This window comes from Lepus europaeus, chromosome 6 (assembly GCF_033115175.1).
Source record: "Lepus europaeus isolate LE1 chromosome 6, mLepTim1.pri, whole genome shotgun sequence".
In the NCBI taxonomy this organism is placed as follows: Eukaryota; Metazoa; Chordata; class Mammalia; order Lagomorpha; family Leporidae; genus Lepus; species Lepus europaeus.
Genome location: NC_084832.1, coordinates 131,390,407 through 131,459,672, shown reverse-complemented (window position 1 = coordinate 131,459,672; position 69,266 = coordinate 131,390,407). Strand labels below are relative to the sequence as shown.

The window sequence follows — 69,266 nt, the reverse complement described above, 5'->3', positions numbered from 1 at the left end:
TGCGGCCTCCCAGGGTGCGCACGAGCAGGAAGCCCTCCAGTATGGAATGGTGGCGTTCCGCGTGGCAGCTGACCCCGCAAGCCCCTTCCCTGGCCTTTCTGGGAGGCCACCATACTTAAGTGCATCGCCCACCCTGCCTGGAGCCACAGCTGCAGGCTGCAGGGCAGCCAGTGCTGGAGAGCAAGTCCCTTCCCCCACCACTGCTTCCTCTCTCTGCCTTCATGGCCAACCTCCCTTTTCTCTTAGTAGGAAAGCATGTCTTTGTTTTCTCTTATTTTTTTAAAGATGTTTTTATTAAAGGCAGAGTTACAGATAGAGGGAGAAGCAGAGATCTTCCATCTGCTAGTTCACTCGCGGTATGGCCACAACGGCCAGGGCTGGCTCAGGCCAAAGCAGGAGTCTGAAACTGCATCCAAGTCTCCCACATAAGTGGCAGGGCCCAAGCACCTGGGCCACCCTTCACCGCTTCCCCAGGGACATTGTCAGGGACCTGGGTTGGAAGGGGCGCAGCCAGGACTCGAACCAACCCCACACTGGCGGCCGGCATCCTAGGTGGTGGCTTTAATGGGCTACACCACAGTGCCCAGCCCTGGGAAGGGCGTCTACTCAGCGTCGCTCCACAGTGGACGCCAGGGAGAGATGAGGCCTGACTTCTCCGCTGCCCTTCACGCTCCCCCAGCGCAGCAGTGCAGCAACCAAAGCAACCGTGGAGACCAGCACTGCTCCCTGCTCGGCAGAAACTGTGGCTTTAGCTGGGACTCAGAGCCCTGCAAGGAAAACACACACTGCTTGTTGCTTTTCATTGTTAACAGTATGAGAATCTTCTGATTGTGAAATGAATACAAGCATAGAAAAAAATGCAAATGAGTTTAAAGAACCTAAGATCACACGAAGTCCCTTTCACCAGAAATAGTCTCTAGTAAAGCATTTTAAATGCTTGCCTTTTGAAAACATCAGAGGGCGAGCATGGTGAACAGCAGGTTAACACCCCTGGGAGTACCAGCATCCCACATCAGAATGCCTGTTCAGGTCTCACCGCTTCTTCAGATCCAGTTTCCTGCTAATGAGTCTGAGAAGGCAGCGGGGGAGGGCTGGATGCAGTTCCGGCTGCTGGGCTTGGCCTGGTGCGGCCATGGCTGTGCAGATGTTTGGAGAGTGAATCAGTGGAAGAAAGAGACAGAGAAAGCTCTCATCTGCCGGTTCATCCCCAAACAGCATAGTCCAACAGCACAGACTGGCCCGGACCAACCCAGGTCCCCCACGTAGCAGGAAGAGGCGCAACTTCAGCCTGGACCAGACCAACCCAGGTCCCCCACGTAGCAGGAAGAGGCCATCATCTGCGGCCTCCCAGGGTTTGCATTAGCAGGAAGTTGGAACCGAGGGGTGAGCAGAGCTGCACCACAAACTCAGTCACTCAATATCAGTGTGGCTGTTCCAGTAGGCATCTTACATGTCTTCTAAAAAGATTCATTTTATTTAACTGAAAGGCAGAGTGATGAGAGAGACAAAGAGAGATCTTTAATCCACCAATTCTGTCCCCCACTGGCCACAATAGCCATGGCTGAGCTAGGCCAAAGCCAGGAGCCAGGAACTCCATCCGGGTCTCCCACACGGAGGCAGGGGCCCAAAGCATCCTCCGCCGCTTTCCCAGGCCACAGCAGTGGAGCTGGATGAGAACCGATGCTCTGTTGCAGGATCAGGTGCTGCAAGTGGTGGCTGAACCACTGTGCCACAATGCCAGCCCCTCCATGCCCTCTTCAGTTCTGCCGTTCGCGAGTCACTGTGCACATACTGGTTCCCTACTTTATTTTTGGTTAACATCGCTGTGTCTTCCCATTTTATTAGCCACACCGTAAGAATGCACGTGTGATGTCTCTGGCAGAGCCTCTGCCTTGGGAGCTGTCGCCGGCTGTTTCACTGTAAGGTGAACACCACCTACCTCTGCTCCCCGCGTCGCCGGTCTCCACCAATCCTCGCTGGCCTTTGACACTCCGTGGCGCAGGGAGAGGGAAGGCGTGAAAGAGGCACCTGCGCACGCAGCTAGCCACCATGCACACACAGCACGCGTTTGGGCCACTGAGCTCAGGCAACAGACACAATCCTGCCTTTATATGAGTTTTGCCTCATCCCCAACTGACCTGCAGGGTTGTAAGCAAACGTTTCCTGGATGTGAAGCCAGACGCAGCTCCTCCAGGCTCGATGCCCATGGGCGTGGATCCACCGGCCCACACGCTGCCATCCACACGGAGGCGTTTGCCCCTCTGCTTTCTGTCCCCATCCCCGTCAGTCACGCATCCCCTCGCTCCCCTGGTTCAGTGGCAGCGGGGTGCCAAGTCTGCTGAGCAAGTGAGTTCTCTCTGTGGCCACTTAGACAAGGAACCCTGTCCCTCTGCCCCTCAGTCCCTGTCTGGTGGTGGGATGACAGTCATGGCCCCACAGGGCTGTGCTCCTGCCTGTCGAGCACTGTTGGGGTCGTGCGCAGCACACGGAGACAGGAGCGTGCCACCGTGCTGTTGTCGTCATTGGCCCTGGAGAGGCGTCCGAGAGTTTTTCTGTGTCCAGTCCCTGAGCCCCCCAGAGCCATTCCAGGTCCTCGGCTCCCCACGCACCAGCCCTGCACTATGCTCTGGCTCGTGCTGTTTTTGTTCCTTACGACACTCTGCACATGGCGTCTGCCCCCCGCTTCACAGAAGGGGACGCCAAGGCCTAGGAAAAGGGATTGGGGAAGGAAGGGTTCTGGGGACTGGGAGAGCGGCACGGACCCTTTCCTCCTTTCAAATAGAAAGATGCTTTTATAGCTGAAGTTAGCAGTGCATGCCTTAATGAGGGCTCCTGGCTCAGCAAACACTCGTGGACGAGGGAGAGGCCCAGGGGTGCGTGGAGTTTGAGGGGGATGCAGGCAGAAGGTGTGGGTGAGGGGTGGAGCAGGTGCAGCCGTGTGTTCTTCCTCTAAGCTCACCCCGGATTCAGTTACAGAAGCAGCCCCTCGGCCGCCTGGGTGGAGAGGACTCTCCGGGGACGGGACCCCACACTCACACCGCTCACGTGTGTCTCAGGCTTGCGTGCTCGGCAGCTCCGGCCAGCCCGGAGGCGCCATGTCCTGACAGCCCTGGCCGTGCGGTGACCAGGATGGCGAGTTGCACTCACAGGCCTCTCCCCAGGGAGTGCTCCTCATGCCCTGTTTGCAGTGGCCAGTGGCTGAGGAGCACCAAGCGCCGCCTCAGGGATGACACAGGTGCACCAACGCACGTCCCTCATCACACAGAAGGCACGCTTAGGCCCGTTTTACAAGTGAAACTCGGGATCATGGAGATTCTGGGACACGCAGGAGACCAGCCCTTGCCATGGTTGTAGCCCAGGCCGTGCAGGTAACCAGTGCCCACACCCGTGGCAGAACACATGGCATGTGACTTCTGTGTTGGCGGCAGCCAGCTAGGCAGAGAGCCCCTCCCATCTGGAGTTCCCTGAGATGCTGGTCTCCTGACACTGCTGTTGCCTCCAAAATCCACTACCCCACGCACCCCACGCCTAGAACGCCTTCCCAAAGCAGCACACCGATGACTCAGGCAGACTGCCAAGGGCAGTAATTGGACAGCGATGCCATTGGAATGGCAAAGCCAACACCCCAATGATTAATGGCACTGGTACACCCAGTGGATCCTCGGGAGTGAAACTGAATTCACGACTCTTGTTAATCCCACAAAGCAGGAAGGTGCCTGAAAGCTTTCCTTGAACGTCCCTTGAGCCGGTGAGCAGCCAGCCTTAGCTCCTCCAGGAGGCAGGGCGACTCCGAGTGCCACAGCCCTGTTCTGGACCCAGGCTCGCAGGGCGGAGTGAGCACTGAGCTGGGCAGAGGAGCCCCCTGCAAGCTGGGGGAGTGGACCCTGTGTCCCTGGGGAAGTCAGTAACTCACACTGCTCCCCCGCCTCCTCCCTGCCATGCCCCTCCCCCCGCAGGCCTGCTTCAGAACCCTGAGAAAGCTGGAGGGGGCGTGGTGCTGCCTCACCAAGGAAGGCACCAGGCTGCCAGGAGATGAGCGTCCCGGCTTTCAGTCCTGGAGTCACACAAGCCAGAAGCAGAGTGCGTGGAGCCCCGTGGGCTGCACATACCTGTTGAGTACACACCAAGGACATGGAGATGAGAGAGGTGTGGTGTCCCCTGCAGGCCTGCCCCTGCCTGCCTGGAGAAGCCCAGCGTGATGACTCGGCGACCCAGCCCTTGGCCCTAACCAGGCCCAGTGTGAGCCACCACAGCAGGCAGCTCACCGTGGGGTGGCGGACCCCAGCTTCTCCCCCAGGCTCGCCCTGTTTCCCTCCCTTCCTCACCCAGATCCCAGCGTCGTCTTCCTGCCCGGAGCCCCCAGGAGCTGACAGCCTCCCTCGTTCCCGTTCCCTGCACTTGTCCCTGTAGAAGAGGATGAGCAGGAATGCACTGCAGATGGTTAAGGAGCGAGCACACGGAGTTCCTGTTTGTGCTGCCTAGCTCGGGAATGGTATCTACTGGCAAATGGCTGGCGTAGCCCGGTGTGGTTAGCACACTTCATTTTTTCTTGGTCTCAGGGTTTTATGTGCAAAGCTACTTTTTCATCATTAATCTAGCAAAAGTCAATATCCTCGGGCTATTCAGGAGGGTGGTGTATTTGTCTTCTTCCTTCGCTTTTTATTTATTTGAAAGGCAGAGTTACAGAGAGAGAGAAAGAGTTACACCATAATGCCGCCCACTTAAGAAAGCTTTAACGACTGACAAAGGGAAGAGGAGACTCCTACCAGCGGGCACTGGGGCAGTTGGTTAGCAGCGTGCAGTGTGTCGGTCCAGGCTCTGGTCACTCCAGCATGGGAGACAATCAAATCACAAGAACTCAAGATGGACACGGGGGATATGGTCTGTGTATGAGAAACTGGTTTGTAGGTCTGAGAAAAAACCCAACTGCTCATTGACATTAAAAATGTCAAACTTCTGAGCATAATAAAATAGAAGGTAAACTCACAGGCAGTGACATACCAATATGATCTGATGCAAAAAAAGCTTACACAAATGGATTTGAAAAACATTAAAATATTAGAAGAAAAATGAGCAAGGCACATGAATGTATAATCAGTATAAAAGAAATGAAAGATGAAATAAGCACGTTTTAAAAATATTTATTTGCGACCGAAAGACAGAGACAGAAAGAGCGCCCATCTGCTGGTTTACTCTCGCAAATGCCTGAGCTGGGGCTGAGCTGGGGCTGAGCTGCCAGCCATGAGCTCAGTCTGGTCTCCCTCAGGGCTGGCAGGGACTCAACTGTTGGAGCCCCCCAGGGCCTGCCTCAGGGAAGAGACAGACTCAGGAGCCCCAAGTAGGAAGAACCAAGGTGTTCCCAGTGTGGAATGTGGGCGTTTCAACCCGCTGGGCTGAACCTCTGCCCCAGCAGCTTCAAAGTTCAATGAAACTTCTAACAGAGAAATGCAAATTAAACCTCAGAAGTCCTTTTTCACTTACTAGGTTCGTAAAAACAGTGAGCAACACACTCAGAGTAAAGGAATCCCACCAGCGCCTCCATGCACCTCACCAGTGCGAGGGTTTTCATGGTGCTCTTTCACAAAGTAATCTTTAAGCTGGCATCAAATTCTTCTAAATGTTAGCACATTTTAACGCTGGAATTCTAACATTTCCAACCCACAGATTTGTCTTTTAGAAACAGTAGGGGACAACATTATGGCGGGGTGGGTAAAGCCACTCCTGGCGATGCCTGCATCCCATCTGGGTGCTGGCTTGTGTCTGTGCTGCTCCACCTCTGATCCAGCTCCCTGCTAATGGCCTGGAAAAAGCAACAGAGGATGGTCCAAGTACTTGGGCGCCTGCACCCACATGGGAGACCTGGATAAAGCTCCCGGCTCCTGGCTTCACCCTGGCCCAGCCCTGGCTGTTGTGGCCATCTGGGGAGTGAACCAGCGGATGGAAGACCTCTCTCTCTCTCTGTCTCTCCCTTTCTCTGTAACTCTTTCAAATAAATAAATAAATCTGAAAGAGAAAATAGTAATGGGGACAAACTATTTTACACATATAAAAAGTGGAAATCGGAAATCAAGAATTGTAAAAGCACGTGGTAGAATGTTTGTAGTTATTAAAAGCTATGTTTTGTGAGGACTTTTAAGGACACAGTACAGTGATCATGATCTGCTGGCACCTGCAAATCAAACCTGGACGTGACCTCGAATGCAAAGCAGGAGAGCAGCCGGGAACTCCCAGGCAATGACGGCCACCTGTGCATGAGGAGAGCCTGTGAGCTTGGGTGGTCCGTTTTCTCTTCTACGTTTCATTGTTCTTCCAGATTTCTACAGTCGGTGAATTTGTTTTTTGCAGGAATCAGTGTGTGTGTGTTTAAAAAGTGAGAGGCAGATAGCAACAGACGTGACCAGCCGTCCTTTGGTGAACAGCAAAGGAGATGTCCGCCCTCTGCTTCCCGCTCTGCCGCTCTCCCTTCGGGTCCTCCTGCTTTCACTTTGTTAATGATGGCAGAGGTTTGAAGACTTTACAACCCACAGAGATGAGAGTGAAAACACAGAAGATGAAACAATTTAAATAAAAACACAGGAGCAAGTACCCCAAGGAGATATACAATGTGCAAAAAGGCTGAACCCGGGTGAGTGAGGGCGAATGCCTGCCCGCAGCGGGACGCTGTCCTGTCATTTTGTTCCTTTCCAACGCAGAAAACAGAAGGATCAGTGTATTTCCTTTTTGATCAAAGTAGCTGCCCCGAGCAGCGGGAAGGACCTGTTGAGCTGGCTGCTGAGTGCACATGGCCAAGTGGCCCACATGTGAGCCGCAGGGAGAGCGGGCAGCAGCAGAGCAAGTTAGCTGGTCAGTCTTCTTTTAAAGCACAGAATTCCGTTAGTTTCCATTGACAAACGTTCTGAGAACGTGACTTGAGAGTGCCGGCTCCTGTCTGCCTCCTGGAGGCAAAGCCAGCCCGCTGAGGAAGGTGAGCCGTGCCGGCTCCTGTCCGCCTCCTGGAGGCAAAGCCAGCCCGCTGAGGAAGGTGAGCCGTGACTTCCGGATGATGTGCATGAGCCAATGACTGTTGAGCTAAATGCACTGCTTTGTTTTTTCTTTGAAAAGTGGCATTCAGTAAACACTTATTCTTGATTTTTTCAAAAAGGATTTATTTATAAATTTGAAAAGCACAGTTACAGAGAGGCAGAGAGAGGGAGAGACAGAGACAAAGCTCTTCCATCCACTGGTTCATTCCCAAGGTGGCCGCAACAGCCTGAGCTGCCTCAATCCGAAGCCAGGAACTTCTTCCGGGTCTCCCACATGGGTGCAGGGGCCCAAGCACTTGGGCCACCTCCTACTGCTTTCCCAGGCCACAGCAGAGAGCTGGATCGGAAGTAGAGCAGCTGGGACTTGAACTGGTACCCATATGGGATGCCAGCACTGCAGACAGCAGCTTTACCTGCTACACCACAGCACTAGCCCACTCTTGATGTTTTAAAATTGTAATTTCTCCACACAAGATTTCCAAAAATAGTTATAGTTCCAGAAATAGCTATTCATTTGATTTGTGTATATAGGCTATGAACTTTAAGAACTTAGCTAAATGTAAATTTGGTATTTTTTATTTGTTATTGGAGTGTTTCTCCTTTTAAGAACCTGAAATTTAAATTAAATCTGAAAGCATTCACGCTACTTAATTGTGAAAATATTCTGTGTAGCTATTCATTTGCTTGTCCCTGTTGTAAACATTAACTGAGCCTCTGTTGGGTGCTGGAACGTGGCATCTGCACTCAGGGATCTCGCAGACGTGGGAAAGGCGGAACAAACACTTTCAGCGCAGAACGTATGAGCTCGTGTGGGACTCGGACACAGCCTGTGGAGCTGGGGGTTCCTAAGCCTCTGTGGCGGGGTGGGGACTGCAGGCATCCAGGGGGAGGCTGCAGTGCAGATGCCTGGGCTCCAGGCAGGCTACAGGGAGAGTGTGGGCAGGAGCTGCCGCACGGCCCTGTGCCGTGCAGCACCAAGTCTCCTGACAAAGGTGCCCTCGCAAGTCTGTCGCTGGGAGTTTACTGATCCTCTGTTTGATCTGCCAGATTTGCCCTCCCAAACACACCAGAGTGCTTGAAGGAGTCCTCTAGACAACTAAAGATGGAAAAATCAGTCGTGATGTAAGCAAACAAGCGGGCAACAGCGGAGCTGGCGTTCTGCTCCTGGTACGAGCTCCCTGGTGGGCTGTGTTGTGAGGGAAAGCAGTGCCTCTCACCATTACAAAGTGGGGCTTGTAGGTTCACATCCACAACCCTCACTGATGACCCTTCTATAAGTGTACGTGCACACTAACCAAGGAACAGAGATCTCTGAAAAGTCTGCGTGCACAGGACAGAAAAATGCACGACCCGGGGGCAGCCGTGGGCAGAGTACTGCCCGTGTGTGAGGCCCCTGTTCAGCTCTGCGCATGCTGAATCCACAAATCAGAGCAAGCCGTCTTGAACTGCTGGCTAACAGTGGGGTAAGCAGAGGCTTTTAAAACTACACAGTCAAGGCCGGCACTGTGGCACAGTGAGCAAAGCCGCTGCCTGCAGCGCCGGCATCCCATTCGGGTGCTGCATCAAGTCCCAGCTGCTCCTCTTCCAGTCCAGCTCTCTGCTATGGCCTGGGAGGGCAGTAGAAGATGATCCAAGTGCCTGGGCTCATCCACCCTCATGGGAGACCCAGAAAAAGCTCCTGGCTCCTGGCTCCGGATTGTCCCAGCTCCTGTCATTATGGCCATCTGGGGAATGAGACAGCAGATGGAGGGCCTCTCTCTCTCTGTGTCTCTCCCTCTCTCTTTCTGTAACTCTACTTGTCAAATAAATAAATACACTTTCAAAAAATAAAACTACACAGTCACGGAAATCAGGTTACTCCCACCAAAATCTAATGTCCTAATGGTGACTAGGACTATGTTTTTATTGACAGAATAAAACATTATTAGCCAGATCTGAAGTGTAAAACCCTACCTTCTAATTCTTAATTTGTGGTGAATGTGTTCAAAGCACGCAGGAAGTAGGATGGAGAAGGTGCTGGCTACTGCGAAGCCCGGATGTCGTCCATCAGAAGGGGTGGCCGAGGCCTTTGGGGAGACCCAGGAGTAAGGCGCTAGCGAGGAAGGGGCACAGACGTCAGAAACCTCATGGCGGTGGCGTGGCAGGGCTGGTGAGATCCCTGTGAAGATGCGGGTTGGGTCGTGTCCACCCCTGTTCTTTAAAATCTTTGTCATGGAGAGGCTGGGGGCCAAGCAGGGTTCACATCTGGAAGAGCCCTCCCACGACCAGCTCAGCCCATGGCACTCTGAGAGCAGGCTTCCGGCTGCAGCTCGGCCAGCCCCTGGCGAGGTGCTCGGAGACACCTCAGCCTTGCACTGTCACTCCAGGCCCCAGGGGAGACGAAGGACCACGGAGCACGTGGCACCTGTGGGTTGAGAGGGAACCTGCAGCCGTGAGACGTGAAGATGAGCTTGGCAACCGGGGCCCTGGGGTGCTGGCTCCCAGGCGGGGAGTAGGGGATGGGTTGTGGACCCCACAGTGGGCCCAGTTTTGAACATGTTGTGCTTATTTATTTGTTATTTTGTCTGAGAGGCAGAGATCTCTCATTTGCTAGCTCAATCTCTGTCCACCTCAGTTAACAGATAAGGTGGGAGCCAGGAGCCAAGACCTCTGTCAGGGTCTCCCATGTGGGTGGTAGGGGTGCAGGTACTTGAGCCGTCACTGCGGCCTCCCAGGGTCTGCATTAGCAGGAAGCTGGAGTCAGGAGCAGAGCCGGGACTTGAACCCAGGCACTGGGATGTGGGATGCAGGTGTCCCTACCTGGAGACATGCTACATTTAACACAAATATTATGCACATTTTACTTTAGAAGCACATGTGTGTGTGGACAACTAACTGAAACATAAATCAACATGCAATGATCATTTTTAAGTCTCTTGTTAAAATTACCATCTTTGTGATTATGAAATAACTTTGTATGCTAATCTATAAGCAAACAGCCCTTCACAATTAGCCATGCTGAGAATTAGCTTGTGTTTTTTAAAAAGATTTATTGATTTGAAAGAGTTACAGAAAGAGAGGGTGAGACAGAGAGATCTTCCATCTGCTGGTTCACTCTCCAGATGGCTGCAACAGCCAGGGCTGAACCAGGCAGAAGCCAGGAGCCAGGACTTTCATCTGGGTCTCCCACATGGGTGGCAGGAGCCCAAACTCTTGGGCCATCTTCTGCTGTTTTCCCAGGCCATTAGAAGAGAGCTGGATCAGAAGAGGAGCAGCTGGGACATACCCAGTGCCCATATGGGATGGCTGCGCCACGGGTGGAGGCTTTACCTACTACACCAGGACCCTGGCCCCTCTGGTATTTCTTGGGCTAAGAACACTCACTCTCATTGAGAACAGAAGTTTTTTTTTAGTAGCACATGTTACTCCACTCAAGTTATCAATGCACTCTTGCCCTGAAGTTCTGCCAGCGGGAAATTTGAAAAAGAACAAGATAAAAAGCAAGTCTTTCCCCGAAATGCTACCTTTTCTGGAGAGCAGACAGAAAGCACACCTCTGTCCAGCTGTATTTTAGCATCCAACAGATTCCTCTCCCGTCCTGACGCCCACGCTGAGAGTGGGGCGCTGTGCATTGTGGCTCCTGACTCCGTAGCTCGTTTTCCCCTCTTGGCCACCTTGTGACTTTCTTGGACGCCTCCCGCCGCTTCCCTCCCATCACTTCTGCTTCCCTGCATGTTGGGTGAAGGGCTCTTCTCCAGCTATGACCATGGATGCCCTGTCCACAGATCAGACGTAAGGAGCCCTCGGCCTTGCTCCTCCACGTGTCTCAAGGTGAGCCGCTGGGGATATAATTGGCACGTCACTGGTGCACCTGCCACCTGGTTCCCAGCATGCTCCTCACCTGTGCTTGCCGCACTGTGGCTTAGTTTCACCATTATTCGCGGGAGCAGGCTCCCAGAAGTGACACAAACACCGTCAAGTGGCTCCCAGTTCTTGCCAAGCTGCTTGCCAGTAATAATGATGATCACCTGTTGATATTTAATATAAGCTGTGAACCATATTTAATGCCTTCCATGAGTTAATACGCACACTCGCTACCTTTGTGAGGGAGGTTGTATCATTTCCACTTGACTTAGGAGGAAATCAAGGCACAGAGAAGTTAAAACTTGCCCAAGATCTCAGAGCTGATCTTGGTATCGGAGCCCAGCCGGTGCCCACATCGTGCAGCCTCACAAAGTCCTGTGGCAGTTTGCACCGCACCTCAGCTTGTGCAGGTGCAGTGGCTGGCACTGGGACTCTTCCACGTTTTCATTAGCACATCCTTGCAGATCCAAAACTCACCTTTCTCACCTTCCAGCTGAGCTTTGCAGTTGAGGTGGGGGCTTGACTGTGCTCTGACAGTGGAGGCCTGGGACTAGGGCGTGGGCCGGGCCAACAGAACAGAACACTTGGTGCTTCTAAACTCGGCTTTGCAGATGCATTGCACCTGCTTATTTCTGCAAACTGCACCAAAGAGTAACAGGTGGCCCTTATGAAGCCCGTGTGGTGTCCTTGGCACTGGGCTTAACCGTGTGCGGACGCTGAGTCATGCGGCCATCAGGCGGGCCTCCTCAGCCCATGGAGCGCAAGGCCAGGCCCCTCAGTCACCGTCCAGGACTGACGGCCTGGTCCTGGTTCTCTAGGGAACTGATGGGCACGGCCCAGTTGCCATCCATTATAGTCCCTAATGAACTCCACCCCCAGCTCACAGACAGATAAGAAGTAAACAAGCTGGCCGGCGCCGTGGCTTAACAGGCTAATCCTCCGCCTTGTGGCACCGGCACACCAGGTTCTAGTCCCGGTTGGGGCGCTGGATTCTATCCCGGTTGCCCCTCTTCCAGGCCAGCTCTCTGCTGTGGCCCGGGAAGGCAGTGGAGGATGGCCCAAGTCCTTGGGCCCTGCACCCGCATGGGAGACCAGGAGAAGTACCTGGCTTCTGATCAGCGTGGTGCGCTGGCCGCAGCGCGCCGGCCATGGCAGCCATTGGAGGGTGAATCAACGGCAAAGGAAGACCTTTCTCTCTGTCTCTCTCTCTCACTGTCCACTCTGCCTGTCAAAAAAAAAAAAAAAGTAAACAAGCAACTCTCCATAGTGGACCCAAGCCGAGGTCAGAGGTCACAGAAAGGTGTTAAGAGAGTCAGTGAGGGCTGCTGGCTTCCTGCGAGAACCAGTGAGAAATCTGGTAAGGAAAGCGGTCCGCCCAGCTAGGGACTGCAGCCCTGTCCAGCGTCCAGCGTCCTGTCGGTAGGGGGATGGCCAAGACACCTGGGGCTCATGCACCTGCAAAGCTGCTTCACTGACTGCCGGAGTCAGAATGCTGCCATCCCGGTGAGCGCCAAAGAACACCACAGCTGGTAGAGGGCTAAATTCTGCAGGCAAGAAAAACCAACACTTGTAAAAATCATCTGTTGTTCCAGGGGACGCGAGCGAGCAAGCAGGAGAGAACCCATCCTCTGGTTCACTCCCCAAATGCCTGCAATGGCCAGGGCTGGGCTGGGGGAAGCTGGAAGCCAGGAGCCCAATAACTTGAGCCATTGACTGCTGCCTCCTAGGGTCTGCACTGGCAGGAAGCTGGAGTCACAAACCAGAGCCAGGGTGTCACCCAGGTACTGTCACGTGGAATGAGGGCATGTTAGCTGCGAGGCCAAATGCCCTCTCTCAAACAGCTTCTTTCTAACGAGGCAGGATTTGCTCACTTGATTATGGCCGCACTGCTTCCTATTACAGGTAGGGGCTGTACAGGGTGCTTATTCTGAAACAATCTCAAGGTGACTATCCTATTTTTTTTTTTTAAATCATTGTGAAAATTCAGATTGTCCTGATAGTGCTTTATTGATGGAAAAGAAAAGCTATATTCAGAAAAGTTAGGATCCTACCACTGAGAATTCGTTACCCATCTGCTAGGATACAACCAGATGTGTTGGGGAAGCTCTGGCCGTCCGTGGCAGGAAGCACGTGGTGCCGGCAGGTGCTCAGCTGGTGGCATCCCCTTCTGCAGCTGTGCCGTGGGGAGGGGCCCGGCCTGGCTGAGTGCTGGGAAGAGAGCAGATGTGGCTTCAGTTCGGGATCCTCTCTTGGTTCTGACTGATCTTTCTTACAGAGCTTCCGTCCCTCCTGCGGCCACACTGAAGGGCCTCTGGGGACACGAGGAGACGCCCCGTGACCTGGAGTCTGCCAACTCTGTGACAGTGTGACTGCTTCCATGGCTTCAGCCTCAGAGCAGACGGAAGGGTTATTTTTCAGTTCTGTGAGAAAGCCTGCAGTGACGCCGGCTACGTCCTGACCACCTGGCCCCGGCTGGGGAAAGGCCTGAGCACCATGTTCCCTGTGACAGAGTGCCCTCTCGTGCACCCTCCAACAGGGCAGCAGCCCCCATCTAGAGCAGAGTGACCAGTTCCTGGTCCTTCAGAGAGGCTCTTCCAGGGTCAGGGAACAAGTGGGAGCCAGCCGTGGGGACCTGGCTTTGAAGGCGAGTGCAGCCATGTGGATTTGGGGTGAATTCCTTGACCCTGGATGCTGTGGGAGTGCTGTGAGGCCATTTGTAAAGTGACCTGCTGCCCGTCTTCCAGGAACCACGCGGCGGCCAGGGAGGCTTCAGCCTGACACCCCTTGCCCCCGTTTAAGACCACAGCAAGCCGGCGCCGTGGCTCAATAGGCTAATCCTCCACCTTGCAGCGCCGGCACACCGGGCTCTAGTCCCGGTCGGGGCACCGGATTCTGTTCCAGTTGCCCCTTTTCCAGGCCAGCTCTCTGCTGTGGCCAGGGAGTGCAGTGGAGGATGGCCCAAGTCCTTGGGCCCTGCACCCCATGGGAGACCAGGAGAAGCACCTGGCTCCTGCCATCAGATCAGCACGGTGCGCCGGTTGCAGCGTGCCGGCCACGGCAGCCATTGGAGGGTGAACCAACGGCAAAAGGAAGACCTTTCTCTCTGTCTCTCTCTCTCACTGTCCACTCTGCCTGTCAACAACAACAACAAAAAGACCACAGCAAGTGGGGTGGGGCATGAGTAGGGGCAAGGACCCCAAGAGAGCCTGCACCCATACTGGAGAAGGACTCGCCTGGCGACCAGGCCCCCCAGTTGACCTGTGAGGCCTGTGTGTTGGCGTCTACTCTGCTGCAGGTGGTTAGCAAAGCTACAGGGAGGCCTGGGAGGGTGTGAGTGGAGCCCACACACGCCCCCAAGAGTGTGCAACTGAGCCTAGCCTGAAGCCTGCCTGAACACAGGCCTAGTGCCACCCATTCCTGCACTCGACCCATTGGCTCCTGTAAGCATGGCCACGTTCCCCTCTTAGAACCTACTTTTGGGGCGACTCTGTGGCTTAGCAGATAAAACCACCTGCTGTGCCGGCACCCTATATGGGCGCGGGTTCAAGTCCCGGCTGCTCCACTTCCGATCCAGCTCTCTGCTGTGGCCTGGGAAAGCAGAAGATGGCCCAAGCGCTTGGGCCCCTGCACCCGCATGAGAGACCCGGAAGAAGCTCCTGGTTCCCGGTTTCAGATCAGCACAGCTCTGGCCGTTGCAGCCATTTAGGGAGTGAGCCAGAGGATGGAAGACCTTTCCTTTTCTCTCTCCCTCTGTAACTCCACCTTTCAAATAAATAACTTAAAAATAAACCTGTCTCCACACAGGATGATGCCTAATTGAGGGTTTTAAAGGTGCAAACAGAATAACACTGACAGCACTGTCTCTGGCACAGTCCCTTAGGAACCCCAGCCACAAAAGTCTGGGTTATGGCAGCCGTCTGGGTGCGCAGAACCCAGCAAATAAGTGAGAACTAAAAACCAAAAGATTCGTTTGGGATTTGATTCTCTGCAGGCACCACGCTGATGAGCGCACCTGCCCGCACCAGGCGGACTGTTCAACAAGGCTGAGCCCGCCCCTTCACCTGGGCCTGGGAAGGTGCGCACCCCTGCAAATCCGCAGTTCCCACTCAGCCAACGCTGCGAAGGCAGGGAGGAGGCGCCCACGCCCGCGGCCCGCGGCGCTTCGCCACGATGTATGTGTGCGCCTGGTCACAAGTCAGGGGTTCGCGGCCAGGGCAAGAGGTTAAGCCGCCGAGGGAGAAACCCCAGACGGTCCGACCGGGGCGGGGCGCGTGTCCGTCCCGCCGGCCTCCAGACCTCCCGCCGCTCCCCTGGCGGCCTCTGGAGGGGAGCGGCAGCGGCGGCCCCCGCGCGACAGCCGCGTGAGCAGCGCCCCGAGTCCCCTTCCCGCGGCGGGTTCGAAGGCGACCGGGCGCCGCAGCCTCCGCAGCCAGCCCGCCGCCCCGCACTGCAGCGACTGCGCCCGGCGGACGCGCAGGTGCGGCTGCTTCCAGTCTCCACTAAGAGGAGACGGCTCGGGGTCTGCAGGCCGGGCCCGGAACAAAGGGTGCGCGGGAGGACGCGAGCGGCCCGCAGCGCGCCTAGCCAGGTGCGCGCCCCGGACTCCGCGTGACTCTGGGTCCCTCCCGACCCGCAAGATCTCCAGATCCGAGCTCTGACTGTCGATCTAGGGCGGGCGCCGAGCCTGCGGGGGCCGCATCCTGCAGAGGGGCGGCGCCTCAGCTGAGGACTAGAACAAAGGGATCCAGAGGTACTCGCTCGCCGCGCTCCCTCGGCCGGCGCGCTCGGCCGTGTGCGGGGTCCGCGGGGCGCGTGCGTGGCCGTGCCCTGCCGCAGCGAACCTCCCGGTGCCCCCAGATGCAGCCCCCGGGCGCACGGCCCTCCTTCCCTGCGCCTGCCCAGGTCCCCCCGGCTCCCGCGGCGCCTCCGCCTGCGTCCTCCTGGCCACCCCGCCCCCCGTCCGCCCCGCGCCCCCTCCTAGCCGCGCAGACGGGCCGCGGTCGCAGCCCCGGCGGGAGGCGCGGCCGCCGGCGGGAACACCCCGTGACCCGCTCAGCTCCGTGACTCGCAGCTGTGGTTCCAGAGCCGGCGCGCGGCCGAGGAGGAATGGCCCGGCTCTCCCGCTAGAGCCGCGCGAGCCATGGAGGCCCAAGGGTAGGCGCGCGACGGTGGCGGGACCCTAAGCTCCCGAGGCCGCGGCCGGGGGCGGGGGGCGGGGTGGCTGTGATGCAATCCGCCCGCGGAAAGGAGGAGCAGGGCCGGGCGGCCACGCCGCGCGCCTGAAGGTCGCCGGAGCCTGCGTCCCTCGCCTTCCCGGGAGAGCGCGCCCCGGACCCGCTTCGGCCGCTGCCCCTGCCGGCCACGCTCGTGTGGGCCTGCTTCGCGAAGAGCTGGGCGGTAAGCGGAGCGGCCGCGCCGCCGCGTCCCTGCCGCGGGCGGGCCTGTTTCTCTCAGGAAAGGAGAAAGCCAGGTCCGCGGCACCGCGTGGCGCCTGCTCGCGTGCTATCTCCTCAGGGTCACGGGACCCGGGGCTCCAGCGCAGCGGGCGGCAGGAGCGCGAGGGTCCCCGGCCCGGGCACGCGGCGTCGGGCCCGCAGCCGTCCCCGGGGCGCGGGGCACCCGGAGCGCCTGCCTACTGGCCCCCGGGATGAGACGAGGCGGCTGCGGGGCGCGGCTAACGGGTGCTGGCGGCGACTCGGGTCCCGCCTCACCCCGGAGGCTCTTTCCGAACCGAAGAGGCGTGCGGGGCGGGGGTACTTTTCCATGGCCAGGACCGGTGTGAGTCGCGCACAGAGGTCCTGGCCGGGTTCCCCATCCTGAGGCCCGCGGGCAGCCACAAAGGCCGCTCCGCCCGCCAGGTCCGCGCCTCGGGGATGCGCGCGCTCGCTCCGTGCGCGCCCCTGGGCCGGGGAGGCGGTGAGAGGGGGAGTCGCTGGCACCGGTGCCGAGGGGGGATCGTGACCCCTAATCCCGCTACGCGGTCTTTTGTGTTGTGCTCGTGCCTCTCCATGTCCCCCTGGGCGGTCCGGCGCCTTTGCCACCGGCTGAGAACGCGAGGCCCTGGCGGCCACACTTTGTCACCTGGGCCGCTGATGTCAGAGGACAGGGAGGGAGGCAGAGCCTCGGCCCGTCCCCAGGAAATCCGTGCAGTCCCCTCCACCGCCGCTCGGGAGCCCGCGTGTTCGCTGCTCTGTGTCCTCCGTGCCCGGGCCGTCCCCGGCCTGCTCGCCGTCCGGGTCCGGCGCGGTGCTCGCTCTTGGCCAGGGCGCGTGGATCGCGGCTCCTGATGGCCGCCGGCGCGGCCCCGCTCCCTGGGAATCAGCCGTGAGCACAGGTGAAGGCCTGGCGTTCCTGACGCCGTGTGCGGGGTGACGTTTGTGCTGAGGCTGCGGTGAGAAGGGGTTCGCGCGTGGGTAGTCCGGGTAGTCGACCCCGCTGTAACCCAGCTCGGGAGGGGCGGAATTCGGAAGGGCCGCGGATGCCTGGGCGCGGCCTGACTTACGTTCGAACGCGTGGTGGAAGGCGCTGTCTGGGGGCGCTCCTCCTGCTCGCCCTCGTGGGCGGATGCAGACCCCCTCCTGCCTGTTGAGCGCCCCTGCCCTGCGCGGCGGGAGGCTCCAGTCACGGCGCGCGCCTTAGATACAGCAGTTCAGGTGCCGGGTGTTGGGTTCCGGGATCCAGGACAGGGGAGGTCGGTGAGGCCACCGCCAGTTCCCCTGAGATTCATCTATGTTTTAACCACCAGGCAGCATTTCTCTTAAACTTTACTAGCTTATAAAATTTTTATTATTTGAAAGGCAGAGACGCACAGAGCCAGCTCCTGCATCCGCTGGTTCACTCCAGCGGCAGGCACCCCAGGCAGCGAGGCAACCCCTGTGCTGAAGGCCAGCCCCCAGGTGCACGTTTCTGAACCTCAGCTCCTTTTGAAGGACGTGGCGTCCGATGCCTCCAGCGGGCCCCGTTGCCTGCGAGGCCACTGAGGACCCTTCATGGCTGGCTCCTGGCCCCCTCCCGTCTCTGCCTGAGCCCCTTCCTCCCACATGTGACCCCAGGGTGGAATGTCTGTTGACAACCTGTGCTTTCTCCCCTGGAAGTGTGTGTGCCCTGACCACCTTGCCGGCGTTGCTGGAAGATTCTCTGTCCCTCGCACACGGTACACTGTGGTCCCTCGTGGTGGGACACACTGTGGGCACCTCTGAGGGTGATGATGGTGGAGGTGGCCGTGCCTTCCTGAGTTACCTTGAAGACCTAATGAAGACAGTGATGAGAAGTGTCTGTGCTCCGTAGTTAGGGAACTGGAAAGGACTTCGGGATTCGCAGGTCTCAGGACGGTTGCCCTGCCTTGGAGACTCTGCTCAGTCTTACAGAAGCGTGTTTCTGAGAACAGTGTCCTGTCGGCCTCCAGCAGAATACACAGGCCGCGAGGGCGGTGGGGGCGTTGGCATGAGCATGTGTCTGCTAGTGGCCGCATCGGGTCCACCGGCAAAGAAATCCGGTGCCCGGAAGGCCGGGTGTGGTCTGGGAAACAGGCGCTGGGCTGGGGGTCAGCCCTGTGCTCCAGGTTCCGGCTCCTTGCCCATCTCCTCACCTGTGCTGTGCCCCAGGTTCCGGCTCCTTGCCCATCTCCTCACCTGTGCTGTGTGCCCCAGGGTTCCGGCTCCTTGCCTGTCTCCTCACCTGTCCTGTGCTCCAGGTTCCGGCTCCTTGCCCGTCTCCTCACCTGTCCTGTGCCCCCCCAGGGTTCCGGCTCCTTGCCCATCTCCTCACCTGTGCTGTGTGCCCCAGGGTTCCGGCTCCTTGCCTGTCTCCTCACCTGTCCTGTGCCCCAGGGTTCCGGCTCCTTGCCCGTCTCCTCACCTGTGCTGTGCCCCCCCCAGGGTTCCGGCTCCTTGCCCGTCTCCTCACCTGTGCTGTGCCCCCCCCGGGTTCCGGCTCCTTGCCCGTCTCCTCACCTGTCCTGTGCCCTAGGTTCCGGCTCCTTGCCCATCTCCTCACCTGTGCTGTGTGCCCCAGGGTTCCAGCTCCTTCCTGTCTCCTCACCTGTGCTGTGCCCCCCCAGGGTTCCGGCTCCTTGCCCGTCTCCTCACCTGTGCTGTGCCCCCCCAGGGTTCCGGCTCCTTGCCCGTCTCCTCACCTGTGCTGTGCCCCCCCAGGGTTCCGGCTCCTTGCCCGTCTCCTCACCTGTGCTGTGCCCCAGGGTTCCGGCTCCTTGCCCGTCTCCTCACCTGTCCTGTGCCCCAGGTTCCGGCTCCTTGCCCGTCTCCTCACCTGTGCTGTGCCCCCCCAGGGTTCCGGCTCCTTGCCCGTCTCCTCACCTGTGCTGTGCCCCCCCAGGGTTCCGGCTCCTTGCCCGTCTCCTCACCTGTCCTGTGCCTCCCCAGGGTTCCGGCTCCTTGCCCGTCTCCTCACCTGTCCTGTGCCTCCCCAGGGTTCCGGCTCCTTGCCCGTCTCCTTACCTGTCCTGTGCTCCAGGGTTCCGGCTCCTTGCCCGTCTCCTCACCTGTGCTGTGCCCCAGGGTTCCGGCTCCTTGCCCGTCTCCTCACCTGTGCTGTGCCCCCCCAGGGTTCCGGCTCCTTGCCCGTCTCCTCACCTGTGCTGTGCCCCCCCAGGGTTCCGGCTCCTTGCCCGTCTCCTTACCTGTCCTGTGCTCCAGGGTTCCGGCTCCTTGCCCGTCTCCTCACCTGTGCTGTGCCCCAGGGTTCCGGCTCCTTGCCCGTCTCCTTACCTGTCCTGTGCTGCACCTCGTGCAGTCGCAGAGATGTGGTGGGGACAGAGCTGAGAAAGTCCTTGAACAAACCAAAGGAACTGCCCAAGTGCCCACGGGGACCTCCTGCCATGGGGGAGGAGGGCCCTTCAGCAGCTGCCTGCTGGGATCTCCAGGGACTCAGGTAGAGTGGACCTGGGACCAGGCCCACATGCAGGAATCACAGACAAAACACCAGGAGCTTACTTAACACAGAGACAATCCCACGTGCTGAAGCCACAGTGCCTGGGTGCAGGAGGTCCAGTTATCTCACGGAGCATGGCCTCGAGTTACAGCCGGTGGAACGGTTCCCCACACAGAGCCTGCCCAGGGACACAGCCGGCCACATGCACATTTAATGTGTGGCTCTCAGTTTCCATCTCTCTGGAGGGACATAGCAACTGGAACAGAAGGAGACCATGGAACGAGAAGGGGGAGGGCTGAGCCATGGCCAGGTGTGCGGCTGGGGCAGGCAGGGTTTGCTGTGTGACGTCCAGGTGTGCGGCCTGGCTAGGTGGGGTTTCCTGTGTGATGGTCAGTTGTGTGGCTGAAGCATGTGGGGTTTGCTATGTGATGTCCAGGTGTGCAGCTGGGCCAGGTGGGGTTTGCTGTGTGACGTCCAGGTGTGCGGCCTGGCTAGGCGGGGTTTCCTGTGTGATGGTCAGTTGTGTGGCTGAAGCATGTGGGGTTTGCTATGTGATGTCCAGGTGTGCAGCTGGGCCAGGTGGGGTTTGCTGTGTGACGTCCAGGTGTGCGGCCTGGCTAGGCGGGGTTTCCTGTGTGATGGTCAGTTGTGTGGCTGAAGCATGTGGGGTTTGCTATGTGATGTCCAGGTGTGCAGCTGGGCCAGGTGGGGTTTGCTGTGTGATGTCCAGGTGTGTGGCCGGGGCAGGCAGGGTTTGCTGTGTGACGTCCAGGTGTGTGGCCAGGGTAGGTGGGGTTTGCTGTGTGGCCAATAGGGGCTACAAGGTCCCCTTCAGCCTAACCTACACTTTATTTTGAAAAGTGCTTAGAGTTAGTTGCTGGTTTCCTGGCATTTCTTGGGGAAGAGGAGGTCATGCAGTCCGACTCATTTCACTGCTGGTTGGTGGGGAAGAGTGGGCTTCCCCAGCCTCCCTGGCTACTGTCTGCGCTAGTCTAAGTCTACAGGTTCTCACCCTGGCTGCACGTTAGGATCCCATGCTCAGAGGGCACCTAAAGCACCCACATTGGAGCCCATGGTTGACTGGGTTTTCATCTTTTTAAATATCTGTTTATTTGAAAGGTGGAGTGACAGAGTAAGAGGCAGAGAGAGAGATTTCCCGTCTGCTGACTGACTCCAAGATGCCCGCAATAGCCAGGGCTGGGTCAGACGGACACCAGGAGCCAGGACCCTCATCTGGGTCTCCCCTGTGAATGGCAGGGGCCCAAATGCTTTGGGCCTTCATCTGCTGCTTCCCAGGCACATTAGCTAGAAGTTCATTTGGAGAAGAGCCGTAGGGACACAAAGCAGCACTCCGACATGGGACGCAGGCGTTGCAGACGGCGGCTTGCCCTGCTGCACCGCAGCTCTGGCCACAGCGACCATGCAGCTGCCTGGAGGATGGAGGACTGCTGGTCTCCCAGGCCCCCAGATCCCCCAGATCTCTGTCCTGAGACCTGGAAGTGGCCGCTGAGCTGCCGTGCGAGGCATCGTTAGTTCAGGCAGAGACCCCGGGCGTGGGGGGCGGGGGGAGAACGGAGCTGTGTGAGGCCTGTGGAGTCTCACTTGCTGCTTTGCTCTCCGCTCAGAGGATGGCGTACTTTAAATAGGGTGTTTTGGTGCAGGACGCTCTTCACCTGCACCACTCCATGTTCCTCTAAAATCCCCACTGTTTCTGTTTTGTTAGGAGTTAGTGGTCACAGCCCAGCTAGGGCTTAAAACAAACAACTGAAGTCCCTATCAATTGTTTTTAGTTTAATTCCAATCTGTGACCAGGAAAACTCACATTGGAACAAAATCTTACCCAGGCAAAGAGAAGGAATTTTCTGAACGGCTGAAATGTTCCAGGCTGTTTGCAGCTCTGTGAGTTTTTAATAACTACACAAACCCATTTTGAGTTGATGAGAAAGACATCCTGTTGGGCTTCACATTGCTCAAATACAACAGTCTTCAAAATGTTCCTGGGAAATACACATTATGAAAAAACTGCATGGACTTCAGTTTCAAAGCTCAGCCTTTAACCCCATTTTCCAGGAACTTAATTGTTCTAATTTAATTAAATGTCAGATATGTGTGGGTTTTTTTTTTTTTTTTGTAATAGAAGGGGAGATATTTTCTGAACCTGATTCTTCATTTTTTTTTTAAAAAGATTTATTTATTTGAAAGTCAGAGTTACGCAGAGAGAGAAGGAGAGGCAGAGAGAGAGAGAAAGAGAGAGAGAGGTCTTCCATCCTCTGGTTCACCCCCACAATTGTCTGCAACAACCGGAGCTGCACCGATCTGAAGCCAGGAGCCTCTTCCAGGTCTCCCACATGGGTGCAGGGCTCAAGGACTTGGCCATCCTCTACTGCTTTCCCTGGCCATCACTGAGAGCAGGATCGTAAGTGGAACCGCTGGGACTTGAACCAGCGTCCATATGGGATGCTGGCATCACAGGTGGCGGCTTTACCCAGTACACCACAGCACCAGCCCCAAATGTGTGTTGTTTTTAAATGTAATAGGCAGTCTTCCTATAGCCAGTTAGCAGTTGACGTAATTAACTTCTGGAGTTGATTAGCATTTTCTGTCTTTAAGACATGAGAGTGGTTTTAAGTGGATAAGTTAATCCCGGACGTCACAGCCTGGGCATGTTGATCAGGCATTCAAAAGCTGGGACGGGAAGCTGACCTCAAGGCTGCTGATGCAGTGGGAGCAGGAGTCGGATGCTGTGAATGACCTGCCACACGGTGGCTCCCACAGGTCCCTTGGGAGCTGACCCAGAGCCTCTGCCTCAGCACCACTCTCCAGGCTGCCCTGGCCTCTGCTAGGCGCCTGCAGCACCCACCACCCTCCGCAGTGTGTGACAGCTGTAAGTGCCCGGGCCTTGCCGAATGCCTCGTGGGGCTGTGGGGTGGCTACGCCTACAGGCGTGGCCGCTTTGAGCCACTTCTTCCCCTGGACCTGGAGAGTCACGCCCAGATTGCTCAGCCTCCCAGGCAGAGCGGCCGGCTGTGAGTAAGTACTTTCCATGGTCTAGGACTTTACAGCTTGAAGGGTGTTCCACAGAAACCCCACACGCCCAGACCAAACGTAAAAGAAAGTACGGTGAAGACCTGAGGTGGAGCTGCGTTGCGTCCCTGTGTGACGTGCGCATTTCCCTAAGAAGCGCGTGTGCGGCCGTTAACGCACGTCTGGTCCACAGACGGACCGTCATGGCCTCTCTCAGGATTCAGTAGCCGTCCTTGCTAACACACGTTTACCATCACCGCATGAAGTCTGCGGTCCCCAGCATCAAAGTGACACCGTAGAATTAGCAGAATGGAGGGAGGGGGCCAGCACGCACCTGATCCAGCGGCTGAGTCACTGCTTGGGATGCCACATCCTGTCCTGGAGTCCTGGGTCCCAGTCCTGGCTCCGCCTCCAGCCCAGCTCCCGTGGGAAGCAGCAGGTAAGGGTGAGTGCTTGGATCCCCACCCCCCACGTGGGAGACACAGATTTGGTTGCAAGTTCCTGGCTTTGGCTTGGAACAGTCGTGGCTGTTAAGGGCATTTAGGGAGTGAACCAGCAGATAGAAGATTCTCATTCTGTGTGTGTGTGTGTGGCTCAGTGGGTTAAGCTGCCATCTGTGACACTGGCATAACATATTGGAGCGCCAGTTCAAGTCTTGGCTGATCCACCCCCTGCTAAGTGCTAGGGAAGGCAGCAGAGGATGGCTCGAGTGCCTGGGCTCCTGTCGCTCATGTGGGAGACCCAGATGGAATTCCTGGCTCCTAGCTTTGGCCTGACCCGGTCCTGGCGATTGTAGCCATTTAGGGAGAGAACCAGTGGGTGGAAGACCTCATATATCCCCCCTGCCTTGCTCTACCTTTTAAATAAATAATAAATCTTTAAAAAGTGACTAATTTCCCATTTCATGACTTAAAACAGTACCTGAGGGCTGGCGCCGTGGCTCAACAGGCTAATCCTCCACCATGCAGCGCTGGCACACCGGGTTCTAGTCCCGGTTGGGGCGCTGGATTCTGTCCCGGTTGCCCCTCTTCCAGGCCAGCTCTCTGCTGTGGCCCGGAAGTGCAGTGGAGGATGGCCCAAGTGCTTGGGCTCTGCACCCCATGAGAGACCAGGATAAGCACCTGGCTCCTGGCTTCGGATCAGCGCAGTGCGCCGGCCGCGGTGGCCATTGGAGGGTGAACCAATGGCAAAGGAAGACCCTTCTCTCTGTCTCTCTCTCTCACTGTCCACTCTGCCTGTCAAAACAAAACAAAACAAAACAAAAACAGTACCTGTAATTCCGAGGACCAGCCTTCTGGTTGCCGCAGCCGTCCCAGGGCCTGGTGGGTAGACCGGCGTTGCTGGTGGCAGGACAGGTTTGTCAGGAAGGCGTGGCCAAGTGTAGCTCGGGCTGAGCACAGCCTCGGGCTTTGGATGTTACCTGTGTCGGGGATGGTTCGATAGACACGTATGCCTACAGTGAACGGTTGCTGCAGGCAAGTGGGTTCCCATCCCTCGGCTCCCACAGCGCCCCTTTGTCTTGTGGCCAGGGTGTCCATGTGGAACACGCCCACCCGGTATGATGACCTGCAAGTGCACGCTGTGGGTGCCGTCTCCAGGCTCGCTCAGCCTGCGCGCCTCGGACCCACGCGTCCTCAGCCCTCCGCCCGGAGCCCTGTTTTCTTCTCTGTGGCCGTGTGTTCTGCCTCTTTTGTGTTCCACCTCGAAGTGAGAGCATGCAGTTTGTCTCACTCAGTTTATCTTCCCGGTTCATCCAGAATGTTGGAAAAGACGAGATCTCCTTTGTTTCTGGGGCTGAAAGGCACGCCAACATTATAGTACTGTATATATCTCTCTCTATAGCAATGCATACCGTATATACATGGCTGTGTATATAGTACTACATACTGTATATATGTGTGTGTGTATATAGCACTATGTACTGTATGCATATGTACGTGTATATATGGTACTACATGCTGTGTGTGTATATATGTATGACATTGTATATATGTATATATGGTATGACATACTACAACTATGTATGTATGGTACAACATAGTGTGTATGTATGTGTAGGTATATATGGTACAATATATTGTGTATGTATTTGTAAATGACATGCTATATATGTATAGATGGTACTGCATACTGTATATGTGTATCTGTATATACAGCACTATATTCTGTATATATGTATCCTCTTACACACACGTGTTCTAACGCTTGTGTTCCTTATCTATACAAGCACACATTCTAACGTGTATATTCCTCATATGTACACACATGTTCTACTGAAGTGTGTATTCGTATACATGCACCCGTTACGTTTTTTAAAGATTTATTTATTTCTTTGAAAGGCATAGTTACAGAGAAGAGAGACAAAGAGAGATCTTCCATCCAATGGTTCATTCCCCAGATGACCGTGACGACCAGGGCTGGGCCAGGCTGAAGCTAGGAGCAAGGAGATTCTTCTGGGTCTCCCACGTGGGTGCAAGGGCCTAAATTCTTGGGCCATGCTCTGTTAGTTTCCCAGGCCATTCTCAGAGCTGGTTTGGAAGAGGAGCAGCCAGGACTTGAACCAGCACCCATATGGGATGCCAGCATTGCAGGCCACCTAACCTGCTGCGCTGCTGTGCCACAGCATAGCCCCCCCCCCCCGACATTCTGATGTGTGTGCTCCTCACGTATACAGGCACGTTCTACTAGAGTGTGTATTCCTCGTGCACACACACGTTCTTCGCTGTCCACAGTCTCTTGATCCATTCGCCTCTCGGTGGGCGCTTTGGTGGTTCCGTCCCCGGCTGCTGCAACGAGGCTGCACCGCACACGGCTGCCGTGTCTTCGCGAGTGGTGATGTCATTTCCTTGGGCTCACCGGGAAGAGGGATTGCTGGGCCACGTGGTCATTCTGTGTTTAGTCTCTTTGGAAGTGTCCATGCCATTCTGCACGATGGCTGGGCCAGTCCAGCCGTCCACCACCAGTGTACAGGACCCCTTTTCTCCTCACTATCACCTCCACTGGTTCTCTTCTGATGTCCTGGTGGCAGCCGCCCAACAGGGGTGAGCTGACAGGTCACTGTGGCTTTTCCTGGTACCTACCCGATAAGTGGTCCTGCCACGCACCTGTTCATATTGCCAGTGGCTGCTTTCGTGTTGTCTTTGTCCAAACCACTGACCTAGGATCATAATGGATTCTCAGGAGTTGAGCTAGCAGAGGGGTGATCATCTTAGTTCTTCTTAATAAAAAGATAGTAATGGTGTAGAACCCGTTTTGAAGTTACGTGTGTGAGGCTGGATATGAGGGATGTTAATATTAAGGAGCGGTTTTATTTTTGAAGGTACGTTTACCGATGGTGTGATTTCCAGGGTTTGCTACAGCGTAGTCCTGGGGTTGCTGACGGGGGAATGCCACGAGGCTGGCCTGGGCCGTAGCCGTTCGAGGTGCTGCAGGGGAGTTCATTACTGTTCTGCTTGTAGAATATTAATGTTTAAAATTTCCCAGAATGAAAAACACTTTAAAGGGTTGAATACATAGAACTGAGCCTGTCAGGGCTTCATTGCGTTTGATGGAGATCTTTCTGTGTTAAGCAGGAGGGACCGAATGCAGGGAGTTAAGTTCCCGTGGCTTTGCAGACATTGCCGGCAGAGCAGGCCACACACTGGACCTCTGGGGGCCATTACCGTGGCGCCACATTCAAGTGGCCTGGAAAGGTTGAGTGCTGCCTGTGCCTCCGTCAGGAAGCTGAGCAGGCAGCTGCCGTCTTGACTGCCTGCTCCGGGAACTGTCGCTGGGCCCGGTCGATGGCCGGTGATCAGAGCCAGGGCTGCTGGCGGCAGTGCTGCCCGCTGCACAAACTGGCTTCACCCCCGTCACCACCACCACGACGGATGGGATCCGGAGCCCAGCCGCTAGGGGTGTGGGAATGTGGTGTCCACGTCTGTCCTTTGCAGAACTGGGCCAGAAACAGGTGGGAATAAGGAGCAAGTAGGCCAGTCCACGCGAACAGGTTGCCGTCAGGATTTGAGGGGAGGTCGGAATGACGAGGCAGGCTTGTGTTGGTGCAAGAGCTTCTGCGGTCCATGCATCTGCAGTGTCTTCAGGCAGCCACAGGAACTGGATCATATGAAGAACCACGGGTGGACTGCAATGTTTCTCTGACCGTTGGAAGTCCCCTCGTGTTAGAACTGTTCCAAAGACCTGGGGGACGCTCCAGCCGCTGCGGCCAACTGGGGAGTGAACCAGCAGATGGAAGACCTCTCTCTCTCTCTGCCTCTCCTTCTCTCTCTCTGTAATTCTGACTTTCAAATAAATAAATCTTTTAAAAAAATTTCCTGGTGCAAGCAAGGCCCTTGCTTTCCGTATTTCTAAATTCACTTATTTTTAAACACAGCTCAAATCTTCTCTCTTCATAAAACTGTACCTGGTTTCTCCAGGCCTCATTTATTTCTCCTCTCTGCATGTATGCGTGTGTGCATGTGTGCACTGTACTGTGTATGTGTGTATTGCCTCATGTGCATGGTATGCATGTATGCAGTGTGCATTGTGCATGTATCATGTATGTGTACACATGTATGCATTGTATATACATGGAGTATGTATATATGTCCTGTGTATGTGTGTATTATACATGTGTTCTGTGTACATAGTATGTGTATATGCGTGTGTGTGTGCCGCACACATATGTGTTGTGTATGGACGTGTGTACCTGAGATCTTTCTGGACTGTGGTCTTATGTGTATATGCGTGTGTGTGCCTCACACGTATATGTTGTGTATGGACGTGTGTCCCTGAGATCTTTCTGGACTGTGGTCTTATGTGTATGTGCGTGTGTGTGCCGCACACGTATGCGTTGTGTATGGACGTGCGTCCCTGACATCTTTCTGGACGTGGTCTCTGTCATGCACACCTTTTCCCCTGTGCCGTCAGCGTACGTGATGTCCTGCTGAAGTGGGCGGTTCCTTTGCCCGTCCTCTTAGTGTAGTTCACATCGGCCCTTCTGGCCACCAAGGCCGTGGTGCATGGCTCAGGACCTTCTGAGATTGTGGTGAGGATCGGAGAGGCTGTGTGTGGAGTGAGCAATGATCAGAGCCTGCTGTAAAGGTTGAGAAGGTACTTGTGAGTGGCTTGATGTGGAGGTCGGCTCTGTGTCACACAGTCTGATGGTGGTGTCCACCGCGATCCCTGTTTCTTGACTGGGCTGGCCTGGCCCTCTGGCCTCCATGCCGTTGGCCACGTCTCCTTGCAGGGAGGAGGCCAAGCACAGCCCCACCCCCACCCGGCCCTCTGATGCCCCGTGCAGCCGCTGGACGGCAGTCTCCAGCATCGGCAGCCGGACCTCACTCGGAAGGACGTGACTTTCTGTTCAGTGGAAAGAGCTTGTTCTGGAGGTTCGGTGTTGAGGATGGCTTCTGTCCCTGGAAGTGTCTGTTTCTTACTTGTGCTTTCATTCTGCAGACACTCACCGAGCCCCCTGCGTACCAGGCGCGGTGTCTGTGAGCACGGGACAACCCCAGAGAGCCACAGGACAGTTCACGCACGGTGACGGAGCCTGCTTGCTGAGGTAACAAACAGGTGACTTCCTTCCGCTTCCTTGTCTCTAGTTCCAAAACTGTTTTCTACCAGAGCCTGTGTTACTCATTAATAGGGCCCTTATGTGTTTTTGTTAAAAAAAAAAATCCTGTTCTTCAAGATGCTTACGATATATCACTTTCTGAAAAACATAGGTTGAAAACAGCCTAAAATTAAACCAAAAAAGAGGCAGGCAGAGAGGGCTCTGGAGATGAGAGAGCAGAGTGAGGGCAGGAAGGAGGAGGCAGGACAGCAAGGCAGTGTGGAAGGCCCGGGTGGCCGCGGGCAGCGTGGGGTCCGTCCCTGTTAGTCAGGCTCGCCGCTCGCGGTCGGCCCCTCAGCCTGCTGAGCCCCTTCCTTGCTTCGCCCTGTACACACGGATGAAGAGTTGGACGGGCACTGTTTTCCCGGCATAGCCGCGGCCTTGGGGACGGTGTCACTGACGTTGCTGGTTTTCCCGTTTTCATTTCCAAGCACAAGTTCGGCAGGGGAGGTAAATGCTAGTGAAGTTCATTCTGTGCGGTTATCCTGCCCTGGCCTACGACCTGAGCCCGAGCCTGCCTGTGCCTGTGCCTGTTGGTTTAAGTGACCTGCTCCACGTGTGGTGTTTTTGTTTTTAAGATCATGTTCATGAATTTGAACGGCAGAGTTGCAGAGACGGGGGCTCAGATCTCCCATTACCTGGTTGGCCTGCAGCACGCACGCTCATGGAAGTGCCATAGGGAGCGTCACACCCAGGTGGCAGACTTCAAGTCCAGCGCTGGTCACCCCTGCTCTCAGAAACGCCGGGCCTGGTGCCCTGTTTCCTTCCTGTCTGTCGGGGAGAAGACTCCTCGGCCTGGACTGAGAACACACCTGCTGAGCGAGGGTCCCCTCAGGCCATTCTCGCCACCGCAGCCTTGAGGCGGTCACACAGGGGGTTCACACGGCAACTCCCGGAAATTCCTGTCTTTCCCATCTGCACAGCTTTCATCAAAGCGGGCAGGGAGAGGAGAGCAGGGTCTCGCCTTTTTGAGGTCAGCTTTTGCAAAGTAGGCAGCGTTGGCACCAGAGGCAGGTCAAGCCAGCCAGTCCTGCCCTGCTGCCTGCCAGGCCTGGGCCGGGGCAATGGGCTGGGCTCCCCCACTCCAGGCTGCCCTGGCCTGCTGCAGGGCTGCGGTCCCTGAAGTTAGGTGCAGGAATGTGTTAAGGGATCCTGACCCCAGGAGCTGAGGGAGCACCACGCTGGCTGCTGGCTGTGGATCCTGGCCGTGCAGTCGCTTACTAAGACGCTCCTGACTCTGGGGAGTGCAGGGTCACAAACACTGTCCACAGGGCTTTGCCTCTGGAAGCAGAATGTGCATCCTGGTGACATCCCGCTCCATCCCATAGTCCCATCACCACATCCCCCTTGGCTTCGTAGTGTCTGCCTCTCTGGCACCTGTGTGTGCCCCCCACGCAGGGTACCACTGGTGACCCCTCGGAAGTTCAGCCGCGGCATCCACGTGGGATCACACGTGAACTCTGAAGTGTTTCGTTTCTGAGGGGGAAATGTGGCAGCAGGTGGATTACCCCAAATCCCTGTCACGGAGTGATTCATTGAGAGCTCGGTTTAATCTGCAGTTGGTGGATTTCAGTACACAGCCTTGTCCTCTGTGGGTCGACCACCAGCTTGAGGAGCTGCTGCCTGGCCATGCCATCCATCGAGGATTTGGGTTTCATTAAGCTGCGTTGCTGAAGCACAGGTGCTTGTGCACCCCGGCCATCTGCCCAGCTGCGTGTGTGCCCTGTTACAAAACGAGATGGCTCTCATCTTAAGCGTACTTGGATAAAAGCATGTCTGTGTGGCCTGCAGCTGACGTGGTATTCCTACAGATGTGAGCGTCAGAATTATAAACATGACTCACTTTGTATTTGAAGACGGAGGGAATTAATCAAAGGCGTAACATTTCGGGATTTGGCCTCTATAGCTTGATGTACAAAGATTGCTTCAGTGCATCTGGTAGCAAAATGTTGCATTATCGATCAATTAGTTGCTTACTTGTGGTAGCTTGTTTTCAGTCAGTGCTGGCTTTCACATGGATAATTAGTTTCCGCTTTGCTGTTTTGTAGGAGTATGGAGTGTACATTTTTGCTGCTGTCTGCTTCTAAATAAATACACGCAGAGCGGGAGAAATTCCGTCTGGTTTTCTTTGACGACAGCTACCTTTTAATCATGATGCATTTCAAAAGTGGACTCGAATTAACTGAGTTGCAAAACATGACAGTGCCGGAGGATGAGAACATTAGCAACGACTCCAATGATTTCACCGAAGTGGAAAATGGCCAGATAAATAGGTGAGTGTTTTTCCACTAAGATTTTCTGTCCAATGAAAGAAATGGCTCTAAAAATTATTCAGGTTTTCATTTATTCTCTTGAATTATGCATTACTAAAGTCACGCTGCACCTGAAGATGCAATTTGAATTTCTTATATGACATCTGTTGGGCACAGCCTACAGTCGCAGATGAAGCAAATAGGAAAGTAATTTATTCATCTTTTTTACAAATTTCATTTGCATCTGATAAAAATGTACAAATACATTAGACCCCAGCAGCCTGAACTTTTCAGAAGCTCTGTGCTTATGGAATTTCACTGGATCCATGCGAGGATGTGTACTACAGTCATCTGTGCATATTTAATCCAGAAATGGTCAAAATGTGGGTAGGCCTTTGGCACAAACAGTGAGACTTTGCCGGGGGCTCCTTGAACCCTGTACTGCAGTGCCTGTTTGAGTCCTGCCTGCACTTCCTGGCCAGCTTCCTGCTAACGCACACCCTGGCAGGCGGCAGGGGATGGCCCAAGTGGTTGGGTCCTTGCCATCCCCGGGAGAGACCTGGAATGAGTTCCTGACTCCTGGCTTTGGCCCGGCCAGTCCCAGCTGTTGCAGGCATTTTGCGCAGTAAAATAGCTGATGGAAGCGCGCGCTCTCTCTCTCTCTCTCTGTGTGTCTCTCACTCACTCTCTCACTCTTTGTCTCTGTAACTTTCAAATCAACCAAATAATGATTTTTTTAAAAAGGTTTATTTATTTATTTGAAAGGCAGAGTTACAGAGAGGCAGACAGAGAGAGAGAGAGCTTCCATCCTCTGGTTCACTCCCCAAATGGCGCAACGGCTGGAGCTGAGCTGATCTGAAGCCAGCAGCAGGAGCTTCATCTTGGGTCTCCCATGTGGGTGCAGGGGCCCAAGGACCTGGGCCATCTTCCTGCTTTCCCAGGCTATAGCAGGGAGCTGGATTGGAAGTGGAGCAGCTGGGACTCAACCAGCACCCATGTGGGATGCCAGCACTGCAGGCAGCGACTTTACCTGCTAAGCCACAGTGCCGGCCCCAAATAATGATCTAAAAAATTATTTAATTATTTGGAAGACATTGTTAGAGAGAGAGGAAGAGACAGAGAAATCTTTAGTCTGCTAGTTCACTCCCCAAATGGCTACAGTGCCTGGAGCTGGGCAGATCTGATGCCAGGAGTTTCTTCTGGGTCTCTCACATGGTGGAGGAGTCCAAGTACTTGAGCCTCCTTCTGCTGCTTTCCCGGGCACACTAGCAGGAAGCTGGATCAGAAGTGGAAAGGCCAGATCTAGAACATGGGATGCCGGTGCTCAGACTGCAGCTTACCCTGCTAACCACAGTGCTGGCCCCTGAACTATTGCTTTCAAATATTGATCATGAATTGGAACATGTTTGGAAATCAGCATAGCAAAACGTATCAAGCAGCATAAAAATGCTCCAGATACAGTAATTCCATTAAATCCCTTTACCCAGTGTGCCACAGTGCCAGCCTCAATATATATATATATATATATAATATATATATATATATACATACATATATATATATATATGTTTTAAAATTGTGGTTGCCAGTGACGCTGTGTAGGGTGGGATGCATCTCCTTCCTTTAATTTCCTGCCCTCACTGATACAGTCTGTGAGTCCTGCTTCATTTCTGGCTCTAGGAGAATTAAATTAGAAACAGCAACAGCCAACGTGCAGGTAATAGTGGTCAGCAGAACTCAGAAAGGGCCTGTGCCGTCTCCTTTGCGCCGCGTTGGGAGGCCTGGCCTCTAGAAGAGCTGAGCTGTCATAACTCGTGTCTGCGAGGGCTGCCCCGAAATGCCCCTGGTGTCTGGGGGAGGAAGGCAGGGCTGACGTCACGCCTTCGTCTCCCCAGCCCTGGAGCTCCAGGGGACGGTGGCTCTCTGCAGAGCACTCAAGACAAGCGTTAGTCTCAGACATGCAGTAGCAGTAAGTTTTCAGGGGTGGGAGATTGGCCTCATGCCTAAGAGCCCAGCCAGGATGTCTGCACTGCGTGGCACGTGGGAGTGGCTGGGTCTGACTCCTGGCTCCGGCTCCCGACCCTGAGAGGCAGCAGTGGGTCCCTGGCACCCACGTGGGAGACCTGGTTGTGTTCACAGCTACCAGCTTTGGTCCTGCCTGGCCCCAGTGTTGCAGGCATTTGGGAAGTGAACCAGTAGATGGGAGCTCTCTGTCTTGTTTGTCTCTAATTAGGTAAAAAATAAACTTATGGAAAAGCCCATGGTTTTTAGGTTGAGCTGGGAGCAGAGCAGAGGCTCCGGGCCCTCGGGCAGCAGCCGTGACTCCCCGCACTGTTTGGTTTCCTGTTCTACCTGGATGGTGGCACCTTCAGCAGGTGCTGTGAAGCCCTGGGAAAGCTTGCAGGGCCTGGCAGGTGGGTGTGGGGCCCAGCAGCCCCCCAGGTGGTGCCCCCCTGCCACTCCGCACACTGAGTCACTCTGGGAGCCCTGGACCTGTCACAGCGCACTTTCCCAAGTGTCGGCCGAGTGAGACAGAGAGAGATAGATGGGAGACAGAGAGACAAAGAGATGGGTAGAGGTGAGAGGGAGAGACAGAGACAGACAGAGGCAGATGAGTGGGGAGGAGAGGGAGAGACAGGGAGAGAAGTACAAGGCTTTGGGTTTAGAACTTGTACCTCTAAAAGTTCATGGAAAATGGAATTAAAGGTAATGTTTACTTCGGTGCCAAAGAAGTGAGACCCGTGTGTACTTTTCCCATCGTGTGCACCTGCTAGGAACCGTGTGAGATCCCCGGGTGCTGATCCCTGGCTCTGCCTGGCTCCTGTGTGGTCTTGAGCTCTGGGCCCCGCACCTGTCCCTGTACGGATCATGCCTTGCACACGGGATTGCTGGGAACAGAGACCTAAAGCCTGCGCAGGAAGCCTGCGCAGGCTCGCGTCTGACACCTGGTGCAGTCGCCGGGAGGGCATTCTTGAGCAAGTGCGTTTCCCTGAAGCAGGGAGGGGAAAGTCTGCGATGGACAGGCGCGGCCACGCGAGGAGGCCACGTCGTTCTTTGCCTCACCAGGGAGCGGTGACATTGTCCAGATGCCCCTGCTTGGCATCCCCTGTGTCCCCTCCCTGTGAGCGGTCAGTGCTGCCAGACCCAGCAACTGCAAGGCCAAACTTCGGGGTGGCTCTTGTTGCTCCACCCAGGTTAGCCCCCTTTCTGCCTTCACACGTTTCTGGAGTGCTGTACTCCATTTTTGTTACTGGAGAGGACCCGTGAGCAGTTAGCCTGGTCTCTAGCTCCTGTGAGGACAGAGGCTTCGTCCCTGGCTGGGAGGGGCTCGGTGGCAGTGAGTACCCCCTTCCTCTGTTTGGTGCTCGAGTCCACGGATCCTCCGGCTGCCATCGCCGTCTCCTCGGCCTGCTTTCAGGCTCCTGGAGTCGCTCAGTGTCTGCCGCCCGCTCTTTTCTTGCTTGTGTTTCCCGATCCCTTTGTCACTTGCTTGTTTCCTGATTTTCTCCAGTGTAGAATGCTGGCATTTCAGGGACAGGTACAACCTGCCCTTCCTGCTGCTGCTGATGTGTTGTTATTGCTTAAGATTATTTACTTATTTGAAAGGAAGAGTTCCAGAGAGTGAAAGAGACACACAGAGTGAGAGACGAGAGTCTTCCATCCACTGATTCGCTCCTCAAATGGCCGCAATGGCCGGGGCTGGGCCAGGCTAATGCCAGGAGCTCCGTCTGGGTCTCCCCATGTGTGTCAGGGTCCCTAACTGTCTTCCGCTGGTTTTCTAGGCACATTATCAGGGAGCTGGATCAGAAGTGGAGCAGCGGGAGTGGGGGGGCACGGGGGACCCGGTGTTGTGGCACAGTAGGTAAAACCACCGCCTGTGATGCCAGCTTCCCACGTGAACTGGACTCTAACCTGTGTGCATATGGGAACCCTGTGTTGTAGGCGGCTGCTTAACCCACTGCCCCACGCTGCCCCGGCTTTGGTTTTAAGCAACAGCTGTAGGTTGCTTTGTCTCCTTCCACTGTCCCTCAGTGTAATTTCTGCATACTTTTTCAGGTTTTCAGTTTGGGTCAGCAAGTCATGCATTGTAGGGTTGGGTTGGGTTGGATCTGGTTTGGTTTGGTTTGGTTTGGTTTGTTTCCAGAGCGTTTGGCCAGTGGATGTTGATCGAGTTCTGCTTTATGGGTACAGGCTGACCTGTGAAAACTCCTAATACTTTTATCATCCTGAGACCTTTTCCCATAGCAGCACATTTTAAGTCAATAAAGAGAAATTTTCACATTAATTTCATTGCCAATGGGCAGTACTTTTAATAAGCAATTGCATTTTTGAATAGTAGGATAACAGAAACCTGTGCTAAACGGCTTGACCTAGTTATTTTGAACAGAATTTTCCATTACAAAAAGGTTGATTTTATCTGTGGGTTTTTTTTTTTTTATATAAGTTTACAGAAATACAAAGCAAAGATGAAAAGATTAGAGAGAAGAAAAGGTTAAGCCAGCGAAGGGTTTAAAGATTTGCCTTATTCCTAAATGGAAGAGGCTGCTTAGGAGGCTCTGGGGGGCCCTGTGGGTGTGGGGAGGCCTCACTGCCACACCCCATGCAGATGCGAGGGAGAAGCAGTGCAGAGCCCAGGGTCAGGGCTTGGACTTGGGAGGAGGGGAAGGGGCGGCCTCAGTCCCTGCCCTCAGCGCCCTGGCTTGGCTCTGCCCCCTCTGCACTGAGCAGATCATCTAGAGGGGCAGGGGGCACCAAGATCCCAACACCAAGGCATAGTCCTCAATCCCTGGACCTGCAGGGGGAGGGATTTGTGCTTGGAGCTTACCTGGAGGCGGGGGAGCTGGCAGAGGGGGTAGGCTCAAGGACACAGAAATGGGGGGCGCATGGTCAGCCCCAGGAGTCCCTCCTTGTCGTCCTTCCCAGGACTCCATCCCGCCGGAGATCCTCATGTCCCGCGGGGATCTCGGATGCCTGGGAGTGTGGTCCGGCCTGGAGCTCTTAGAGGAGATGGGTGGAACAGAGGTTCTTGTCTTGGCACAGGAAGGAATTCGGATGTGAGACAGAGAGGAGTGGTCTGGAAGGTAGCAAGGTTCCACCGGGTAGAACATCAGAAACGGATTTGGGAGAGATGGTTTTGCGACCACCTGTAAAGTGACTGGGGTGTGGGCGGGACTTTGCAGGGTGAAATGTGGGGCTGCTTCCAGGGTGTGTTTCCCAGGCTGTCACACTGCCTTCCTCACAAGCTGTCCTCTGAGGTCTCTCTCACACACAGGCTGGTTTCTAGCCTCCCACCTAACAGGACGTGGCTGTGCCCTAACAGGCAGGCGATTGGTGTTCGGATTGTTTGACTGTTGTTCAGGCTGTTCCCCTAATTTCAAAATAATAGAAATCCTGCATGTGGTTGGCATCAGTACATTAATACGAGCTGTTAACAGCAGGAGCCGTGGAGTGAGGGCGTATGGGAGCTCTGTGCTATGACCTCGCTGTTACTGTTTTGTTAAGTTTAAAATTATTCTGAAAGAAAACATTGACAAATTTTAAAATAAAAACGATGGAAATTCTCCTTGGAAAACAAGTCCATCCACAGGCAAGAGATGGGGGCCCTGCTGGGTGAGGGTCTGGGGTCCTGAGGTGCCTGGTAAAGCTAGCCTGGCTGGCCACAGGTGCTGTGAGTTGGTCTCCACTGGGAACGCCCAGTGCCTGTCCCTTTGTGGGCAAGGACAAGGGACACTGCTCTCCCCAGCCATGCTCAGCTAAGCTGCACGGCTCACTTCCGAGAGGACAGGGGCAGCGCGGAGGGCGGAAGCAGAGCCAGACCAGGCGGCGGCAGCGGCGGTGCTGCAGACCTGAGCCCGGGTCCACGCGGTCTCTCACCTGCCCAGCCCAGGCTTGTCCTCTGGCTCCCTTCCTGCGACTTAGCTTTGCTCAGCTTGTGACCGCTGGACAAGGGCTTCTTCCCTCCCCCTGGTCCCTGGCATCACCAGGCAGGTGCCAGGTGCAGGCACGGTTCGGAGCGTCGTTTGCCCAGCACATAAGGCTCAGGGTTGGGTCTGCAGGACGCATGCTTCCTGCCTTTAGTTTTTCCTGGAGAGGTAATGCCAGGGAGAACCAGCCCCCTGGGTTAAATACGCAGAGGCAGAAAACCCCGCCATGAGTGCGCGGACCCGTGGTGCTGTGGAGAGTGCACAGCATCGTTCCCAAAGTGCTTGAGGCCGCGGTGCACAGCTGAGCGCTGCGGCCCCTTCCTGGGAGCGTGGGCCAGTGGCCAGTGAGCAGCTGCTGGCCGTCAGTTCTCACCTTGGCCGGCCGGGTCATTGCTCACCAGGCCTGGAGATCCAGGGCTGCCCTCCTGTGTCCAGAACACGACGACAGTGGCTTGGGTGTGGACTTTGCTCTGACACAAGCATTTGCTTTTTAAAAATGAGAAGTTTGGCCGGCACCGCAGCTCACTAGGCTAATCCTCCGCCTGCGGCGCTGGCACCCCGGGTTCTAGTCCCAGTTGGAGCACTGGTTCTATCTCAGTTGCTCCTCTTCTAGTCCAGCTCTCTGCTGTAGCCCAGGAGCGCAGTGGAGGATGGCCCAAGTGCTTGGGCCCCCGCACCCATGTGGGAGACCAGAAGGAAGCACCTGGCTCCTGGCTTCGGAATGGCGCAGTGCGCCGGCCGCAGCGACCAGTTTGGGGGTGAACCAACAGAAGGAAGACCTTTCTCTTTGCCTCTCTCTCTCTCTCTCTCTCTCTCTCTCACTGTCTGGCTCTGCCTGTCAAAAAAATAAATAAATAAAAATGAGAAATTCAGGCCATAAAGTCCTGTAACCCTGTGTGTTTGGTGGTTCTGGGAGCACCCTGAAGTCTGTTCTCTGTGTGTGTGCACAGCCTGCTCCCCACCTCTGTCTCTTGCACTCCGTGCCCAGGAAGGACAGCGGCTCTATCTCAGGTGCCCAGCCAGGCTGCTGGTTTACTCCTGCACGAGGTGCTGTGAGATCCCGTTTCACAGCCTATGCCCGGGCCCGCAGACCTGCTGAGGATCTGAGCCCAATCTCAAGACCTGAGTGCTTCCTTTTTTCTTTTTAAAAAATATTTATTTGTTGCCGGCACCATGGCTTAACAGGCTAATCCTCCGCCTTGCGGTGCCGGCACACCGGGTTCTAGTCCCAGTTGGGGCGCCGGATTCTATCCCGGTTGCCCCTCTTCCAGGCCAGCTCTCTGCTATGGCCCTGCACCCGCATGGGAGACCAGAAGAAGTGCCTGGCTCCTGGCTTCGGATCGACGTGATGCGCCGGCCGCAGCAGCCATTGGAGGGTGAACCAACGGCAAAGGAAGACCTTTCTCTCTGTCTCTCTCTCTCACTATCCACTCTGCCTGTCAAAAAAAAAAATTATTTGTTTGCTTATTTATTTGAAAGGCTGAGTTAGAGAGAGAGGGTGGAACAGAGAGAGAGAGTGATCTTCCATCCACTGGTTTACTTCCCAAATGACTGCAGTCAGAGCTTCTTCCTGGTCTCCTACATAGGTGCTTGCCCAGCAGAGTTATCTGGGAGCTGGATTGGAAGTGGTGCAGCTGGGACTTGAACTGGCACCCATATGGGACGCTGGCACTGCAAGGCGGCTTAACCTGCTGCATCACAGCTCTAGGCCCGACTCTGACTACCTGTGGACCAGTGCCCGCCTTCTGTTCTGTGATTCCTTGGCCTGCCCTCCGGCAGCCCAACCCAGACTCCCAGGCAGTTGCTGGAGAAGTGTGTGACGGGGAGACCATTGTCCCTGTTGCATGAAGGTGGGAATCCCCATTCGGTAACGTTGTGCTCTGAGCAACTGAGCTGAGAAAGAACCCTGCCTCCAGTGTGCCGCTGACTGCCAGGTCAGACGTCTGCCCTCCCAGCGGTCTCTTAAATACCAGGTCGATAGCAGTCTTGACGTGAGCTAAGTGGGAAAAAAAATCCACGTGTATGTCACCTTACATCGTGTACTTGTTTTAATTGATCATTAAAACCGTTCGACAGCCGTTGGTCTTCTGACTCAGGCTGTGTCATTTCCTCTCAAGACGAGCACCTTGTTGTCACTGGTTTGCAGTGTATTTGGTAAGACAAGGATGGAGACAGTGCACACCGGCCCTGAAAGGGGAGGGGGATCTGGGTTGGGACAGCACCTCCTGGGAAAGCGAGACGCGTCGGGGACGGTGACACTGTCGTCGGCTGTTGAGCTCCCAGTGGTCCTGAGGCCACGTGCTTATGCTTGTCTCCCCAGCAAGTTCATTTCTGACCGCGAGAGCAGGAGGAGCCTCACGAACAGCCACCTGGAGAAGAAGAAGTGCGACGAGTATGTAAGTGTCCCGGGGCGAGGGCGGGTTAACCGCGAAAGCCAGGGAAGCCGCCTGCGATGGGTGGGGGGGGAGTGGAGTGGGCTCTGCAGCCACTGATGACACACCTTTCAGTTTTCTTTCCCCGGGGTTCCCGGCTCGCTGAGCCGCCTCAGGCTGCTCTGCTGGGCGTGATGTTGGCCTCTTTGTCCAGATTCCAGGCACGACCTCCTTGGGCATGTCTGTGTTCAACCTGAGCAACGCCATCATGGGCAGCGGGATCCTGGGCCTCGCCTTCGCCCTGGCCAACACGGGGATCCTGCTGTTTCTGTGAGTATGCACGCGGCCGCGCTGTCCTTCTGCCTCCGTGACCGCACGCGAGACACTGTGAGAGGTGCACGTGCTCTTTACTTCTCCTTACGAACTTGGCCGAGTCGCTGGGACGTCTGTCACGCTGAGCGGGAGTGTTCAGTCCAGAGACGTGGACCTTTCTGACTGGCGTTCCCGTGCCTGGCACGTGGCAGTGGCGTCTTAATGCGGTGCCATTAAGTTCTTGGATGCTGACGGTGACGACTGCTGTAGCTCTGCCGGGGAGGTCCCTGTAGCTCCGTGAGGCACCCACCCACAGATGAGGAAACTGAGGCACAGAGGGTGGTGTGTATTGGGGCCTCTCCCTCTGTCCCCAGGCTGAAGGATCCCTGTTCCTGGGCTACCCCCAGCTGTGATTGCTGAGCAAAGATGAACAGATGTCAAGACCCGTTCTGTCCGTGCTCTGTTCTCGCTCCACAGTCACCTCCCTTCAGCCTTCTGGGCTCTGAGCCCCACGTGCCTCTGATTCCTGGTGTGTTAGGCCAAGCCAGGCCTCGGTACCCTGGACACTGTGGGGTCTGCTCGTTCCTGGCATTCTGCAGCCCCGTGATGCTATGCCCTTGTTTCCTTCACTGGGGTTGGCACTGGTGCTGTTTCCCTTTGGAGTCCGTGGCCTTGGGTCAGGGACCCCTCACCGTGAGGGTCAGCTCCTTCCTGCTGTTTCTCTCCTGGAACCGCTGCTTGCCGTCTGCATTGTTGTGGACCACTCTTCTCAGCGGTAGCCTGGACTTGAGTTCCTGTAGCGTTTCACTGTGCTACTGGGGCTACATCCCCCCTCCTTTATTAAGCGTTTTATTTCCGTTACCATTTTTTACTTATTGGAGATTTTTTTTTAGCGTTCTCTGAATGCTCATGTCGCCGTATCATTGTGGTGTCTCCCCTGAGGTTGTGTGAGGGTTCTCTGCTCTATGGAAAACCTCAGCTGTAGACAGGAGTGGTCCGGGAGGTCTACTTGTTCACTTGACACCGCCAGGCCGCGTATCCTTCCACTCCGAGTGTTTCAGAAGGCCTCTTTCCAGACACGACCCGTGTCACCCACAGCCTCTTTCTAGCCACGTCCCATGTCACCCACAGCAGCCCCATAACGGCCTCTGGCAGTTGCCGTGTGCTGCTATTCTCACACCCACGTGGCACAGCAGGCTCGTGTGTGTTCCGGGCTGTGCTGTCTGGGTGGGCTCCCTGTGGCTCCCCGGTTAGTTTGTGTGTGGAAGCAGCAGGGCCTACAGCCCCGACTGGCTGCGTGTGGGCAGCGGGTGGCACGCTCCTTCCTGTTGGCTCGTGTCAGTCTCTGAATGTCACGGCGGACGCTTTGGTCAGCTGTCAGGTGGCTCCTCTTCGGTTGCCGTGTCAGCAGAGAGGAGCACGGGGCTCCTGTGTGGAGGCAGGGCTCACAGGCCACGGCGCCACTCAAGGAGCTGCACTGTGGGCTCCCAGGGACTCTCCTCTTGGGCCGTCCCAGCCACCCAGAATAAAACCTCCTGGCTCCCTGCCGCAGAGGCTGGGCCTGGCTGCCCTCTCTCTGGGGGCCAGGTGGAGGAAAGCACCCCGGCGTCCATGTGTCCACTCGGGCCCCACGTCTCATCATGGTTCCCCCACACTGTGCTCATCCCTGCCCCAGAACCTGTGGTTGGAGCTTCCCAGCATCTTCAGGGCAAGGCCCGGCTGGGAGGCTGCCGTGTGCCTGGAGAGACGGCCCAGGCCCCAGGCTCATCCCCCTCACGGTTCCCACTTCCAGCAGTGCCACCAGTGCTTTGCAGCGGTGGGGGGTGGGGGTGGGGGTTCTGGTGTCCATTGGGCCGGGCGTGGCTCTTCCCACTGGCAGTTCACGCTGCCTTCTGTGTCCTGCCTGTGTCTGCTCTCCCCATCCCAGCAGCTTTCCCGGGGGATAGGGAGGGGCAAGAGTAGTCCTGTGTCCAGTCCATTTCTAACCTTGTGTGCTCAGGAATCACTGATCTCCTACCTCGGGACTCTCCTTAGTTTTTTCTTTTTTTAAGATGTATTTTATTTGAAAGAGTTATAGAGGGAGAGACAGAAAGGGAGAAAGAGAGAGAGGTCTTCCATCCAGTGGTTCATTTTCCAGTGGCCACAATAACTGGGGATGGACCAGGCCAAATCCAGGATCCAGGAACTTCTTCCAGGTCTGCAACATGGGTGCAGCGCCCGAGTACCTGGGCCATCCTCTGTTGCCTTCCCAGGCACGTCAGAAGTGGAGCAGCTGGGACTCAAACCAGCGCCCACATGGGATGCGGGCAGCACAGGTAGCAGCTACACCATGACGCTGGCCCCGACTCCTTAGGTTTTGGCCGAAGTAAAGAATTGGATAGAGCTGACTTTCAGAGCAGAAAGATGTCCCTGGAAGAACCTACTGTAGCTGTTTAGTTGTCCACAGAGGCATAGACAGCAACACTGCACAGGCCGTCTGCAGGCAGTCGTTAGAGACAAGCTTCTCGGGGACCCGTGGCTCGCTTGTCCAGAAGAGGCCTGGCTTTGTGGCCGCCCCTGCGGCTGCTCCGGGCCAGGAGGCTGCTGGCAAGAGCCTCGTGGCCTTTCATTTGGCCTTGGGCACTGCTCCAGACTCACAGTGGCCGGGGGGACGGAGCCGCTTTAGAAAGGCCTCCAGGCGGGCCCCCCGTGATTCCGGGTGTCACAGGGCCCCTGGAAACGTGCTGGTGTGACCGCTTTGTCTTAGGGAAGTGTGGGCCAGCGTTTCAGCTTGATTGTGATGGCTGTCCCCATTCAGCAGTCAGGGAGTTCTACCTGAGATCTAGTGAGATCCAGGATTTTACTGAGCTGGGGGCCTTGTGACCGCACCCAGGGCACAGGAAGTGCGCAGCGCGGTGACAGCCGGTGTTCGTTCTGAGGGAGCAGGAGGCAGTGCTGAGGGCACTCCCGGGCCGTTCCTGGGAGCAGGGCTCCTGAGGAAAGGCAAGGGGTGTGCGAGGCCTCCGCCCCACACCCCGGGACTTCCCTTCACCTCGGTCACCTCTGGCTTCTGTGTGCAGCTTCCCCAGAGCTGCTGCATGGCAGGAGGGACTCAGAACCAGCACTGATCGCAGAGGGTGGTGGCCTTTCTTGTCACGCCTTACAGACAGCCTCTTTAGCCGTGTCGTCCTCTCAGGGGGCTGGGTTCCTGGGTGTTTAATGGAGCAGTAAGTGCCTCACGGACACGCACACTTCTTAGCGTGCGCGGCTACTTGTCTCAGCCACGTAGCCCTGCTGTTGAAAACAATGAGCCCAGCAAAGGGCGGCACGTGACGCTGCCGAGACAGCAGGCCGAGCTTGTAAGTGGCCTCTTTGAGTGCTCGTCGTGGCACACATGGCCGTCTGTACCGAGCAGTCACCGGGCTTATTTCTTCTGGGGTGGTGCCGTGAGTCTTCGATCCCGTTTGCACGGTGGCTTTGGGAATGGAGATCACGCATCTGCACACACGCTGTGGAAGTGATTGCCACCCAGGAGTGTGCGTTAGGACTGGCCCCGGGGGGTTGCTCCGGAAGTGAGCAGGTGCCGTGCATGTGGTGATGGAGGGAGGCCCTCGGCTGTGCCTGGCAGAGGCCGGGCTAACATCTGTTGGATGGAAACTGCACACACCACACAGTCTTATCCAACCCTCGCCCACAGCTCTGCGAGGTGGGCACCAGCCCCAGGTACAGCTGAGCTAACAGAGGTGTCCCAACGCACCTGTGATCCTGAGCTGGATGGAGGGGCCAGGGCAGCCTCTGGGGCTGCCAGAACTGGCCTGCTCTACACACCACTGCCTCATGCTGACGCCTGGCCCAGAAATCCAACCTGCCCATGAGCCTGGGCACAAGAGAAGTCCCATCTTGGCGGTGGATACTGGCAAGTTTACTTCCTTTTCACTTCCCAATGTAATTGTAAGGGCAGTCAGGATTCCCAAGTCCCTACTCGTGACCACCAAACACCTTCGTCTTGACAATGATGCACGCAGCTCTGCACGGCCAAGTGTACCAGATGGGCACCACGCAGTCCTCAGGAGTAGAGAGCGACAGCTGCCTCGTGGGTGCTGCACCCCTCGGACCCTCGGCTTCCTGCTTGCCACAGGCAGTGTGTTGCTTCCCTCACACATGGTTCAGGACTTACATGGCCGCCGGGAGCCCCCGCACCAACGTCTTTCAGAGAGGTCCCTGAGCATCCTGCTGATAGGGCCAGCGCTCGGGATTCCGTGCATTCCTCGTGGCCGTCTGTGACACGCGGCAGCAGAATCCTGCTTGGGAAGGTAAAATGGACGGAGCAGACGGGGAACTCTGGCTTTTCCCTCACGCCTGTGACAATCACAGGGTCAGCTAGGGACCTGGCTTGTTATGAACTCCCCGAGGAGTGCCTCGCTCATGTGAAAATTTGAAATAGTTCAGAGGCTGTTAACAATACGCAGGAGGTTGGCGTATACGGGGACACTTGTTGTCCAGTTGCTAGGGTGGAGAGCACGGTAACTGCTGTGGTACAGTCACCGTCACTTCATGGGGGGCTGTTTGCTTTAGTTACAGTGAGTTCTGCCTCTCTCGTCTCTACTATTTGTCTTTCTGGATTGTTTGTCATCGCCCGCCACCAGGAAGATGCAGCACCTTCTTGTCTACACTTAGTGTTTAGAAAAGAACGAGTGCCCCCATGCCAGTCAGAACACATCTTCCACACCAGGTCTGAGAGCAGTGAAGACACTGGCGGCCCCTCTGCCTTTATCGCAGCTCTCCGCGGTACAGCCTGCACACGGGGCGGGCCGAGGCCAGGGACAGAGCCACAGACTCTGTGCTAATTTAATTGCTAGTGTCCCCTCCCAGGAACAGATTTCTAGTTAACCAGGTTTATTTTTTGGAGCAGCCTCCCTGGCATAGATCTCTGATGTCTCTAAATGTTTTCAGCCAGTCCTACGGCATTGGAGTGGGACTGCAGTATGCCTGTCAAGTGCTCTGCCTGTTTTTTGGTTTTTTTCTCAAATATTTATTTGAAAGGCAGAGTGGCAGAGCAGGAGACAGAGCGGGGTGGGGGTGGGTAGAGATCTTCATCCAAAGAGTGTCCCCTAAATGGCTGCAAGGGCTGGGGCTGGACCAGGCTGAAGCCAGGAGACCGGAGAATCCATCCAGGTCTCCCACATGGGTGTCAGGGACCCAGGCACTTGGGCCGTCTTTCACTGCTTTCCCAGGAGCATTAGCAAGGAGCTGGATCGGAAGTGGTGCAGCCAGGAATCAACCCAGCGCTCCTCTGGGATGCCCATGTGGTAGACCATGGCTTGACCTGCCACACAATGCAGGTCCTTCCTCTGCACCCCGGCTGTGCTCTGTCACTCTGCATTTGTTCCGGAATGGTCAGCTGACCCCTGCCAAGATGACCGTTCTGCCCTTGGTGGTAGCCATGACGGCCTGTGTGCTGGAAGCTCTCGCGCTGTCCTCACCAGGGCTGCAGCAGCCTGGAGCGCTCTCAGGAAAACCCCGGCGGGGATGTGGCTGGGGTGTCCTGGGGCATAAAGCAGGGGCCTCATCTTCCGGACGACCCTGGGAGGTCCCCAGTGTGGCCCGGTCGTCTCCGCCTGCCGCTGGTACTTGTTTTTAAAATTCCTGGAGTTGGGGTCGGGGCGCCTTAGAGATGGTCTGAAGAGGACAGCATTTCCTTGTCCTGGCAGCCGGAGCCACGGCCTCGGACGCCCTGTTTGGGAAGAATTGTGTTGGGGGAATCACGTGTCCCGGCCAGCCCGGGAAACACACGCAGCAAGGAGGCCTCTGTGAAAGTCTGGCTGTAGCAGCTTTCAGCAGCAGGGCAGCGGCCGGAGGCCAGGGCGGTGCCGACACCGGGCCCTGTGTGCAGTCGGAGTGTGGCCTGCAGGCTGAGCACCACCGCTGTGCTGGGAGTGGCCCTGTCTCTGATGATTCACTTCTCCTGGCCCCAGACGGGAAGGACTGTGTACACATGCACACGGTCATGTGAGAACACGTGTGTGCATACGCCGGGTTCACGCAGGCCTGTGTATGCTGAGCTGCATCAGGGCCCCGTCCAAGGATGGTGGGTGACCTGTGCTCTTCCCCGCCTACAGGAGACGGCTGTGGTCCCACAGCACCATGCACATGCACCAGGCATAGAGCACCTGTCGTTCCAGTAGTCTGCTTGTCACAGGCCCGATGCATAGCGCAATGGGGCAGGTGCAAGGTGGGCCTGGGCTTGGTTGCACACGGTGGCAGCTGGTTCGGTGCCTTGGAAAGCTGCTCCCATGTGGGCACTCAGTTCTCGCTTCCCGGTGGCGGACGTTGCCTTGTGCCTGGCACGCGGCGTCAGTTGGGGTCAGCAGCCTTCCTGTGAGGCTGCCGGCTGAGCGCGGTGCTGGCTTTTATGAAAAAGAAGACAGTTGTGAAGTGCACGTGGCTTCCTCGACTTACCAGTCCATCGTACAGATCAAGAAGCCCAGATCCACAGAGGCCGAGGAACTTGCTAGAAGGACACATCCAGTGGGTGCCCCTTTCACTGTGCGCGTTACCATGGCAATGGTGCGGGCACTGTGGGTGAAGCCCACATCCACCATTCCACTGCCCAGGATGTCCACAGCAGCCTCGGGGACTGCACAGTCCTGTCCAAGCACAGGCCACCCGTGGTCCTTGGACAGGGCCCTCAGCGGTTATGTCCCGTTGCTCTGTCACTCAGGAGGCTCAACGTCAGCGAGTGACAGGGCTCAGAATCCAGGCTGCAGGAGAGGAGAAACCAGCTCTTGAGGAGCAGCCAGGAGGAGTGAGAAGTTGGCAGCTGGGAGTGCAGCACCCACAGAACCCACGGCCCTCCCAGTGAGGTACAAACAGGAGGCAGAGGCTGCACTGGGTCCCACCCTGGCCCACTTCCTCGTCTGGGCTCTGACTCGGGCACACCGTCCTCTTCTGGGCTGCAATGTCTCCCAAATTTTTTTTAAACTTTTTTTTTAAAATATTTATTTTTCTATTTGAAAAACAGAGTTACAGGGAGACAGAAGTGGAGAGAGAGAGAGGTACTTTCCATCCACTGGTAACTTCCCAAATGGCTGCCATGGCTGGAGCTGGGCCCATCTGAAGCCAGGAGCCAGGAGCTTTTTCTGGGTCTCCCATACAGGTGCAGGAGCCCAAGGACTTGGGCCATCCTCTACTGCTTTCCCAGGCCACAGCAGAGAGCTGGATCGGAAGTGGAGCAGCCGGGACTAGAACTGGTGCCCATATGGGATGCCGGCACTGCAGGCTGCAGCCCTGCCTCCCAGTATTTTTAACTTCACAAAGCAGCAGCTGAACTGATGGGATGTGTTTGTCCGCAGACCCTGTTCTTCTGAGGTTTATATCAGATGTTTATATCAGATGTATTGTGGATGTACATTTATCTTTCTAGGCAAAGCAAAACCTGACGCAATAGGGGGACTGGTTTAACACAAAGTTTCTGCAAAGAATTCAGATGTAGCTGCAAGGAGAGATGAAGGTATTGTCAGTGAGCCCAGCGTGCTCCCCACCTTGCCTTTTAGCCCTCTTCCATTCCCCCGTCGACCTGGTGGACACCGGGGAGCCGGCCTCTCACCCTCGGAATTCTGAGATGGAACCTTGATGCAATGACTGTCTCCCCCGACCCGGGACTGAGCAGTTACATGTCTGCCCCCTCCTGTGTCTTGCGAACAACAGGGACTCGAGGAAGCGCCACCGTGCCCCCAGAAAAGGGACTGAAATCAGGCTCTCGGTACTTTTTAATGAACAGCTTGACAGTGCGTGAGATAGCTGTTGGAGACCACGTTAGAAACGCATAACATCAAGTGTGAAGAAACTCTCCAAGCCTCCCGGCTCGAACACCAGCCCTGTTAACATTTCCATGCCTCTCCTTCTGGCTAGATCTTGCTTTGTTCACCGTTGTTCCTCTCTGGACGCTGCCTGTGACGGGTGACGTCACGTGTGCAGTGGCTCTGCCGGGGCGCGAGTGCCGTGACACTGGTGGTGTAGCCTGCCTCCCTGGGAGCAGAGGTGGAACTCGCGCAGGTGCAGTGAGCACCCTCGCGTTCGCTATCAGTAGAGGTTTTGCTGGTCTGGTTCGGTCCCTGCTGAAGTAAATCATAGCTCTAAGAGCTCATTTCTGTGTGGAAGTGCATCCATTCCTGAGGCCAGGTGGCGTGTCCTGGATTTCTGGTTGTGAGCTGGGCTTGTGACAGTTGTCCTCACTGTCTCAGGACCAGGAGTCTGGGCTTGGTTGGTTTGTTGCTGTAGATTTGCTTTGTAGACACACAGGTCTCAGTTGGAAGGATATGACTGGATAAGTTCACCCAAATGCAGTTATGAAGGCACCCCAGTCGTACCTCAAATGCTTGGCCTAGCTGTTGGCACATTTCGCTGGCATGTAGTTCTTTAAAAAAGAGAAACTCCTTAAGACTGTTTATAGTCTTTGGGTAAGTTATAGAAGACCAAAGAATTACTGTCCTATCAATACGACTCAAACACAATGGCAAATAAAAGTTAAAAATAGGCATGTAGAAATGGTTAGGAAATGCGCTGAAATTGTCTTGCAACAATAGAGCAAACTTATCTGAGATCACCGTCAGGAATATTTTTAAAATCATGGAGAGCAGGTGTCTCTGAGAATTGCGTTTGGTGAATTTCACGCCAGCTCCGGGGTGGGGCAGGAAGCAGATTCCAGGCAGTGTTGTGGAGCGAGGCCGAGGGCTCCTTGACGCACGGCGCTCGGCCACATTCACTGCCTCCAGTGTCGCTCTGTGGGAGCCTGCCGAGGTTTCAAAGCAGGGGCCAAACTGAAGCTGAGGTGGGGCTGGGCCTGGAGGTCACTGGACCCTCAGGGTAGACTCTGCCTTGATTAGAGTCGGACACCTGGCACATGAGATTTTATTTATTTATTTGAGAGGTAGAGTTACAGACACAGAGAGAGAGACAGGAAAGTCTTCCATCCGCTGGTTCACTCCCCAGTTGGCTGCAACGGCTGGAGCTGCGCCGATCCGAAGCCAGGAGCCAGGAGCTTCTTCTGGGTCTCTCGTGAGTGCAGGGGCCCAAGGACTTGGGCCATCTTTTTCTGCTTTCCCAGGCCACAGCAGAGAGCTGGATTGGAAATGCAGCATCCCTGACTAGAACTGGCTCTCATATGAGATGCTGGCGCCACAGGTGGAGGGTTAACCTCCTGCGCCCCAGTGCTGGCCTGGGATTCCAATATTTGTAAAATTGCCCAGTCTTTGCTTAGAGTCTGCCACGTGTGGGTGTTGACTGTGGCCTCGTGACGGAGTCCTGTGACGTGGCAGCAGAGTAAGGTGACGTTGGCTGGGAAAGAGGAGTGCGGGGACAAGCAGGGGACCACGGAGAGGTCACAGCTGCCTGGCAGTTGGAGCATGGCAGTCCGCAGGGGCGCCGGTGTTGACTGAGGTGAAAGCTGTGGGCTTCGGCTGGATTTTGGAGACGACAGGACCCCCATGCGAGTTAGATATGAGGGCTGGAGGGAGGGGAGAGCTCAGCGACTTCCGGGCTCCCGGCTTGAGCAGTGTGGGGCCATGGGCCAGCTCTGGGTGGTCTGGTTCCAGCCGCGCTCAGACCTCAGGAAGAAGGATCAGCGCCTTGGGGAGGCCCCGCCGCCTGGAGAGAGCCATGCCAGGAGCAGAGGGAGAGCCCTGCTCAGCTTCAGACGCCCCAGGTGTGCACGCACGGTCAGCTCCTGCCTGAGCTGAGACTGCAGCGCGTGGCGCACCTGCGTGAGAGTCCCAGCCCGGCTGTCTGTAGAGGAGTGTGGTGCCCCTTGGAGCAGGCAGCAGTGACGTTGGGCTGGCACGTGGCTGTCGGCTGTTGTGGCACGGGCGTAGACATCGGCTGTCCATGGGTGACATCGTCGGTCTGTCGCCTTGGTGGTGACATCAGGCCTCGCATGGGCTCAGCGCTCGGCCTTTGGAAGGATAAGTGGGATCGGCCCACTGTGCCTGGCTCACGGCCGGTGCCACCATCGGAGGGGTGGGGACGTCTGTTGGGTAGGGGACTGTGGGTAAACGAGGCCTGAGGGGGAAGCGTGGTGGGGACTTCGGCTCAGCTTTTGCTGCAGAGCACAGATCCTTCCAGGAGCAGCTACGTGGTCCCTGCTGACGGGAGGTTCCGGTGGGTGTCCCCTGGCACAAAGGTGCAGGATCACTGCTCCCTGTCTCCCCACGTGGGGCTGCATGGGTCCTTCCCAGCCTTCCTGGAGGCCGTGCCACGGTAACTGTCCCCGAGCCGCTTGTCACCGGGGCCTGACCACAGGATGCTTGCTCCACAGCCTCATAAGACGCTGGGCCAGTGGTCAACGGGCAGCGGTGCAGAAGCTGGGGTGACATCCAGGAGAAATGCCGAGGGGACCTGAGCCCCTCTGAGCTCACACAGGAAGGAATACCAGCTGGCCGGACTCCTGGGCACCCTCGTGGTGCACAGGACACGGGTGGGCAGAGCTGCCAGCAGGCGCTCTGGCTCTGCCTTCAGTGTTGGGTCCGCTGTCAGGGTCCACGGCCGCCCTCTGAGCCCCTGAGCGGGGAGGCGTCCACTCAGGCTCAGTCCCCCTCCAGCATTCATAGGGTTTTTTGTGCACAAGTTGCCTGTGTTCTGTGCATGTTTTCAGTCTTGGGAGGGAAGTGGAGGGGAAGCAGAGGCCGCCCCCTGGGGTGCAGCGTGTGTGGCAGCCGCGAGGAGGGCCAGGGGCTGTCAGTCTCAGGGCGGTCTCAGCCTGCCGTGCGGAGTGTGGGCAGGAAGCTGTGGACAGTCTTCCCTGAGCACGCCTCTCTCCCCCTTGGACAGGAAACCCACTGCAGTCTTCCATTATTTTAGCTGCGTGTTTATTGCCCTGTGCCAGGAAGGGAGGGAATTCAAGTGTGGGTCTGGATTTTTTATTTTTAACAAAGAGGCTTTCTTTTGTGGTGTCTGTTTTAAACAAGTGGTTCAGAAGTAATCTGTATCCTCTCCCACATTTCCCGGTGCGTTTCCTCCAGAGGGGTCTGCTCAGGACACGAGTCTTTGCCTCACACTCTCACTCATGGGAGGGGTACCTGTTCCTCCCCACGAGCCAGGTGCAGAAATCGTGGCTCAGGCTCCTGGTCCAACGCACAGGTTCAGAGGCAGGTGTGGGGTGCCAGCGAGCGGAGTCCTGGCATCCCTGCAGTGCCTCTGGGTTGCAGGTGGCCGAACGCCATGTGGTTGCCCCTGAGGGGTTCCAGGAGGGGACGGCTCAGGCTGCAAAGCCCCCCACAAGTCACCCCCCAGGGAGCTGCTGCAAAGGACAGGCACCGTGTCGTCCTTGGGGTCCCGTGGGATGCGTCTCTGCCTACACGGGTCTGCTGAGGGCTCCCTGCAGGGGGACTGACGCCAGGTAGACCCTCACCCCTCCCGGTTCTCACGACGAGGTCTCTTTGCTTTAGGATACTTCTGACTTCGGTCACACTGCTGTCGATATATTCAATCAACCTGCTGTTGATCTGTTCAAAGGAGACAGGTGAGCTGAGCGCGGGGAGGGTGGCGATCCTGTTAATAAAAGAGGGCCGAGACCCTGGAGAGGGAGACCCCTGGTGAGCGATCCTGTTAATAAGAGGGCCGAGGCCCTGGAGAGGGAGACCCCCGGTGAGCGATCCTGTTAATAAGAGGGCCGAGACCCTGGAGAGGGAGACCCCTGGTGAGCGATCCTGTTAATAAGAGGGCCGAGACCCTGGAGAGGGAGACCCCTGGTGAGCGATCCTGTTAATAAGAGGGCCGAGACCCTGGAGAGGGAGACCCCTGGTGAGCGATCCTGTTAATAAGAGGGCTGAGACCCTGGAGAGGGAGACCCCTGGTGAGCGATCCTGTTAATAAGAGGGCTGAGACCCTGGAGAGGGAGACCCCTGGTGAGCGATCCTGTTAATAAGAGGGCTGAGACCCTGGAGAGGGAGACCCCTGGTGAGCGATCCTGTTAATAAGAGGGCTGAGACCCTGGAGAGGGAGACCCCTGGTGAGCGGTGTTGACCTGGAGGAGCAGATGCAGCAAAACAGAAATTGGCGGTGAGCTCACCGTGCTGGCATTTCGGACAGACTTTGACAGGCACTCGTTGTTCTGCTTGATGACCTCATTTTAAAGGCTTCAGCTTTCCCTTAGTCCTCAGGGACCCAGAACAGGGAGCCCGGGTTTCTGTGCTGTGGTCTCCGAGGTTCTCGAGTAAACAGAGCTTTGCTGTGCTTGTGCTCCTGCTAGGGAAAGCGGGCGGCTGGGGCGGGGCAGGCGCTCTGGGCAGTGTCACACCTGCACGCCCGCCCCTCGGGCTCTGTTTGTAACAACCGGCTGCTAGGGCCGATCCCTGTGACGGGAACATTCCGTGATCGATCGAGTTGCTCACCGAGGTCTGTGTAACAGACGTTACACAGAGGTTTCGTTACAGCCTGGCCGGTGTTGCTTTCTCTGTGAGCCTTTTCACAGCATGAACTGAACTGCCATAAAGAAGCATAAACACTTTTTTTTTTTTTTTTAAGAGTGGTTTAGAATTCAGTCTGTTCGCAGATGAGATTTAGCATTTATTTACGTTTCGCTAGATGAACCTGTGGGTGGGTTTGCCCACTGTCTTGTGAGCTGGGTGTCTTTGAACCGGATTTTAGAACAATCGCCATTCTCGTGTTGTGGCATTGCCGGGTGTGAAGCTTGTTCCTCTGGGAAAGGGGTTGGGTGGGATGTTACTAAGAGAGTTCTTGGCTAACTTAATTTTCAGGTAACTAGCTCACATGGAATCTTTGTGTGACAAGAGTCAGGATTTTCTTAAAACTGCACTCTGGATTTTAATGGCACACGTGAGATCCAAGGAAAGGATCAGAGTGGGACGCTCCCCTAGCAGAGTACGGAGACCTAAGAATGTGCCCTATGACCCGGTCACTTGATTGTCCTGCTTCTATAGCAGTCCGAGAAGGGAGCGATGGCGCTGAAGTTTGAAAATGTTAAGAGGAGGTTTTGTAGTGAAGATGCCTTAACCCTCGCCAGCCATAATGTTGGTGAGAGCTGGAGAGGGCCACACAGGAACCTGGGGTGTGGCCAGCAGAACAACCCAAGGTTGGCTGTTTGGCCTTGGAGAGCCCTGTGCAGTCTGTGTTTTTCTGTAGGCTGCATGGTCTATGAGAAGCTGGGAGAGCAAGTCTTCGGCACCACGGGGAAGCTGGTCATCTTCGGAGCTACCTCCCTCCAGAACACTGGCGGTACAAAGCATGCCTGTCTGTGCCTTCCCGCGGCGGGTGGTCCCCTCACCAGCATGAGATGCCCAAGGCCTGTGCTCACCAACAGGCAGAAGCTTATTTAGCTCACGCTTTGGGAGGGTCAGGTCCGAGGTTGAGTGAGCCTTGCTGGAAGGGTGGGTGGACGGCCATAGCAGGGTGCACCAGGAGGAAGGGTCACAGAGCCAGCCAGGACACAGAGGAAATGCTGGGCCTGACCCGGGGTTTTCCCCAGAGTCTCTTGAGAACCATGTTCTGAGAGCTCCTGGTGACCTAAGGGTCTCCCACATAAGCCCCCCACCCCGCCCAGTCCTGGATGCCAGCCCTGGATTAGAATTGCTAATCCCAGCCCCCGGCCCCCACCTCCTCATGCCATCCCCTCAAAACCTGGGTGAGTTCAGGGCCCAGATCATTCCCACTATGGCAGGGGCTGCGTGAGCTTTAACCTAACGCAAGCCGTGACCAGGCTTCCGGCCGACGTGGCACGTGGCAGGGGAGCAGAGAGCAGGCTGCCGCCCTGGCCAGTGCTGGGGCTTTCTCCCTAAGAGTGCTTTGCCTCCCCAGCAATGCTGAGCTACCTCTTCATCGTGAAGAACGAGCTCCCCTCTGCCCTCAAGTTCCTGATGGGAAAGGAAGAGGCGTTTTCGTAAGTCACAGACCCCAGCGTGTGTGTGTGTGTGTGTGTGTGTGAGACGTAACTAACATATTTTCAGCTGGGTGTGGGCCAGCCAGCGTTTTTACTTTATGAAAACTGCAGAAGCATAGTTTTTCCTGAGCATTGTTTTAAACATCTACGGGGCTACTCGGCAAACGGGAGAGTTTGCATTTTCCCTAGAGCCCGCGCCCGTGTCTGGTTTCTGTGATGTGACAACGAGGTGGCATATCTTGAACACAGAAGCAGGGCACACAGAGGGATGCTGCCTCTCTCTCGGAGCAGGGTCGGGGCACTGAGGGGGGCAGAAGCTACACAGCCTGGATGTGGCCGACCCCAGACGCCACAGCTGCAGTCGGTGCGACCCCTGCTCTGGCCCCTCTGGTCTGACAGCTCCTGAAGGGCCTATTTCTGCTGTTCCCCTCCAAGGGAGAACAGTGGCAACTGAGTGCCCAGTATTCTGTCCGGGGGGGCTGAGGTCCAGTCCAAGGTACCGGGGACCAGTGCCCGCCCCTGGCAACTTGGTGCTTGCTGCTGTCGGCAAAACAAGGGGCTCTCTCTGAAAATGATTGACAGGCTGGGAGGTAATGGGCACAAGGCAGTGTGTGTGTTAATAACTCAGCAGAGGGCAGTGGAAAACATATCTTCGTCCGTCACCGGGGAGTGAGGGTCGCTGTTTGGATAAAATCAGTATTTGTGTTGATTAGATTAGTCATGGTAAAAATGCTCCGTGAAATTTCACATTGGAGGAAAATCCGTCCCTTTGCAGCTCACAGCCCTGTCACCCCGTGCCTTTCAGAGCCTGGTACGTGGACGGCCGAGTGCTGGTGGTGGTGGTGACCTTTGGCATCATCCTGCCCCTGTGTCTCTTAAAGAATTTAGGTAAGGAGAGGTGGGGCTTGGCTGAGGGCTTCAGCCTCCTGCGGAGCAGCGAGGAGGTCGGGGGACCCACAGGTGTGCATCAGGCTTGGCCTTACGGAGCTGGAAGCATCAGTCAGGACACGGCGCCCAGGATGGTGTGGGAAGAGAGATTCTGGTGCGAGAACCCAAGAAACGTCCAGGAAGTGGGACTCTGCTCCTGGGAGGCTTGGACTCCCTGCTGTGTGGCCGGGAGACTTGGTCACACCAAGACGCAGCGTTGCGTCTGTGCACGCCCCAGTATCGTGACTCACACCGTGGTGCAGGCTCGCCCGCCCCAGAGGGGCCGGGAGGGTGGAAGCCTGGTGCTGATGACGCGTGAGTGCATGCTCAGGCCTGCAGCCGCGGTGTCAGCCGAGCTCCGGCAGAAACCCCGCGATGCCTGTGCCTTCGTTCCAGGCCAGAGTGGATTCAGGCTCCCTCTCCCCCAGATAATTAGGAACCAATTTTTGGTTTTGTTTTACATAAAAAGTGTCAGAACTGCATAGCTTGTGTGAGGAGTTTTCATAGTTTTTTTTTTTTTTTTTTTCCTTTAAGGCAGAGTCTCAGAGAGAGAGAGAGAGAGAGAGAGAGAGTATGTCTGGTTCATTCCCCAGATGGCTGCAATTTCTGGGGAATTGTGGGGACAGTCCATAACCAGGATCCAGGGGCTTCATCTGGGTCTCCCACGTGGGTTCAGGAACCCAGACTTGGGCCGTTCTCTGCTGCCTTCCCAGACCCATTAGCACTGAAGTGGAGCAGCCGGGACTGGAATCGGTGCTCATATGGGATGCTGGCACTGCAGAGACTTAACCCGCGGTACCACAGCACTGGCCCCCATAGGTTTTTAAACCACTTCCTGTGCTGGTTTCTGGGTCTGTGTTCAGCCTTTTGGCACCAGCAGAGTTTGCTTTTATCATTCTCTAAGGATGAGAGTCACACAGTTCCCTGGAGGCCACAGAGATAGCCAGAGGCCTCCCAGGTGTTCTCAGGAGAGCAGGTAAAGTTTATCCCCAGAAATTCACCCTGCTAACCCCTGGCCTGGCTGGCAGTCAGGATGCACACAGTAAGTGCATAATAAGGAGATGCTGGGGAGGCAGGAGTAAATGCGATTGCTGGCAGGACCCCACCCGCGTGTGCAGCAGCGTGAGCTGGGGCTCTGGGCCCTGGGCTCCGGGAAGCTCTGTTCTGTGTGAGCCACGGAGAAGTGCGGTCAAATCACGTCACGCAGTGTTTCCACCTGAAGCCTCACTCTGCACTGTCACATCACCGCCGGTAGTCCTGTGGCGTGGGTGTGTATTACTGGAGCCCCAGACTGCGCTGGGGGTCGTGGAGACGGCTGCGAGTGTTTTTCTTCCTTTCCCTTGAAGGCTACCTGGGCTACACCAGCGGGTTTTCCCTGAGCTGCATGGTCTTCTTCCTGATCGTGGTGAGTGCTGTGGTGCTGCCGCGGGACAGTGCCGTGCTGTGCCGGCTCCTTGCCCAGCTTTAGCAGAGTCTGCCTTGTTTGCTTGTGTTCGTTGCCCCAGGTCATCTACAAGAAATTCCAGATCCCCTGTGGTGGTCCAGAGCTGAATGCAACAGTGAACGCTAACTTAACAGACACCGAGGCGTGCACACCAAAATACGTCACCTTCAACTCGAAGGTAGGCTCTCCACGGAGAGGATGAGCGGCCCGTCGCCCTGGGCAGCATCACATGGCTTTGCATGACTCCCTTCTTCACTCGCTGTACCATTGCTGCTCATCCCGTGGTCCCCTGAGGGACCCACGAGAGGGACGCCGGTGATGCCGCAGGCTTCCTCCTGCCCTCCAGGCTGGGCGGCCCGTGGCGTTTCCCCAAAGCCTCTTGGTGGGTAATGGCCTCGGGTGCTGGGTCGTGCTTCAGCAGCCAATCAGCAGCACCCTCAGCCCCCGTTCTAGGACGTGATTTGGGGGGGAATTCTACAGACTTCTCAGCCAGCTCTCAGAGCTCTGGGAGCAGTGGCCTTCATCCTCCGGGAAGCCCCCAGCCCAGGGCCTCCGCAGGTGGAGCCTAAGCGTCCCTGCCCATCTTTCCTTCTCGTCCTGTTTCCTTGTGCCTGAGAAGTTGTGTTGAGTCTGAGAGTTTACAAAGTCTCATCTGGAAAGGCAGGACAGTACCCTTCTCCTCGGGATGCTGCCGAGAAGTGGCCTGCGCAGCTCATCTCTCCGGAGCTGCTGCACCTGCTCTAAGCGAGGAGCAGTCCAGTAGAGGGAGGAGTCCCAGGCAGGTCACCTCGCTGGGTGGGGCCACACAGGCTGGGCCAGGCCCGAATGGCAGCTCTCTAGGACAGCGTTTCTTAGAGATGAAAACTCTGCTAATAACCACCTGGTCCCAGGGTGTGAGCAGCTGTCAGGAACAAGACAGCTCAGAAACACTGGCATGGGGCAGCTCTTAGGGTATAAACGCTTGCTCTTACTTACTTAGAAAGATTTACTTATTTTTTTTTTCAGAGTTATAAACAGAGAAAGGTGTTACCGTTCATGGAGGGGAGGGCAGTTGCAGGAGCGAGCCTCGTGGGTTCTTTCCCTCAGCTCAGTATAGAAATAAAAAGCCAGGAAACAATTTGCAAAGAGGCAGAAACTTTTATTAGACAGAAAAGGAACTTGTATTTGATTGGCAGACAACAGAGGAAGCACATGGTCCAAGAGGAGAGCAGGCGGAGTGCCCGAGTGGGCGCTGGCTCTGAGGAAGTGTCCCGGGTTTCTGAGGCGTCACTGTGCTCACTGGGTCATCCTGTGGGGGCGCCCATTGGACGGGGGTCTCGCATACGTATGTTGATTGGCTTGGGGCTCAGGGAGATAGTGGGGGTCTCCTGGAGATCGTCCATCTCCTTAGAGGCTCAGCCCTCGTCTGCTAGCTCTGGGTGAAAGAAGTCAGCCACCCTGGAGGTGTGACCTAAGGCTGCAAGGTCACACAAGATAGCCCGGGTCTCTTGGAGCCAGTCTGACTCCCTGGGTGAAAGATGGCACCCACCCCGAAGGTGTGATTTAAAGCTGCAAGGTCACATGTGCAGCACAAGAAGCTGTTAGGGAGGGAGTTCGGGTCGGTCTGGAGACGGCTTCCCAGCCACAGCCGGCAGCCTGTTTGTGAAGGACATTCCACCTGTGTCTGAGAGGCCCACAGACCCCCAGCCCCACGGGATGGCCTCAAAGGGACAGAGCAAGATCTTCCATCTACTTGATCACTCCCCAGATGATTGCAATGGCCAGGGCTGGGCCAGGTTGAAGCCAGGACTTTATTCCAGGTCTCCTTCATGGATGGCAGGGTCCCAGACACTGGGGCCATCTTCCCTTAATTTCCCGGCACATCAGCAGGGAGCTGGATTGGAAGTGGCGCAGCTGGGACACGAGCCAGGGCCCATACAGGATGCCAGTACCCCAGGCAGGGGCTTCACCTGCTGTGCCACAGTGCCGGCCCACAAAATGCCTTCTTTTAAAGTTTATTGTTCTGTTTCCAACAGACAGTGTACGCGTTACCAACCATCGCGTTCGCCTTCGTGTGTCACCCGTCCGTCTTGCCGATCTACAGCGAGCTTAAGGAGTAAGAGATTTGCTTGCTTTTTATACCTGAGTCCCTTTACGCCCCCGCTCAGCAGGCAAGAACCGTGTGTGGCCAGCTCCAGCTCACCCCTCGGCGCCAGCGGCCACTGGCCTGCTGCCATTCTTGGAGCACGTTCTGCAACTTAACAAGCGAGAATCAAGACACACCAGAAACCTGTAGTGCTTCCTGGCCATAAACATAGCAAGTGGCTGTCCTAGGACCCGTGAGTGGGGCGAGAGCCCGCACCCCTTGCTTCTGTTGCCCGTGCCTGGTTTGCAGTTGGGGTCGAGTTCCAGGCTCACTATTTGTGAATGGCTCGGGCCTGCTGGTTTAGACCGAGAAGGTCAGTAGGTCAGACAGTGGAAGAACCAAAGCAGGCGTTGTCTGTTTTCACTTGCAGCTCTGGTGGACCTGCGGGCTCACTTGGAACTGCTGTTGTGGCACACACTGAGCGCCTGCCTCTCAGCCCCGCCAAGTGCTACCCCAGCCTGCATTCAGACACTGGCACAACAGAGCCCTCACCTCGGGGGTCACACAGGGGGGCTGCTGTGTTGCTTATGTCCTCATCGGAAGGGAAATAAAGCTCAGGTCACCGAGAACCAAATTCACTCCCTTTCATACTTGACGGTTGTCTGAGTTGTTAAGATCCCCGCCTATCTGCCGGCCATAAGTGCAGAACCCGATGCCTTTGGCGTCTTTGAGACACGATAGCTCTCCGTTGGGGATTTTCTCAAGTGTGCCCTTCTCAGTTCTCTTGTTCCCCGTGGTACCCTGGATTCCTTATTGGCGGGGGCCGATGTCATGGCTGACGATGGTCTTACTGCGTTCAAGTCTTGCACAAGAGTCGCCGAGGGTCATCCCCACGCAGGGCTTGGCTGTGACCTCAGCTTCCCAGGCAGCTGTGATGGGCCTGGGGGGAGGGTGCTCACTGCCTGGACAGCCTCAGGCAGCTGTGACGCGTGTAGTCACTGCCTGCAGAGCGCCAGCCTTGCAGGTGCCTCCCTGAGGCTGCCTGGGGGGAAAACCAGGACCAAGCAGAGCAGAGGCCGAGCACCTGTGGGGTTCCAGCTCTGCGCCCCACCCCGCGTCTCTCCCACCTCTGTGCTGGGAGAGAAGCACTTGGGTTCCTTCTGCCTTTTGTCCCGGGCACAGTCAGGGTGAGATAACATCAGGCACACATATTGAAGAATGCTGTCTGCCTCGGCTGAGAACGCGATGTTCTTGGAGCAGAATGGGGAGGAGCGCTCATGGGAGTGCGGTAGCTGGCTGCCTCCCCCACGGGACCCACCCTGTGTGACAGCCCGGGGGTCTTTCTGCCCTGGTGTGCGGGTCTGCCCGCATGGGTGGAGGAAGGCTAAGTTAGCATCCTTCTACCTGGACGCTGGCACCTCCCACCCCTTCGTGGGAGCTTTACTTGTTACATTCCTGCGTCTGTGTTTGCAGTCGGTCACAGAAGAAGATGCAGATGGTGTCCAACATCTCCTTCTTCGCCATGTTCGTCATGTACTTCCTCACGGCCATCTTTGGTTACCTGACGTTCTACGGTGAGTAGCCTCTGCTGCGGCACAGACTCAGGCATTTGTACGTGAGGTGCTAAAATTCAACATCGGCCTGACGGTTTTCACTGACACTTAGTGTTCATACACATTAATGGGGTGTGGTGCATTGATTGGAGAACTGTATGCAATGTGTATGGTAATTAGCACTTCTGTCTTCCCAATACTAATCATTTAAGACTTTTTTTAAAAAAAGATTTATTTTAGTTTTTAAAAGGTAGAGTTACAGAGGAAGAGAGAGAGAGAGGCAGAGAGAGATCTTTTATCCTCTGGGTCAGTCCCCAGATGGCTGCAACAGCCAGAGATGGGCCAGGCAAAGCTGTGAGCCTGGAGCTTCTTCCAGGTCTCTTATGTGGGTACAGGGACCCAGGCACTTGGGCCATCTTGCACTGCTTTCCCAGGTGCACTAGCAGGGAGCTAGATTGGAAATGGAGCAGCTGACACTTGAACTGGTGCCCATATGGGATGCCAGCACTGTAGGCGGTAGCTTAACCCACTATACCACAATGCTTAAAAATGGGTTTATTTCTTAGAGACAGATCTTTCTGCTGATCACTCCCTAAATGGCTGCAGTAGCCGGGTCTGGTCCAAGCCAGAGCCAGGAGATAAGAACTCCATCCAGGTCTCCAAGTGGTTCCTTAGGACCCAGGTACCTGGGCCATCTTCGGCTGCCTTCCCAGGCACATCAGCAGGGAGCTGGATCGGAAGTAGAGAAGCTGGGACTTGAATTTGGGATGGTGGCTTAACCAGCTGCGCCACATGCCTGCTCCCATTGCGGACTCCTGGTTTTGAAATGCATCACAGGTTGTTGGCCACAGTTACCCTACTTAGGACACCGGGACGCTGCCTCTTCTCACTGGTTTGGTGTCGCTTATCTAACCTCATTCCGGCCGCCTCCCCTCCACCCCCACATAACCCCCAGCCTGGAAGTTGAAGGGAGCCACAGAGCTGCCCTTGGGCTTTGCTGGTCTGGTTCTAGGGACGTTAAGTGCTGATGCTCCTGTGCACAGAGTGGCTTACGTTAAGCGAGGGCTGTTTTTCCTCCTGCTGGTGTCCTTAAGACACATTGCGTTTGAAAAGTGCGTCGTTTTTCCTTAAGAAAGTTTAAAACAATGCAGAGAAGGCTTCCCTGGGTAGCTGGGAATTGGGTCATGCTCCGTGAATAGCGGTGGGCTGGAGACGTTCTCAGGAGGAACAGTGAGCCAGTCTCATGACAGCGTGTGAAGCACAAGCAGAGCGCTGGGGTGCTCAGCGGCCGTGGAGCTGCGCTGAGAGCCTGTGGGCTGGCTTAGGACGCCCCAGGAAGTGAAACCTGAGGACACAGACCGTGTTTGCTTGATTCCAAGCTTTCTTAACGTCTTCTGTTGTCATTGTAAATTGGGACCTAACTGAAATACACATTGATTTCATAATCTCCTCTATTAAATGCTTTTTCATAAGCGGAAGTGTGTCAGACTTCAAACACGTTTAAAGATTCAGCCTGGAGCGAGGGTATAGTTGAGTTACTGTCATAAGCAGCGAAAATCGCATCATCTGGTGGATCATAGACACCTTCACCCTCATACACGATGGTGTTTCTCTACGGCAGGCAGGAAGACCGAATGCTGTGAAGAATTTGTTGCTTTGTTCAGACTGTGGCTGAACAAATTTTCTTTGTAAATTCATCGTTTTACATACACAGAATACCAAACTTTTTACACTGCTAGGCTAAAGAAAAAGGCTGGGGCGGGTACTGTGGTGCAGTGGGTTAAGCCACCGCCTGGGGTGCCTCACGTCCCATATCGAGTGTCTGGGATTGAGTGCTGACTCTGTTTCCTCCCCAGCTCCCCGCTGAGGGCACCCTGGGAGGCAGCTCAGGTACATGGGTCCCCGCCCCCCAGATGGAGTTCCTGACTCCTGGCCTGGCTTGGCCTGGTGCAGCCTTGGCTTTCAGGAATTTGGGGAGTGAACGAATAAACAGACCTCTCTCTGTTTTTGTCTCTCCCTCTGACTCAAAAATAGAGTAAACTTTTTTAAAACCCTCAATAATCCAGGTAAATAATATTTTTAAAAGGCCCAGCTATTTTAAAGCAGTCATAAATTTTGAAGTGAGAAAATTAGGACTGATGAGATTTTTATTAAAACTTTTGGTGCTGTTTGAGAAACAGACCCAGCTCAGTGGTGCAGGTTAGAACTTAACCGAGGTACTCGTGCAGCGGGAAGCCCCCGAGCGCAGACGGGGGCTGGGCTCCTGTGCCAGCTCCTTGAAGCAACTCTGCAGGCTTGAGCTGACAGAAAGGGCAGAGCTGTGCCTGATGCCCTCTCACGAGGCACACGCACAGAGAGAATTCTTCCCCGGTCACGGGTCACATGGTGTCTCTGCTCCTGGCCACCAGACTGAGCTCCAGGGCCTCCACCGCAGAGCGGAGAGGAGCAGTCGGGGCCTGGAGGAGCCAGTCTTCAGGCCCTGCCACGAAGCCCGAGGCAGCCCAGCCCGAGCAGGGACAGAGGTTTCCTTGCCCCGGTTTGGAGGTTCACAGCCCCTTGGGCTTGGCTTCTGGGGGCCTTCATGCTGCAGAGCTCTGAGAGTGGCCCAGGTACAGGGAGAACAGGCCTGTCCAGCTCCCTGTCTGTCTGCTGTCATCTCAGGCCCCGCTCTAAGCAGCTAATGCTGCCTGCTCACTTCCCAGAGCCCCCCCGTCCATCACCATAGCAGGGCCATGTGCGCTCACAGAGCCGTGCACACAAGACTCACCACGACAGGGCCGTGTGCACTCTCAGTTCTGCACACAGGACTCGCCACCACGGGGCCGTGTGCACTCTCAGCTGTGCACACAGGATTCACCACGATGGGGCCGTGTGCACTCTGCACACAGGACTCCCCATGATGGGGCCGTGTGCACTCTGCGCACAGGACTCGCCACGACGGGGCCATGTGCACTCTGCACACAGGACTCACCACAATGGGGCCGTGTGCACTCTGCGCACAGGACTCGCCACGATGGGGCCGTGTGCACTCTCAGCTGTGCACACAGGACTCGCCACGACGGGGCCGTGTGCACTCTCAGCTGTGCACACAGGACTCGCCACGATGGGGCCGTGTGCACTCTCAGCTGTGCACACAGGACTCCCCACGACGGGGCCGTGTGCACTCTGCGCACAGGACTCGCCACGACGGGGCCATGTGCACTCTGCCATGAACACAAGACTTTGGAGGCACACTGCAGGAGGGCGAGGATGGGGTGGCACAGACGCTAACGTGGTGGGAAGCTGAGAGTGAAGAGGCCCTTGGTGCCAGCAGCGCGGGCTGTGGGACCCCCAGTGTCCTCCCAGGGTCAGCCCCGCACAGTCGCAGGCCACCTCCTTGCCGCTGAAGTGGTGATGGCGGGTGGGCCCCCCCTCGCGGCATCCACAGCGTCTCCAGAGCGCACTTCCCTGGCCTGCCCTTCGCACATTCGCTGTGGCTCAGCACCGTGCTTCCTCTCCTCCAAACAGAAAACGTGCAGTCGGACCTGCTTCACAAGTACCAGAGCAAAGACGTGCTCATCCTGACCGTGCGCCTGGCCGTCATCGTCGCCGTCATCCTCACGGTGCCCGTGCTCTTCTTCACGGTGAGCCCTTCCTCCGGGAAGGAACGGCAGTGACGGGAGAGGGGGGCACCGGAGGGGACTCGGGGTCGCGGCTGACAGAGACCAGGAGACAGCCTGCTGTCGGAGCTTAAGTAGGGGGTGTGTGTCGTAAGGCAGGCCCCCGTGGCTCCAGAACTGGGGCCCTGGGTGTGCACTTGCGAGGCTGCCGGTCCCATCACCGTGCCGGGAGACGCGGGCCCCCATGGAACTTCTCTTTTGTCTCCTGCAGGTCCGTTCGTCCTTATTTGAACTGGCGAAGAAGACAAAGTTTAATCTGTGTCGTCACATCCTGGTGACCCTCGTCCTCCTGGTGGTTATCAACCTGCTGGTGATCTTCATCCCCTCCATGAAGGACATTTTTGGAGTCGTGGGTAGGGCTGTGTGGCTGCCCGTCCCCCTGCAACGGCTGTTGGCGGTTACGTCGCCAACGGTGCCCGACTCGCCTCTCCCTTATTTTCCAGGTGTTACCTCTGCCAACATGCTCATCTTCATTCTTCCTTCGTCTCTTTATTTAAAAATCACAAACCAGGATGAAGACAAAGGAACTCAAAGAATCTGGGTATGTCTCTGGCTCTAACATCCCTGGTTCATTTCCATTAGAATTCAGCAAGGACTTGGTCCCCTGGTGCCCTGAGGTGTGCCTCTCTGTCACCTGCAACTGGAGTGCGCTGTGGCCCTCGCTGCCTCCTTCCTTCTCTTCGCTGTGTCCCCAGCCAGAGTCCAGGCCAGCCTGGGGCATCTTGATGCTACATTCCCCCCCCCCCCCCGCCGGGATGCCACGGCCCAGGAGTTAGAGCCTCGGGGGTTCAGGTCCTGGGTTTAGTGCCGCGTCCGCCTGTGGCCCTCCCTGCCCACTTTAACTTAGTTTTTGACGCCTGTCTCCTGTTTGGCTTCTGAGTTGCTCCTGCTCGTGTTTGAGCATCTGCCTCCCAGCGGCGCGCTCCGCTGGCAGGCGGCACACAGCAGTGTGACCTGGCTGCTCCCAAGGCCAGTCTCTCCATCTCCATCTTGCTTTGCGAGGAGCCGTGAGATCCGCAGGCACCGGCCGGGTGGATGCCCACAATGGAGGGAACCAGGAGGCAAGGGAATGGCGGGTAGCGGGTGGCTCAGCGAGACTCAGTCATGGCGTCGTCCGCTCTCGCAGTCTGTTCTCGGCATGAGGAAGTTCTCCCTGCGGGACGGCAGGGCCAGGGGACAGGAAGGGAGAGGGAGAATTTGTTGCTGCCCTGGCACTAACCCTGCCTTTGTGTTGCTCCAGGCCGCGCTCTTCCTGGGGCTGGGCGTGCTCTTCTCCCTGGTCAGCATCCCCTTGGTCATCTACGACTGGGCCTACTCGTCGGGCAGTGACGAGGGCCACTGACCCACCTGAGGAGGACGCGCTCCCGTCTGCTGCTCATCTAGTTCCCACACATCTGCCTCCCTCCTCACTTCTTTCGCAAGTTTACAGAAGCAGAGAGTCGTACAAGACACTTAAGACGGAACAGCACTCGGGGTGCCACGCAGAGACCTGTTTCTATAAAGGTCCACATCCCTCCTTAGAGAAGAATCTTGAAGTGTATATTTTGCTTTCCAGGAAAAAAAAATTGGTTTCATAAATAATTTGCCTATTTTGGTTAGCATAGCACACAGGGATCATCCTGGGAGGGTCACGGGGCACATGGGCAACATGGGGGCAGCTCCGGGGACCTGGCATCCCGGGGAGGGACCAGCCGCTACCACGGCCCACACCGTGCAGGGATGGTCGCTGGGCAGGCGTGAGGGCAGGGTCCGAGCTTGGCGTGTTGAGCAGATCAGCCGCGCTCTGGGCCGCTCCAGCAAATGCAGCTTTGTCGCCTTCCTGGCAGCCTGTGTCCACTTGCTCAAGTCTGCTCGTGGCACCTGCTGTCCCTGAGCAGAGAGCCTCACCCACACTGTCCTGTGCAGGGCCGTGTCCCCAGGCTGAGCCCGGCAGCAGCTCCTCATGTCCACCAGCTTTTTCCACTGAATAGTGGACCTAAGGATGGTCAAGGGCCAGCAACTCCTGCTTTGTATTGGGTACTTGAGGATATTGGCAAGAGACTTGTTTTCTACCTAAACATCTGGGTGTTGACAAACACGAGATTTTGTACCTTCACTAAGCCTCACTCCTGCTTCTCCGTCAGCCCCAACCAGAGTCTAGAATCCTCCGAGAGGAGCTGTGACGACAGTGCTGTTCTTCCTCCCCGTGGGGCCTGAGCCTGTGCCATCCCCTCCTCCTTCCCCCTGGGGCTGGGCCACAACCGCCCCCAACCCCGGGACCTGCGTGGGAGGACAGTGGCCTCGCCCTCTTACTGCAGGAGAAACCACCGAGAGACTGAGAGAGGAGAGGGCTTGGGGCTGGGCAGCCGGGCAGCCGGGAGAGGAGTGGGGGCTGCAAGGGCAGCCCAGGGCCTCGCCCCTGTGACTGGCCGTCCACGTCTCACACCCGGGAGAAGCACACACTCCGTGAGCTGCTCCCGTGACGCGGGACTGGTGCATCTTCCGGGTTCCGAAGACGTCCACGCCCCCTGTCCAGAAATGACGGCTGGCGGAGCATCCCTCAAGCCCCCAGGGGCCTCCACACCACCGAGGCAGGAAGTGTCGGCAGAGAAGGCAGCCTCGGGCACCCGTCCTGCACTACCCGGTGGCCGCAGAACTGCGTCCACCTTGGCGAGCCTCAGGGCTGAGCCACGAAGGCCTAACCTGGTCAGGCCCACAGCCCCTTCTGCACAGACGGCTTCCCGTGAGCAGCGCAAGACCCCAGCGGCCTGTGGGATGGGATGACCCCGCGTGAGGAGCGAACTGCATCGGCTGCTCCCCGTTCCCTCATTGTGTGCAGCGGCTCACCGCGCCCTCAGAGTTGGCCTAGAAAATGGTGGCTCCCGCTGGGGTGGGCGAGGATGTGTTTCACTGCTGGCTTCTGTGCCCAAGCCGAGATGGCTCTGTCTCGGTTCAAGACCAGTTCCTGTAGAGGAGGCGTGCTGCCGTGGCCGTCTGGTGCCACACGTCTTCACCGTCGCCTTCCAGCGTCTCTGCGTTTGTTACTGTCGTGTCAGGGTCGCCGTTCAGTCTCGTCACTTACGTGGGACCTCCTGTCCCCCTTCTGACTCCCGGTGGACATGGACGTTCGCTGCTGAATGAGTGGCCTGGAGGGTGCTGTGAGTCCTAACAGTGTTGCTGCCTGGGAGTCGGTCTGCAATTCAAGGAGAGCGTGTTCCCAAACCCCTGGGCCTCGCTTTAGAAACCGGGCTGTGTGGTGCCCCCAGGGTGACGAGAGAAGCACCCCACCCCAAGTTCAGCCAAGCTGAGGCTGCACAGAACCCTCCGCCTGAGGTCCTGCTGACTGGTCGTGGCCCCTGTTGGCAGGATCGGGTGGGGCTCGGGCGGGAGAGGCCAGCTGAGAGCCCAGAGGTGGGCTGTGGGCTGGGAGTGGGGCAGTGAGTTTCCAGGACACTACTCGCCTCCGAGGCCCCGGGCCTGACCATCCTGCTCTGCCAGGGCGTCACTGGCGAGCACTGCTGATGGAGTCGGTGCTGTGGCCATGGTTTGCTGCCCGGATCAGGTGGGGCATGAGAGCTGCCTGCCCGCTTTCCTCCATACACACCCAGCCCTGCTGGCACTCGGGGCTCCCGTGGTGTGGAGCACACTGCAGCCACCCGAGGGCTGACTCGTTCCAGAGTTGGACTCGGGCCCCTAAGCCCCTGCATGGCCAGGGGACTGCTGGAAAGCAGACCCCAGGCCCTACCCAGACACTGTGAAACCAGAGAGCCCAGGCAGGGAGCCTGCAGAGACCCCCATGCCCCTCACACCCCCCAGTCCGAGAGCATCGGCTCTCATCCATTGTCCCCTCGGCCCTGTCTCAGGAGAGGTTCCCAGGCGGGGAGGCCAGCACAGCTGCCCAGCTGCCACACCCAGCAGGAGCATGTGTGTGGGCAGGTGTGCCCTGCCTCACTCGGGCCTTATTCTGGGCTGAGGCACAGTCACACCTCTGTGTGGGACATCCAGAGCAGACCCTCTACATGTGGCCGTCCAGGCCGGGCTCTGTTCCGAGTGCCGCCGGCTCGCCTGGCCACTTGTGTCCTCTTCTGGCCCAGGCATCTGCACTGGAAGCAGAGCCTGATCCACTCCACAGGACACGGGGCTGGGTGATGGGATGGGAGCCTGGACAGTCTGCCTCAGTTCCTCACACGCATTCAGTGGCTCAGGGCTTCAAAACTGCAGTCCACAGCCATGGCCAAGGCCAGCAGGACCCAGTGGCACCGTGTGGCTGGCAGCACAGGGCTGGTGGCCCTTCAGCCACAGCACTTCCTGCCTCTGATGTTGGGCAAGTCCTGTGTGGTGGTGGGAGGCTTGCAGGTGCACAGGGCGAGTGTTGTGGCCGGCAGCTGAGAAACAGTTCCTCGAGGTACAGTCTCCCCCGTGGGGCTGCCCTGAGGAGGGGTGTGAAACGGGCCCACCTGTATTCAGGCTCGAGTCTGTCTTTCACGGGTGAATCCGTGCAGCCAAGGCCTCTGTGGGGGCCTGTGTGTGGCTGCACAGTCACCGAGAGAGGAGGCTGCTCCACACAGAACTGAAGTCACTCGTGTCCGCATAGGAAGCATCAACACCCTCACAGACATTCGTGGTTCGGTTTGGGAAAGAGAAAAATTAACGTTCCCTCCCAGGTCACGCAGCCTCTCGGTGTAAATGTGAAGCCTAAAACCTTACTTCTTGTTTAGAAAAAGCAGTGTCTCAGAAGTAGATGCGTTGAATTCTTAGGCCGTTTTAGACCAACTATTTAAGACATAGTCTCCGAGCTGTAGATACGGAGTCTTGGGCGCGGCTCCTTGTCAAGTAGCGACGGACAGGCCCCAGTGACAACGTGCTTCTCCATCGTCCCCTTCCACTGTTGCTCCCCACCAATGCCACCCACAGTATTTATGAGAACAGAAGCTGGGGGAGAACATGGCCGTTTTTCAGAATTGAGCTGCAGTGCCCAAACTTGGGGTCTGCGAGTGGGAAACCCGGATGTTAACTATGAGCACAAATCGGAAGCAGAGGACACAAAGCTGTTAACTGATCGAGCTTTGGGGTCCTGCGCGTTTGCCTTTGTTTTGGCGTTGGCACTGACACGGGCTGTCTCGTGTGACGTGAACCTCGATGCTTGCTTCGGAAGCCACTGTCCGCAGCCCAGGTCAGGACAACAGCACCCGTGTCACTGATGTAAACGCCTTGCGAGTGGGTTTCAGGTGGGTAATGTCAGTCCCAGGTCACAAAACTTTGTATTCATAGTTAATCAAATAGGGTTGGGTTTTTTCAGGGTGCGGTGTAAATAAATGTAAGAAGTTCTGTTCTATACCTGCTCTGTTAATGTAGTTTTTAAACATTAAAATGTGAACCAAAAATACATGCCGATCTTGTGTGGCTTCTCTGGGGGCACGGGCAGTGCTTGCTTCTCTCGAAGGCACACCTGCTGGGGCGCCGCAGCCAGCCGCTCCTGGTAGGAGCCCACCTGCTCGGAACAGTTCTACTCCTCCCTTCCTTGTGACCACATTGGATGATTGAGTGATTGAAAGTGACAGAGAAGGAGAGAGCTCTTCTGTCTGCTGGTTCACTCCTCAGGTGCCTGCAACAGCCAGGGTTGGGCGAGGCCAAAACCAGGAATCCATCTGCGTCTCCCACGTGGGTGGCAGGGGCCGAAGCACCGGGGTCATCTGCTGCTGCTTCCCAGGTGCATTTAGGGAGCTGGATGGGAAGTGGAGCAGCCGGGACCAGAACCAGCACTCTGGTTTGGGATGCAGGTGTTGTGAGCAGCTCACCCCACTGTGCCACAGCACCAGGCCCACCTGTGTCATTATCCCGTGTGCTGGGGAGGGCTGCAGGCTTCCTGTGCCCACACTGCAGCCGCCTGGCTGACAGAAACTCCCTCAACACCCCCACGCCTCCAGGGACTACTGGAGGAAGCAGACGCAGCCATGCCTCTGTCGGCGAGGTCTTACCAGGCAGCAAAGAGGTCAGGTCTGATCCCCAGGTTCTCCTGTGGACAGGGTCAGTGCAGGTGTAACCGAGCGTGGGGCCCGCCCCATCACTCCCGGCCACCCCCCTGCACACATGGGTCCAGGGGCACAGCGTCGAGTGGCACGGTCCACGCTGGCCTCGGCAGGAGTGCAGGTGCTGTTCCATCTTTACCCACCGCCTGCTCCACTTCCTGATGGATCAGCAGCCCACAGGCCGTGAGGATCAGCACCGAAACGCAGGGGCACAAGCTCAGGCCGTCACGGGCTCCCGAGAGCACCGTGGATCGAAGGAGCAGCCCTGTGGGGCTCCTGCTGCTGCTGGCGCTGCCCTCTGCCCTGGCTCACCCACAGCCATCGAGGAAGGGGCATTTGCCCCCGTGGGGTAACAAGCTGGGTGATAACTGTACCACATGGAGGCACATCTGCTCACCTCGCAGGTTCAGTTAGGCCCTGCCACAGGGAGCATGAATATGGTATACCTGGTGTTCGCTTTCACCTGTTCTAGATGAACCCGCTCCTCTCTGGCAAGGTCCTCCTCGCGC

General features: G+C 56.4%; 1 protein-coding gene across 4 annotated transcripts; it reads left to right on the top strand.

The window, feature by feature from the left end:
• The first annotated feature begins 15,909 nt into the window (after positions 1 to 15,909).
• On the top strand, positions 15,910 to 68,101 carry SLC38A1 (solute carrier family 38 member 1). Of its 4 annotated transcripts, none has more exons than XM_062195116.1 (17): positions 15,910 to 16,019; positions 28,215 to 28,320; positions 30,420 to 30,644; positions 38,868 to 38,943; positions 39,134 to 39,249; positions 50,652 to 50,725; positions 52,348 to 52,440; positions 53,020 to 53,101; positions 53,907 to 53,989; positions 55,375 to 55,433; positions 55,534 to 55,650; positions 57,488 to 57,567; positions 59,011 to 59,111; positions 62,598 to 62,713; positions 62,961 to 63,102; positions 63,193 to 63,290; positions 63,990 to 68,101. In XM_062195116.1, exons 3-17 carry the CDS (start codon positions 30,523 to 30,525, stop codon positions 64,089 to 64,091), a joined length of 1,461 nt encoding a protein of 486 aa, XP_062051100.1. In that variant the 5' UTR covers positions 15,910 to 16,019; positions 28,215 to 28,320; positions 30,420 to 30,522; the 3' UTR covers positions 64,092 to 68,101. The 4 variants fall into 4 exon arrangements, with proteins under 4 accessions (XP_062051100.1, XP_062051102.1, XP_062051103.1 ...); XM_062195118.1 differs by having other exon boundaries at positions 28,215 to 28,331; XM_062195117.1 differs by lacking the exon at positions 15,910 to 16,019 and adding an exon at positions 16,162 to 16,262.
• The last annotated feature ends 1,165 nt before the right edge of the window (positions 68,102 to 69,266 follow it).

Coding starts and splice junctions, on each gene's coding strand:
- SLC38A1 (XM_062195116.1), top strand. CDS start 30,523: ATGATGCATTTCAAAAGTGGACTCGAATTAACTGAGTTGCAAAACATG. Junction 30,645..38,867: donor GAAAATGGCCAGATAAATAG/GTGAGTGTTTTT, acceptor TTGTCTCCCCAG/CAAGTTCATTTCTGACCGCG. Junction 53,990..55,374: donor GTGTCTCTTAAAGAATTTAG/GTAAGGAGAGGT, acceptor TTTCCCTTGAAG/GCTACCTGGGCTACACCAGC.